This window comes from Syzygium oleosum, unplaced genomic scaffold, assembly GCF_021117445.2.
Source record: "Syzygium oleosum isolate NSW1041296 unplaced genomic scaffold, Sole_v2.1 Sole_v2.03, whole genome shotgun sequence".
Classification (NCBI taxonomy): domain Eukaryota; kingdom Viridiplantae; phylum Streptophyta; class Magnoliopsida; order Myrtales; family Myrtaceae; genus Syzygium; species Syzygium oleosum.
Window position 1 is genome coordinate 13,641,360 of NW_026607487.1, and position 54,992 is coordinate 13,696,351.

A 54,992-nucleotide genomic window follows, 5' to 3' on the forward strand; every position below is an offset into this window, starting at 1 on the left:
GAAAGAAAAAGATTGAACCGGTGGAGAAAGTTCTCCAAACGCAGTTGACCATACGAGATGAAAAGGAGCAAAGAAGAGATCCCGTACAAAATCGCGGGACAAATCAAGATCGTGATCGAGGTCGTGGCCGAGGTCACTTTCGAGGAAGAGGTCGCGGACGAAGCAGAGGAGATCCTGCTCGAAGTGATGGAGGATACCAGTACCAAAGAGGTGTTCGTGAAAGAGAAAAAAATTCGACAAGCCAATGGTATGATAAATCTAAAATCCGATGTTATCATTGCAATAAACTTGGCCATTATGCTTCTAACTGCTGGAATAAAGAAAGTAGCAGACCAGACGAAAAGGCGAACTTGGTAAATAATGATGATCAAGTTCTCTTATTGGCATTCAAAGAAGATGAAGAAGGTCAAAGCGATACGTGGTATTTGGATACCGGCGCAAGTAATCATATGTGTGGGAGAAAGGAGATGTTTGCCGAGTTAGATGAGACAATTAAAGGGAATGTCTCATTCGGTGATAACTCTAAAATTCTTGTTGAAGGGAAAGATACAATTTTGATTCGCTTAAAGAATGGTGCACGTCAGTTTATTACTAATGTTTATTATGTTCCAAAAATTTCAAGCAATATCTTGAGTTTGGGACAACTTCTGGAGAAAGGTTATATACTGTTCATATGAGAGATCTTAATCTTATGTTGAGAGATCGGAATAATAAATTGATTGTAAAGGTAAAGATATCGAAGAACAGGATGTTTATTCTTAATATAAAGAGTGAGATGTCTCGATGTCTAAAGACGTGCGTAGATGATCCTTCATGGTTGTGGCATTTGAGGTTTGGCCATCTCAATTTTGGCGGACTCAATTTGCTTTCTCGCAAGAAGATGGTTTATGGCTTACCACATATTGATCATCCCGATCAATTATGTGAAGGGTGTGTTATCGGCAAGCATTCCAGAACTAGCTTTCCGAAGGAGGCGACTTATCGAGCGAAGAAGCCGCTTGAGTTGATTCATTCTGATTTGTGTGGCCCGATCAATCCTCACTCATATGGTAATCATCGATATTTTGTTACTTTTATTGATGATTTTACTCGGAAAACTTGGGTGTATTTTTTGAAAGAAAAGACAGAAGTGTTTGATATTTTCAAACAATTCAAGAACCTGGCTAAAAAGGAAAGCGGCTATTTTATCAAGGCTTTGAGGACTGATCGTGGTGGAGAATTCACCTCAGCCATATTCAACAAATTCTGTGAAAATCATGGTATTCGGCGTTTCTTGATGGCCCCGTATTCTCCTCAACAAAACGGTGTGGCTGAACGGAAAAACAGAACCATTCTTGATATGGTTCGAAGCATGTTGAAGAGCAAAAATTTGTCCAAGGAACTTTGGGCAGAAGCTGTTTCGTGTGCCGTCTATCTTCAAAATAGATGTCCAACATATGGACTTGAAGGCGTAACTCCACAAGAGGCATGGACCGGGAGAACACCAAGTGTTTCGTACTTGAGAATTTTTGGGAGCATTGCATATGCTCATGTCCCGGATCAAAAAAGATCAAAACTTGAAGACAAGAGCAAAAAGCTCATCTTTATCGGGTATGACTCATCATCCAAAGCCTATCGATTATTTGACCCTAACACTTTGAAAGTGTATGTAAGTAGAGATGTCAAGTTCGATGAAGATGGAATGTGGGAAGAAAATCTAAAAGAAGAAGCGAATGTTCGTGATGATTCCGATCAAACAGAGTTGAAAGATCAACCTTCACCTTCTTCTCCAACATCTTATTCAAGTTCATCAACACCATCCTCTTCAAATAGTGTCGATGAACCGCTAGTGCCAAGATCAAGAAGATTGTCTGAAATTTACGAAGCTACCGAAGAGCTTCATCTTATATGTCTTCTTGCAGATTATGAACCACTTGCTTATGATGATGCGGCCAAAGAAGAAAAGTGGAGGAAAGCCATGAACGAAGAAATTGAAGCCATCGAGAAAAATCAAACATGGGAGCTTGCTAATCTTCCGAAGGACAAGAAATCAATTGGTGTTAAATGGGTGTACAAGGCCAAGAAGAATGAGAAAGGTGAAGTAACAAGGTACAAAGCTAGATTAGTAGCGAAATGGTACAAGCAAAAAGCCGGAATCGACTATGATGAAGTTTTTGCCCCTGTCATCCGCATGGAAACGATTAGATTGATTATTTCCATTGCTGCTCAAAATAATTGGCGGATTTATCAAATGGATGTCAAATCAGCATTTTTGAATGGCATCCTTGAAGAAGAAATTTATGTCGAACAACCCGAGGGGTTTGTTGTGAAAGGTTATGAAGACAGTGCTAAGATTGAAGAAAGCTCTATATGGGCTTAAACAAGCACCGAGAGCATGGAATTCCAGAATTGATGCATATTTCAAGGCGAATGGATTCTTTCAATGTCCATATGAGCATGCACTCTATTTGAAGCAAGAAAAAGGTGATATTCTACTCGCCTGTTTATATGTTGATGATCTTGTTTTTACAGGAAATAATTCGGCGATGATTGATGCTTTTAAGGCATCGATAGTGAAAGAATTTGAGATGACCGATAATGGTCTCATGAATTATTTCCTTGGTATCGAAGTGAAGCAAAGTGCCGATGGGATTTTTATTTCCCGAAAAGGATATGCAGAAAATATCCTTGAAAAATTCAACATGAAGAACTGTATGCCGGTCAATACACCAATGGAATGTGGAACCAAGCTTTCGAAGTTTGATGATGGTGCCGATGTTGATTCGACATATTATAGAAGCTTGATTGGAAGTTTGAGATACTTGACATGCACGAGACTGGATATTATGTATAGTGTTGGAATTGTTAGTCGATACATGGAGAAGCCGAAATCATCTCATCTTAAAGCTGCAAAGAGAATACTTTGGTACATCAAAGGTACTATTTCTCATGGTTTACACTATTATTGCTCTGAATCTTTCAAACTTAGAGCTTATTCGGATAGTGATTATGGTGGAGATATCGACGATCGAAAAAGCACCACGGGATTTGTATTTTTCTTGTGCAACTCTGCTTTCACGTGGTCATCAAAGAAGCAATCAAGTGTTACTCTGTCGACATGTGAAGCTGAATATGTAGCTGCATCTTCATGCGTTTGTCATGCAATATGGTTGAGAAAACTACTCAAAGATATTCTTATGGAGCATAAGAAAGCAACGGAGATTTTTGTTGATAATGTTTCTGCTATTGCTTTGACGAAAAATCCAGTTTTTCATGAACGAAGTAAACATATCGATGTTCGATATCACTTCATCCGAGAACAGGTTAAAGAGAATGAAGTTGAAGTATTGCATGTGAAGACCGGAGATCAAGTAGCAGATATTTTTACTAAACCTCTCAAGATCGATGCTTTTCGAAAGTTCAAGAGCCTGCTTGGAATGATCGATGGAAGAGAATTTGGTTTAGGGGGGAGTGTTAGAAATTAAACCAAATTTGTTAGTACCTGTTTCCTTTTTGAGTCTGTTCGTATTTCCATATTTTGTTAGATATTGTGAGATATTGTTTCTAGTTATATTTTAGGAAAGTTTCCTAAGTCAATTAGATTTCCTAATTAGAATAGATTTCCTAAAAAGAGGTTTCCTATTTCGAATCAAACTATGGTCTATATATAGTCTATTTCTCTTGTAATTGAGACATGCAATAGAAAGACGCGAATTGCGATTGTTTCACCTTAAAAAATTTCTTCCATCAAATCAATATTGTTGCCGCGCCTCTGACGCTCAACAGAAACTAGGACCATCAGTCACATTAACCACATAAGTAGTGCACTCCGTGTCCAGGAGAGGGATTGGGACCAAGTTGACAAAGTAAACCAGACGCGTGAGAAAAATCGCAAGCGCATAGAGCTACACAAGTCAAGATATCTGGTGGAAACTACTAGCAAAATGCATCGATGATGACAGAAAGTTTGGACAGAAGCGTTGATATGATCGCCAGGTGATTCTTTCTGATGGGTCATTGAAATGAAATCCGAATTGGAGACCTTGAGATGCTTTTTCACCCAAACCATTGGAGAAACCGGACATCTTACCTATAAAACCTCGGATAGGTCGATTCTTTTCATCACTACGTCAACTTCACAGCAAGAAAAAAACTGGGGTGAACTTGGGGGTTGATTCGCTAAAGATGATATTTCACAACACAAAATAGAAACTGGAATTGGTAATGGGAAATAGTTTTCCATTTTATACGTGCCCAACTACGTAACAATCCTTTGAGCTCGGAATAGAATGCAATGTTGTCGTCCATTTTTTGAGAAAAGTAAATAACGATGAAACGCCTTTTCATTGTTTAAAGTATACTTATTTAGCTTAGCAGTTGAGCTCAAGACGCATATGTTGAAATGTTAGGTTAGTTTTTTTGTTCTTTTTTTTTTTCAAAATCAGTATACAATCTTTTCCGTGTTCTTGGTGGAGCTGCAGTGATGGGCTCGTCAATCTTGGATTTTCAAAATGCAGATGATGCGGAGTAATTATGGATCAAATAGAACATTTCTAAATGGGTGTAAGAGTCTTATAATAACGTTGATGAGAGGTTCTTAAGGCTAATCGCCCCACTCCATCATTTTACTTGCAAAAAAAAATTGAGACAATGCAAATATTTAATGCACAAATACAACGCTCACATAAAAAGTCCGTTGGGCCCAAATCTCAAAGCAACAGAAGAAACTCAAGTCCCCAAGCGAGCGAAGCCCAAGAGGCAATACATGAACAGCACTCTCGGCCTGTCAAGTTGCTGTTTTTTTACTTTGCCTCTGATGATATCTTCTGTTTCTTTCCCGCTCCTCAGTAGTTAAAACATTTTTTTTTTGGGGTCTGAATTACTTAAAACGGTAAATCGCCTCATTTTGGATTAGAGGTGATCATTAGACGGGGTCGGATCGAAAGGGTCAAAGATGGACGTGCCGATCTTACTCATTTAAGAGTATTGCTCAAACTCGTCCATTTACCTCTTAGGCCTTGACGGGTCGTTCGTCGTTTGATCACCTCTATTTCAAACCTTTACTCCTCTTTCTCACTCTTGGAAAGAACATTGCCTTGGTAAGGACATCTGAGTAGGAGGTGTACTTCTTCCTTTCCTTCAAATGAAAAGCATTCATAGATGGAAATAGTTCAAACCAGCATATTCAATATCACCTAATTTGGGCTTCATAGATCTGGTGAATCACGTTCGTTTGATTTTGCGAGACTTACGTTAGACTCATGGGATCAATCTCTTTGATTGACTGCTCAATGTTCATCCAATTTCAGACTAGGTTTTCCCCAACAATAGAGACTCACATCTCTGCAATGTCCATGCGAAAATCGACTGCATGCAGTCCTTAGGTAGTCTACATATGGTGGGATGCCATAGAAAAACATGGAAAATATGGTGAGATCGGCTTCTCTCTTAGCAAGCAATAGCACAGGGCAATGTCGATTCTTGTTATGAAAGGTACGAACTAGTCATATCTCCTGCATTTGCTGAAGGTATTTCCCGGCTTGCACTCGATATTTAGAAGAAAGATGAATCTCCATGGTGAATGTTTAATTCGATTAATGACCACTTCAGCGTCTAATTCGATTTTGAAGAGTTTTATCATGAGTTCATCAAATCCCTGACTCGCTTAGGATCTCGTTCCTCGTCCCATCATGTTTCCAACCGTGTAGGTTTTTCGTAATTATATCTCAAGTGGAAGAACGATTTAGCCTGTGATGTTTTGGGTTCCATTCTGGATCCAAAACAGGCAATGTCGATGAAAGCGAGGATTAGGTTTTCTTAAACGATGTTAATAGAGCAATCATGCAAAATGATGTTTTTGGGGATCTGTATACAAATTCAGCTGAGTGTTTCACCATCTTGTCCTAATAAAGGAGTGAGAATTCATCTGTTGATGACTTTGGGACGCTTCAGATGGGACCACATTTGTCTTCCGATTGAAAGTTGCTTCTTTCTTCTCATTAACTTGATACGTTTTGGAAACTTATAATCTCGATCTATAATTAATGCTTAGGTATCATAATGGCACTCTACAACAAATTCTCCAAAATAAGATGCGTAGGTAATAGTCGAGATTTTTCTTGCTTTCTTTATAACGTCGGATGTTTGAGTCTCTTGTTGAGCCCGATTAGCTGCATCAGGGCTGCGGCCAATCCCATGCTCCGTCGCAACCAGCTAATTATCAATAGTCAATACCAAAGGGCATGTAGTCATATGCTTAAGTAACTCCCTTTCGGTGGGATTAGATGGAGCTTTTGAAAACGTGATCGCACTTCTTAAGTGGTAAAGTGATGTCAAGTCTTAACCTACTCGACGATTTCTACTGGTACGTAGCGTTGAAGATGGTTGGCACACTTTCTGCCTCTTGCAACCATGGCGAGCATAAATGTGGCCACAATCAATCGCCAATGAGCTAAAACAAGAGCGAGGACTTGCACGTATAAATCAGTCTGTCATGAACCAGGCCCAAGGTACTTCCAAATGGAGTAGCTGGTTGCCAAATTCCATCCACGCTGGCAACAATATTGAACATACATGTCATGTGAACCACAACTTTGCAAGACAAACTGTATTGAACTGTATTGTTAATGTGCGCGATTCACAATATTCTTTCTCATGTGACAAGAACTCCTCGCCGTGGAACTATAGGGTGCTGATATATCACCATCACATGATGGAACAGGCATTGGGGTTCTCGTCGCTGAAGAGCGTGACTAACCGCTCGTCGGTGGCGTTTGGGTTGGGTAGGGCTTGGGCCACGTTCTTGACGTAACCAGCGGGCGCCTTCTTGTCATAAGCCTGAGCCACGTATGGGTAGGCCACCAAGTTGTAAGGGATGTAGGGCCATAGCTCCGCCTTCTTTCCCGTGCTCTTCACCCTCTTCAAGACCTTGCTTGGCTCCACATGCCCCCGAACCGTCACCCGGCTTTGCTTCCTGGTCACCTCCACCGATTTCACTCCTGGAAAATGGACCGGGCCAAAACTCAAACTCAAGTCGTTAGGAGCTGATTTCACAATCTATATCTAACATCTACTAGATAGATCTAAAAGTATAAGGTCCGGGGATGTCTTGATTGATCTTATGACTGATAAAATGTAAATGAAAACTCATAATCATATACCAAAATGAGTGATGAACTAGATTATCATTGTGGCTGATTAGCAAATTTGTGAAAGAAGTGTACAAAATCAAGCCATCACAGTACGGTTCATACCTTTTTTCCGCTCTCTTCCGCATCATGTCACGTGCTATTTAGAAATGAAATTTCTAGATCTAATCATGGGGCCTGGCGGCCCACTGGCCCATCAGGGCCAAATGGGCTTGAAGGGTAATTTTTAGATGGGCTTGGGCAAGGCTGTTTAGTTATAAAACCCGGCCCATCCCAAAAATTCCATACATAAATTTTTGTTATGGACAAGGCTAAAGAACAAATTAGACCCGACCCAAGAACCCAGCTCGATGCACACCCTCCAATAATCACCGGTGCTACTAATTATGTGGTTTTTTCGTTAATTTGGTTTGGATGTCTGCGACAAGGTTATCATACTATCGTGGTTTTTATGATACCTACAAGTATACGGATACTCTGCTAGGGTTCACTTGTATGGCATTTCCAACTTCAAGAAGTGATGGGATCGAAGAAAGTGAAAAAAAAATATTCAAACAGCTAGGGAACGTAGCCGTGGCCCCATAGGATGGCCCCTACGTTTTAGTTCAAATTCACGATACAAAGAGACATGAAGGCATACCTATGTTGCCAGTTTGCCAGTAGCATTAGGATCCATAAGATCACATTTTGATGATTAAAGAAGGAGACTCATATATAAAGTCGTTGACCTACTTAAATGCTCAATCAACTCATTTAGTAAACAAAATTCCATAAAAATGTTTTGGCACATTGAGCACTACTTAAATGCTCATTCAACTCATTGGGACAAACAAAGGATTTCCAAACATCGAGGGACTCATCAGGACAAGAAACTATGGCTCTAGTTACTGCGCAGTATTTATGATGCTAGGGTTTCCAGGAGGAGGTGGATGAAGAGAGGAATTGGGTCAAAAGTGATATTAATGTCTTCTTCAGCTTTTTGCTTTACCTTGTGGACGCTCAGAGGTTCTCTTCTTCCATAACTACTGTGTCATGAATCTGTCATTACTCCTGTTTTTCATAACAAGAAAGTCTACCCAGCTCAACTTAAGTCAAATGAATTCTGGGTCAATAAAACACTTCATATATTTTCCATGATATCTCATCTTGCAGTAACAAGATTAAACTGCGCGAAATCGGTTGCCAAAAACCAGAATGTAAAGCATATAAATGATCACGCTGCCAATGATCAGCCCAACATGTGAGCTCTATAGTGCCAGTTGAGATACGTATTTGGTACCTTTCATGGACGAAACAGCGCTTTTCACTCTCCTCTCGCAGCCATCGCAGTCCATTTTCACCTTGATTTCAACCGTCTGAAGAGGGAAGAAAAAAATGAAAGAGAACTGTTGAAGCTAAAAACCCTCCTACTATGCACGAGAACTCCTACAACTACAAGCTGAAATCTCTCTGTGGTTTTCTTCTTTCGTTGTGTGGGTGGACAGAGAAAGAAAGTGAGTACCTGCATCGGCTTGCGCTTCTTTCTTGTGGTAGAAATGGTGCAAAAATCTGATAAAAAATCAAGAGCCCCCATCTTCTTCTCCCCTTCTAGTTTATGCAATCACACGGTGCAAACTCCGGGCACAAATAAACGCAGAGAGAGAGAGAGAGAGAGAGAGAGAGAGAGAGAGAGAGCGAAGTTAAGAAGTCCGCAAGGACACGAAAACCAAGTTATCTGTTCATATTAAACCACGGTCTTCTTCGTGTCTTTTTATAGGCATGTATATTTAATGTCTTCAAATCATGCTACGTAATCAATGAGATATAAATCACAAGTTCGATTACCGCATGTTGTAGTTGTTGACAATAAGTGTGTGTACTACCAATTAGGTCTCGTTAATGATAACCCTGACATATAATTCACTAGTCAATTATACTTAATTAGGGAAAGTTTTAATTTTCAAAACACTGATTACACGCATTTCAAAATAGTTAATGCATTGAAAACTGTAATATTTCCTCAATTACTTAACAAATGTCTCATAGGCATTCGTTGACCAATAGCTTTAAATATTAGGATTTGGTATTTGTTAAACACCCTTATAAAGAAAGTCCATCATTTCCAATGCACTGTCTTTCTCTTATTATGTGTTGTCGTTATATTGAAAATGAAAACATTCCCTTATTAAAGTATGGTTAACAAATATCTCGGGCCACTTATTAATAAGATCCTAAATAACATTATTGGGCACGTACGGACATCCGAAAATTTAGTGGAAATAGTTTCTTCCACTAGTTGTGGGCCAAAATTATGAGATGCCATGTTCTCGCAATCTTAATAGATGCCATGACACCTCGATTGGGGCATGTGATTTGGCTGGCATAAAGTAAGTTGGAGCAAAGTTAGGAGATCATGGTACTTCTCAAAGTTCCAAATTTCTGATATTGGGAGGAACAATACCGCCATTTTTGGACCAAAACATTGGGAATGCATGTTCGAGACGTAATTCACGAGGGCCACTCTAACCAAAGTCGATCATTAAACGTGAAAGATTATTACTAGCTGCGATCGCATCATCATCGGGGTCTATTCTTCCCCTTAAATACTCTTGGAATTTCCCTCATGTTGCTTTATGTACGCCCCAAATTTTTGTGGTGGCCGTTCTTTGAAGCGATGAAGATAGCGAGCCTTCGTGGACGAAGACTCGAAGAAAGAGTAGCATGTAATCAATGACATTGGCCCATATAAGACTTACCATTATTGTGCGATGCAATGAATATGCCCTAAAACGATGTTTAGCTTCCCATCTTACCACCAAACTCATTCCATTTGTATCAGAACAAGTAGAGCCAGCACAAAAGGGCAAAGTCGTCGGTCCACTCAATCTTGAGGACAGACCATATCGATCACGTATTTCGAGAAATAGGAAGGCGTAAATCAAATGTTATACGGAATAATGTCAACCTTGTATTTTCCCTATATGGGTTTTCTGTCTGCTGCATGAACGGTTGATGATTCAGGACAACCCTTTCCCCTAGGAATATTGGGTACATGTCGTCGTCGCGACAACATTTGAAGTGGCAAAAGTGGTAATGACCACGACAAAAAGTGTTGATTAATTTGTTTTGTGACGAGTAGTTAATAGTGCCATTCGAGAGACACGGATGGATTTAGTTAAGTATAGAGATCAATGGAAAAAAAAAATGAACCCAAAATAGAAATATAGAGTGATATAGGTTTGGGATGAACATGACCTTAGGTAGGAACCCGTCTAAGGAAACCTAATCCACCGTATCAAACACTTTGTAAGGTCTGCCCACCCATCAGTTCATCGTTAACGAGGATTCGAAGTTAGTCTGGGACATTTTAGTCCTTTTCCATGACTCGAGCATACATATAGTTACCCAACTTATATTTTTTGGACGACCCAACTGGATCATAATGCTTCGTCAAGCCTCTCGAACAATAAGGACCAAATACAAAATTTCCGACTAGATTGGAATAGAATAAGATATAATAAAGGTACTTATTTCTTATACTCAGTTTGTTGAATGATCGACTATAACACTAGATGGAGGCACATATTTTCTGTCTGGGTGTTACATGTTTATTTGATATGATTTAAAAATTAAAAAAAGTGAGAAACAGTAATAGCTCTGCAAGGCAAGGATTGCCGCTCCGTCAAACCGATGATGACATTATAAAACCCGGCCTGCTCAGTATCACGTGAGTCAAACTTCCAAAATGAGTACCCTAAATAATCACACAATGCAGTGACTCATGTAACTCAATAGAGTCACCGTCATTTAATATGAAACTTAATCGAGCACAAGTCACTCAATGGAGCCTTTACATGATCGAGCTATACAAAAAATATAGCCTAAGTAGCTTTTCTATCGAGGCACAAATCAAGTTTGACCTCGTCATAAGGCTTTATTAGGCTTTTAATATTGGGTTTGATTTGATGGTTTGAATATTTTGACCAGTTGAGATGACAAAACTCCAATATTGATGGTTTGAATATTTTGTCGTACTCTCTCAAGAGCTCCATTGTGTAAAGAAGCAGGCATTACAATCCCGAACCAGTTAGGGTTCGGCTAAAAAATTACTAAGTTTAAACTTAGAACTTAACTTGAGCTCTCTCAAGTCCATATCAATTCGCGATTTATGGTTCAAGTTCTTAACATGCAAATCATTTTCATCTAGAAGTCGCCACTAATTAATTTTTGGTGAGTCAATTAGATACCATAGTAAAACAACGGGAGAATTGCCTTACTCCTACAAACCAGAAATTCAATGAGCTCGGGGATTTGATTACATTAGTTTTCCAACTAATGCATTTTTGAAACCTAACCTTATTCAATACAGTCTTCTTATCAATTATGAATCCTAAAGTTCTAATCCTAACCAGGCTAAGTAAACAACAATCAATATATCGGAAGTGTGCAAACAACGGCCAAACATGCCTCTAAACGTCCACATACAAGATCAAATTAAACACGTAATTCAAAATGTACGAACCAAACAATATGCAATCAAATATGACACTAATCACATTGAAAGGCAAGAAAAGGCAATTCCCAAGCCCAATCCTATTTTCTAATTTTCGATATTTTTTAATATTTTTTAAATTTTAAAACATTTTTTAATATTAAAATTATTATATTATATTATATTATATAAAATAAATCAACCCTGGGCATACCCGCCTGAGTCCACCGCTGGACTGGGCTCCGAGCGATCTAAAAAAGGACTAAAAGAAACACCAGGCCGACCCAAACCAAAACCTAGACCTAGAAAAGACTAAGCCTAGGCCCAGCCCACAACCTATTTTCTATTTTCCTAGCCCAGCCCAAAGGAAAAAAAGGAAAAAGAGAGAATTGGGTCAGCCTCCTCACCCAACCTGGCTTGTCACCAGACCGACCCGACTCCTTCTCTGGCCAGCCTTGACCCCTGCTCTACTCGGTCGGGCAAACATGGCGACGCCGCTACCCATGCCAAGATCTTGGCCTCTGGCCAGTCAATTCTCTTGCCCCGGGCCAAGAGCGCGACCTCTACCTAACCAGCTCGACTTCCCCTCATGCCGGCCTACTCGTTCATGGCAATGATGGTGACGACCGAAACGAACGGCGCCGCTCGTGTTGGCCTGGCCGCATGACCACTCCGGTGCTGCCTTGGCCCACCTAGGCCGAGGGCATGGCCTCTGTCTAGGTAGCCACCGCCATTGGCCAAGGCTTGGCTCGGCCTCCTCAGGCCCAAAGCTCGGCCACGACTCGGCTCGACCACACTCAGCCACACTCAACTTCACGTCTGATTTCGACCCAGCCACCCATCGATACTCACCTCAAGGCTAGCACTACCGGGCCGACTTTTAAAACACAAAAAAAAAATGACAACAACAAATGACTAAATGGCCAGCGCCCGGGGCTGCCCACCACAAAAAAAAAAACGTTTAACCAGAACGAGACAATGCACGGACAACTTTGGCTTCAACCAAAAACGAGGATACGAAAATATGTCTCACTACGGCATTTTAACAAATATGTGGTATGAACTAATTGGGAAAGGGGAGGTGAAGAGTTAGATTTCCTACCTTTTCAATGAGACTAAGGGTGGGGACGTCCATTTTCGGATGTGGATTTTGACTCCCATGCTCTATAAAGAGGTATGGCAAAAGTTAGAGAGCGAGTTGAGAGTTAGAGTTGGACGGACCAAAATAAAAAAAATCTAAAAGGAAACTCCTTCGTAGAGTAACTCACTCCCCATAAGCCCATTAACAAACCTTGTTTGCAAGATGCCGATAAAGGAAAGAGAACTATATAAGAGTGCACACGAACGTTCTTATATGCCGCATTAAGATCAAATAAGACTAAATTATACATAATCACGGATACACAAGGCCAAAGAATCATAGCGTCGTCAAACCGAAATCACTAAAAGAACATCATTACAAAGATTTCAACAATTCCGCATTAGAAATTTCTTCCATAGAATTATACCATTCAGTCCAAAATCAAAACTTGCACAGAGCTTCGACTAAAGACAGGAAAAAGATAACAAGAAACTTATGTCCGACTTGCGAATCGCTATAAAAAGAGGTTCAAACAAACCAAATAAATAAATAAATAAATCAAGCAAAAGAAAATAGAGAACAAAGGGCCTTTTTCACCCGAGTGAAACAAGGCGATTTCTTTTGTTGGATCAAGAGAAGTCCCGAGGCACGCAAGAAGAATAGATGAACCCTAAGATTGTCCTAATTGGAATTACATGTTCTACAACGACCGACGAGGAGAAGGCGATTTAGCAAAGTGTACGGAGAAGAGAAAGGGGGAGAGAAAGAGAGAGAGAGAGAGAGAGAGAGTAGAAGAAGGAGAAAAGCAAAGGACGGCCAAAACGACCGCTTGTCTAGCGTTTCGGCATGTAATATTTTCTTCTTCTTTTTAGATCCAACCGGCATTCTACATTTGACATTAAAGCGAGAGAAGGCGAGCACCGAGCAAGACCCAAAAATCCGAGAGCAAAGAGGCCCGAGAAAGCGAGAGCTGGAGAAGCAACGAGCGCCGACCGAGGCCCAACATCTTTAGAACCAAAGGCCCCGAGAAGGCGAGCGCCGGAGCGGCAACGAGAGCCGAGCGAAACCCGAAATCGGAAGCCAGTCCAGTGCAACAAAACGTGTGCAGATTTGTTAAAGAAACGATTTTTTAGACAAGAAAAAACAAGGAGAATCGTATCTTTCGCGCGGAAAGGTCCAGCGGGGCGAGGCTCCACATGTCGCTTCCTGATTGGGCTGGGACCAAGCTGACGTGGAGGGGGCCCCGACCCGTCCAATATTTTCTCGTTTCTTATCCTCAAAAACCTCAAAAAGAGGACACGCGTCTGGCCATGGTGAACTCCAACCCCCCCCCAATTTCCTCTACTAGTCCAAAACGGCGGCGTACCGCAGGCATCTTCCGAAGTTCTTCGAGGGGTGGCCCAATTGAAACTTCCGCTTAACCGAAAGACAGAAAGAAAAAGCTCCGAAAAAAACAAGCAGGTGATATAGCCGAGCTCAGCTCAGTACCACCGGGAAGCGAGCGCGGTTGAAAACATGGCGGGGCTTGGCGCGAAGAAGGTCGGCCAGATTGCGAGCTTCGGCGGGAAGGGCGTCGGCCAGCTCCTGGCGGCCGCCGCGGTGGCGCTCCTCATCCGCCTCTTCTCCGGCCCCGGCCCCGCCCTCCAGCCGGAGGACGACGAGCCCGGGCGCCCCGCCGGCGGCGGCGGCGGCGGCCTCGACGGAGGCGAGCCGCCGGGCGGAGAGGCCCCGGCAGCCGGCGGAGTAGTCCGCCCGGTGACCATACGGTGGCGCAGCATCACGTGCTCCCTCTCCGACAAGTCCTCGGGATCGGTGAGTCGCATGTTCCGGCAGTTTTTAGAGCTCTCGCATGCGCTGAGTGAGTGTGAGAGTTGAGAAAACGACGAAAACAATCTAGGCAGCTGCAGATTTGAGTTGCGTCGCTGGTTCACTCGGCTCGGATTGAGGCGGTATAGTAATGTGTGCCGAATATGAATTGTGCTATCTGCGTTTAATTATATTGATAATCTGGTTTGAGCTTTGATTGTTGTCAGCTCTCTTCTTGAGTGACGATGGGAGTGTGATCGCATCTTCAATCTTTTCACATACGTTGCCGCATTTCATTCGAAACTCTTAGTTAGAATCCCCTTGATTCGTCGATATTAGTTGCTTGTCGGTGCAGTATCCGAGAACTGGAGGCCTTAGGAATTCCGCTGCGGTAGTAAAGGGTGATCCCTCCCTAGAATGGGCTCAAGAGCTTTTTACTTCTTGCTTTGTTGAAAGTGTTGTCTGCTGGAATGCACTTAGATGATTATGTTTTGGTAGATTGACTTAATACAGTGCATGGTGTCGCAGGTGAGATTTTTGCTCAACAATTTGAGTGGAGAGGCGAGACCTGGAAGGTTGCTTGCCATCATGGGACCATCGGGTTCTGGAAAGACCACCTTGCTGAATGTTCTAGCTGGTCAGTTAGTGGCGTCGCCCCGATTGCACTTGTCAGGTCTTTTGGAGTTCAATGGCCAGCCTAGAGCAAATAAACCTTACAAGTATGTAGTCAGTCTCGCGGACGTTTTCACAAGAACTTATAGCAGTTCTCATATTGAAAATCATCATAGTCTCCACTTGGCACAATTGTTGCAGGTTTGCTTATATACGCCAGGATGATCTTTTCTTCTCGCAATTGACTGTGAGGGAGACGCTGTCTCTTGCTGCTGAGCTTCAGCTTCCAGAAGTTTTTTCTGTGGAGGAGAGGGAAAAATATGTGAACAACCTCTTGTTTAAGCTAGGCTTGGTACGAACTACTATGAGATGTTTTCATTGTGCGTGAAACTTAAGCATTTGCGATTCAACGCGTTATCATAAGTGAAATATGAAATTCCAGTCTATCTAGTTCACTGGTGATGAATCTGTTTGCTTTAAATGTCTGAGAATGTATAACAGATAGTTGCTCTGTTTCTCCCTTCTCCTCTTCATGTAGGTCAGTTGTGCTGAAACCAGGGTTGGTGATGCAAAAGTTCGCGGGATAAGTGGCGGCGAAAAGAAACGATTATCCCTTGCATGTGAACTAATTGCAAGCCCATCCGTAATATTTGCGGATGAGCCCACTACAGGTATGAATGCATTCCATGAAATGTTGTTTGTGTTGTGTGAACATTACCTCTCTAACTCTGTGCATATGATGAGCCCGGTACCAAACTAGTGCCCACAAAGTTAAGACATGTGAATGAGTTGTAAGAGGTTGTTTTATTTATATTATCATTATCTTATGATCAGGCATTGTCCTTTTGCAAATAATGCATGCGTATCTCATCACACCGATTCAAATAGCAGCATTGTTTTAGACGTTGTAGCTTTTGCCTTAACATTTTTCAAAGTAAGAGAAATGGCTGAACATGCGTAGTCATATTTTTTTATGCCTTGAGCTTTTTCTACTTCAAGCATTGTCTGATTACGGCAAATATGCACTTGACATGCTATTTTTGTGCAATCTATCTGATTCTGACGTATAAACCATCCACGATTGTCAAACATTAATTAGTCTTTGACTTCTATTCTATTGGTTCCTTCATCTCCCTCGTGCTTCTTTCAGGACTTGATGCCTTTCAGGCAGAGAAGGTAATGGAGACCCTTCGACAGCTTGCGGAGGATGGGCACACCGTAATATGTTCGATACACCAACCCAGAGGTTCAGTCTATTATAAATTTGACGACATACTGCTGCTAGCAGAGGGTGTGCTTGTCTATTCGGGTCCTGCACGTGATGAACCTCTGGCATACTTTTCCAAATTTGGGTTTGATTCTAAACCTTGTCTTGCTTGAGTTCTGGTACATTTCTTTGGCTTACAGTTATGATCACTTATAGGACTTGACGAGCACCTGCTTTTATAGCATCATAAGCTGTAGAGTAAAAGATGCAAAGAATGTGTTTGATCTGCACAGCTGCAGCTGTACCAGAACTTAACTGAGAGTTTTAAGCCAAGGGTTCTGTGCTTGGTTGCTTTTTTATTCAGGTCCAAGTAACAAGCTTTGCATTTGACCGCTTAGTTTGCATCTCTTCAGCCTGCTACTTTCCTTTGGGCAGGCAGTAACTGATATCATTGTGGGATGTATGACTTTGCTTTCTTCATAATCTCGGGCCATTTAATAGAACAGTGCTTCCTTCACTAGCGGTCTTTGTATAGTGTGTAAATGGTATAAGTAAAGTCAAGGGCTTTTCTCTGCTCAGCAGAATAAAATTCTCATGTCCCCTTTTATGAACAAGTCAATCCGCTCATCAGCTCTTCTCTCATGCCGCATGATGGAACTTAAGATGTCTAAATTCCATATCTAAAGCCATTTTGTCATTCATTTTATTTTGATATCATATGGGTGTTGTCCCTTGAACCATTATACTCTTCTTCTATTTGCTTGGCAAGCTTTTATCAAGTGAGCTTCCGAGTGGCATTTGGTACTTCTAGAAGCATTGACTGATTGGTCGTTCTTTAAACAGGTATAGCTGCCCGGATCATGTGAATCCTGCTGAATTTTTGGCTGATCTCATATCCATTGACTACAGTTCTGCAGAAAGTGTCTACTCATCTCATAAAAGGATAGATGGTCTTGTTGAATCATTCTCTCAGCAATCATCAGAAATTCTATATGCAACTCCCCTGACCAGAAGGGAGATTTCTAGGAATGGGAAGACACTTGATAAGAGAGCTGCTGTTAGAAGTAAAGGGGGCTGGTGGAGACAATTCTGGTTGCTCCTTAAACGTGCTTGGTTGCAGGTCTTTAAGTCAATGATTAACCGTCCCTCGTTTCTTCTTTGTTTTTCTTTTTATGATTTTCTCCCCCCTGATTTTATTAAGATGAAAGGATTCAAATTGTGCCTGGCAAGCAAGATTATCAATAAAATACGAGCTTGTAGTTCGAATTTTAAGAGCTGCAAAGATAGTTTATTGGAAAGATAACCCAAATTTTGTATTTATCTTACTTCGGTTATCACTGTTCCCAAGCAAGGAAAGCTTTTATTCAACATGTCAGTTTCTTTCCCTCCTCTGTACATACAAATAACAATCTCATAATTTTGAATTCAGATCAACTCTTAACAAGGTACCTTAAGCTAGAGATTGTTAAATACATTAGAAGATTATGTTAGCATCTTAGATGCTAGAGCAAGTATGCTAAGTACTCGATTAATTTATGTTTTCTGCCTCATTATAGTTTGGCATTTTTGAAAATATGAAAAGTAACGATTTCTTGACCAGGCTTCCCGCGATGGACCAACAAATAAAGTTCGGGCAAATATGTCAGTTGCATCAGCCATAATATTTGGCTCAGTTTTTTGGAGAATGGGAAGATCCCAGACATCGATACAAGATAGAATGGGATTGCTTCAGGTAAAGCTGTTATTTTCAGAATGTTCTATCGTATTGGCTTCGAATGGGTTTTTTCCTAGTTAGGGTAAAGGACTCCAAATGATCTAAATTTGACCTTGACCGGTTGATGATTGATATCGAGAGGTGGGCAACTTATACTGGCTGCAATTGATTTAATCTACTTACAAACATATCTTGGTGCTAACTTTTAATTCCCACAGTTGAATTAGACTGCTTGTTGTCTTTCTAAATTTTATCAATTTCTCTCAACATTGTGGTGCATAGAATCATTTATAATCGTAGTTCCTTTTGTTTTACAGTTTACCTGCTGCATACAGCGTGGGACCATCATGTCCATTGCTGTATCAGTAATTGGAGTGCCTTGTGATACACGTTGATATAGGATGATTAGTGTGAACTTGATAAAGAAAGCCATTTCTTAGTCCCTTTTCTTGTAACCTAGATTTTGCCGCTGTAACTTAACAAATGTGAAATGTCAGGTGCCAGAAACTTCAACCAAACGGTTGACACTTCAACAAATCAACTCACTAATGTTATTACTTGATGGCTATTGGATAATCATTTTTTTAATCACTTCCGATTGAGGAGTAGAATGGGGAATGTGGTGTGTAGTCTTTGTCTCTAGGCAGTTGAATGACTGATGAAAGTTGTAAGGGGTGTACTGCCAAACTTATTATGATCAAATGTCCAGACATCGAACAACCTCCACAAATCATAACCTCCAAATATGTTAGCTAAATGGTTTTGTCATGACCATGGGAATTTTATTATTATTAATGGTAACGAGGCTATACCTGTGCGGCTTAGGGAGGACATTTGTGATGTCAAATTGATTGAAGGACTAACAGGGAAAATGCAGCTAAATGTTGCAAATTTAGCTCTGTAATCTCATTTTCCTGAAGTTGCTTAGCTAATAAACCTATAAAATTAACTCTTCAACGTCTGGAATATTTTAAGAGCCTTTAGATCTCAGTCTTCTTGTTCTGTGACAGGTTGCTGCAATTAATACTGCAATGGCTGCACTTACAAAGACTGTGGGGGTGTTTCCAAAGGAACGTGCCATTGTAGATAGAGAGCGGGCAAAGGGATCATATGCACTGGGACCCTATTTACTCTCCAAACTGTTAGCTGAAATTCCAATTGGAGCAGCATTTCCCCTTATGTTTGGTGCCCTTCTGTATCCCATGGCACGTCTTCATCCAAATTTGTGCAGGTATGTTCATCATCATCATCATCATCATCATCATCATAAATTTTCGTTTTTATTTGGGTGGAGTGTTAAGGATATTTCATTTCAATCCCTCCCCTCCTTTTTTCTCCCGTTTCTTCGTCTATCGTCTGGGGAAGGGGTGTAGCTTATCCTCTGTGGATGAACTTTTATTTGATTATCTGAACATGAACATTTGATTTGGGTCACCCACCCATCGGTGGCCGCGTTGGTTTGCGCTCAGTTCCTTTCACGAGAGGTCCTGGGTTCAAACTCGCCCATCGGTGATTTAAGTGGGGGGTCGTGGCGGTGGGATGCTGCGCTAGCCCCCCTCGAGGACTAGTCGGGCATCACCGCTGGTTTGAGCCCTAGCTCGCCGGCCGCGCGGACACCTCGATTATAAAAAAAAAAAACAGTTGATTTGGGTCACGAATTAAAAAACTCTCAACATACTTGACAGAGTGCCTTTTCCATTCATATGGGGGCTTTATGCGGATGTGTAAAGTCCACAGAAAAACTTATCAAACTAGGTTCCTCTAAGGCTTCTCTTTTCAACTGCAAACAAATCCCAGATGTAACTTTTCCGAAGTCATATAATTATCTCAAGTTTCCATCCTCCAACTGTGCTATTGAGGGGTCGGCACTGTAGTACTCTGATATGCTACAGATCGACTAACATCATTGACTCACCTCGCCACTTTATTGAAGAAACTATGTTTTAACGTCTTTTATGGACTTATATGGAGGGACAAGGTGCCCAGTTGGCATTTGAAAGAGGATACCGGTGAAAGGATAACACTTGCACTTCTTTGTCCAAAGTGGATAGGGCTAAGGTAGGTGTAGAATATTCTGAAAAAAAGAAGAAGGTAGGTATAGAATATGGTGAAGGAATTTCCTCAGAAACATTTGGGAGATGCAGCTTTGAACACAGGGTTGTTTTACCTTAAGAAAATTGCTCAAAACACCAAATGCTTTAGCAAGAAAACAAAATGGCACCTGGGTGAGGGGTTGTTGTGGCTCATAGCACTTGTTGCCTGGTTACGAAAAGGATACATTAACATTGACATGGAGACCTTCTTTTCTGGCTCTATTTGGTATTAGTCAAAGACATCTTATACTTTGATTTGTGATGCTTGAAAACCTCGTGCTAAGAAGTGTTACTGACAAGCTTAATTATTGACTCTGAATATGATAAATATGTAACTCTTCAACTTAATATACTAGACAATGTCTCTTTGTGTTTTCTCGATCATCTAAAACTTGAAACAGTATATCTAACTCTTCTAATTCTAACTGAAGCATAGGGAAGTTGAGTGTCAAAAACAAAAAAAAAAACAGAGAGCAGAAGGCTATTGTGTTTTCTTGTATGTCAAAGCACATGCTTGGTCATGTATTTTACCTTTCTTTATCAGTAAGCTTTTCTCTTTTCTTTTTATTTTTTTGGGGTTCTTTTCTGTTATCGGTGGGAGTCTCATCATTGATCGCCAACTATGGCCAAATTGTTTTCTGCTGGAATGTTACTTGCATTTAAAGATCTCTAAAAATCATACGCCTAGAAAACTGCGTACATTTTAAACCTTTTCGTTGCTTCACCTCTCATGTTGGAAGATTCTGACTTTTCAGATTTGGAAAGTTTTGTGGAGTTGTGACAGTGGAATCATTTGCTGCATCTGCAATGGGACTGACAGTTGGGGCAATGGTTCCAACCACTGAAGCAGCAATGGCACTGGGGCCATCCCTAATGACAGTATTCATTGTATTTGGTGGCTATTACGTAAATGCGGATAACACACCAATAATTTTCCGCTGGATTCCTCGTGTCTCTCTTATCAGATGGTAAACACATTATATTTTTCAACTTATGGTTCATTAACAAATGATCTCGATGCATTGATTCACAAATTTGGCTCTGTGCTTTCAGGGCATTTCAGGGGCTTTGCATCAATGAGTTTAGTGGCCTTAAGTTTGAGCATGAGCATTCCTTTGACATACAGACTGGAGAACAGGTAACAGAGCAGTTGAAGTTCTTTTAAAACATCTCATGACCTGTTGTATGTTACATACGGTCATTAAAATTATTTGTTGAGGCTTCGTCTATGATTCACGACATTTAGTCAAGAATGAGGTCATTTTTCAAAGTTTAATGTGTCATGAAAATCTGCATTCGTCTGAGGACCTTTGGCAAGGTACTTTATGTTGGATATTAAACTTGTCCAATCTTCTGATGCACTAGAAATTTGAAATTTTTTATGGGAATTGCTAGTTTGACCATGTATTGAATAGGCGTATGTTGAGCCAAGGGTAGACTTTAATATTTACTCTGCAATTATTTGTTAAGTGTATAAATAATAAATATGTCGAGGAGATGTGCAGATCCTAAGAGGCTAGAAAAAAATAAAATAAGTTCCTTTTTAGTATTCTCTCTGCTTCCTTTCTCACACACACAGCACACAGCCTTCACTTTATGCCGAGTAGAAGAGGGGTTTCACATCTTGAAGTTGCTGATAAATGCTTTGCTCACAACCTTAAATGTGTTATTACTTGGAGGATTTGGATAGCTGCCTTAAATAGCCAAGCTTTGAGGAGAGTACCTTATCCCGTTATGCTTCATTTGCGTGACCCAGTGTTTCTATATTTTGCAGGCACTTGAAAGGCTGTCATTCGGAGGGAGTCGCATTCGGGATACGGTCATAGCTCAAAGCAGAATACTGCTGTTTTGGTATTACACCACTTATGTACTCCTTAAGAAGAACAAACCCAAGTACCAGCAGCTCGAGTACCAACCTCTTCATCAATCTTCCCCACAGCCTGAAGTCTCCAGCCTCGAAAATACCAAGGAAAATCTGCAATTGGAGGCGCCTCCATCCAATGAAGTCGAACTGAATCAGCAGTTTGAATCACCGGCTCTTGACCAAATCCAACCCTTTATCCTAGAAGGTTTGTAGCTAATTGGGCGTTAATGATGTCTCATGCCACATCCAATAATTTATTAACTCATCTCGTACAGGTGCTAATTAGTGGAGATGAGATTGCAATATTGGAGGGCCTCATTCCTGTTCACTGATGTGTCTCTTTTCCGAGGGGGATGAATTTTGCAATCTCATGATAGCGTATCTTCATTTGTAATTATTGCCAAAGACACACTTGATGTTATGCAAGTGATGCAAATATACACATGTTTTGAACTTGGGGCATTTAGCTTAGACCCCGTGGCGCTTTACAGACAAAAGGCTCCTCACCTGAGCTGAGCTGAGACGTCGGAAGGATTGGATATATTTTCTTCTCACCTTCTCGACATTCCATGCGTGGAACGGTATATGTCACTTGTTGATGCTTATCACACCTTTAATGTGGAGATCTTTGGCTTATGTTGGATGGTGAAACTTTCAGACCGTCCGTCGAACTTTCTCTGTTCTATCTACACTCCCTCTCTGTCTCTCTCTCTTTCCCCCCTCATTACGCACGCGCGAGGAGACACATGGTCATTTTTCTGAGTGGGCTAACATTGTTTTCTGAAGCTGCATCTGGATCTCTTTTTCTCCAAGCTTGACGTGCATAGTTTTACTTATGTTCTTGTTGGTAGAGTCGATGCGGATGATTACTGTTCCACATCTCGAAAGAGTGGAGAGAGAGAGAGAGACAGAGACAGAGAGAAGCATCATCTTGGGATCGTTTCTTCTTTGTTTCGCCGTCGGCAAATACGAAATTGTACATGTAAACAGCCGATGTTTTGTGGCACCGTGGACGGCAGATGGATAAGAACGAAATTCTCGGGTCAGCATCTTGACAGTCGGGCCCATCGTTCCCCATTGCCGCATTCACAGTATGGTACAGTTGAGATTCATAGCACCTCTCATTAACCTTCATTAAGCGCTGTCCTTCAAATAGTCAACCCTCGGTTGGATATCTTGATGATGCTCTTTTGTTTTTGGTGTCTTGTTGAAAATGAGATGGGTTAATGATTCATTTCGTGAATCGATATAAAGTGTGCTTCTTATTCTTTACCATGTGAAATTTATGATTGGACATCAAAGTACTTCGTTCATACATGTGTCACGGGCCCGCAGTTTCTTAACTGCGAAATTGCCTGTGCGGAGCCTGGTGGATCGTTCACACCAGGTTGGCCATCGTTCTACAGTTGTTCCAAAGAACACCACCGTGAATAGCTTCCTAGTATCGGATCATATCACGCCCAGTTAAGCTCGGGCGTTTAGTCCATTGAGCGATACAAGCATAATACTTTAAGACACTACAACTGGTTTCGACCTACCATGGCCTCATCAGGATCCGCGACCCAATTGTATTCATCTCTTTTGCATCACTCACTTTTCACCCGATAACCTCAAGCTCCACTCACAAGGTTACGAGAGTACGAGAGAATCACGATTCGTGACACCTAGTTGCAATGTAACGGCGACACATGACATGATAAGCCGATTGAAAAATAGAGTTGTTCCAAAATTTAAGGGCCTAGGTAACGTAATTACTCGATTGCATTACATCAATCGTGTGAATCAAAAACAATTTGTTCATGGACTAGAACAGCCCGGAGATGGCCCTCCAATTACTCATCTACTTTATGCGGATGGCATTATTTTGTTCACCCGAGTTAGGGAAACGGATAGGAAGGCCATGAGAGCATGCATGCACGATTTCTGTAGACTCTGGGACCGACGCAGTCAACTTCCAGAAACCTGGACTTTTGCTTTTCGAAAAATTGTCGAGGAATTACTCACGGGGACGAATGTGTCTCGACTACTACTAGGTCTTAGCGAAATGGAAGGGAAGATCGTGTATCTAGGATTTCCGCGGCCATTGCTTCTCTCTTATCCCCGCCCCCACCATGCGCGACTTTGACTTTGGAACAGAGAGAGCGCGGTCGGCGGCGTCCGGTTGGGAAAGTGATCCGCATGAGGTGCTAAAAACAGAAATGCACTGCGCTCATTGCTCCGGCGAAGAAGGAATAGCCATCCCCTTCCTTGAAAACTCCCCGGCGACACGGATACCTTGGTTGGGGCTCAAATGGTCAAACGGTACGAGCGCAAAAGGTCAATGCAATCTATTGCTATATACGGAAAATCTTAAAAGGGACCAAAGAGGGTCGATCAGTTTTTCGGGTGCTCGAAGAAAATGCTCGAAATCATGAAAAAAATTTTGTATGCGTGAAGCATGTGAGCTTACTTCATTGTCATCAGACAATGTTACGAAACTCACGTGGGATTTACATGATCTAATGTCCGAGATGGAGCAGGCTCACATCCTCGTGTATTGGGCACTTGCAAGACTTGCTCTGAAGTGGAAGTAGATTGCGGCGCCGCGGCGGCAGTTAAAAGGGAAGGCGCGTGTCGCTTTCCCAGCCGTACAGCTGGGTCTTTCTCGAATGGTTTCAGATAAAGCCAAAGGAAAAGAAACACGCTTCAAAGACAATTTCTAATACACGTTTTTTGGCCAACCTTCGCCCCCACCCCCACTCATCGTTATATTCTTTCCCCTTTAGATTACACGTTAAGCTTCGGCTTGTCCAGAGTATATATAAACCCACTATCAACACTCCTGCATTTCATCCCCACATCTTCATAGAAACCATAACCCACCAAACCATCTTGCAATCTTGGCCTCTCCATTCTCCGTGAGCCCTAAGTAAGCCATGCAATCGACTCCCTTCTTGCCCTCAACGCTCCCTTGCAACCCCGCCTTCCCTCGTTCCGCAAATCGAACGAAGAAAGCGGCTACCAAGAGATCCGACGCAAGAGTTTTCGCGTCGAGGAGGGAAGAGTACGATGGTATGGACCAGTACTCCGGCGGCCACCACGTGGACCGAGACATGGTCGTGCTCCGGAAACGGATCCATGAGATGAGGATGGCGGAGCGGGGCCGCGAGCCGCCTCCCGAGTGGATGGACTGGGAGAAGCGTTGCTACACGAGCTATGACTCGATTATATGCAAGACCGTGGGGTTTCTGCAGTCTCAGATGATGAACGCTAGACCCAGCGTTGTTCTCGGAGTGGCGACTTTGGTGGTGTTCAGTGTACCTACATCTTCAGCATTGGCCTTGTTCCGCCTGGCCGAGGTGACCAGAGACATCTTGGCAACGGTTCATCTCTGAGCCTAGAAAACCTAGTCGGTACTTGCCTTTCTTTCTTTGTTCGTAAACATATTCGCCACGCATGACTAATAACTTATGTGCAACGTTCAGTTTAAGATGTTTCCGATAAATGTTACAGTTGTGCTTTTCAGGAAATCCTCATCTCCATGAAAATCCCTAAGTCAAAAGCCAGTAAATTGGTTAAGCACGACCATATGCAAGCGTTTACATCGTTAAGCATGCTTAAGATTCACAAAGCCACATGCTTAACGGTTCTAATCAATGTATTGTTAAGCCTTAAGGGGCATATGGTGCGGCAAATGATACGTGTCATAATTCCTTGATTTGTTCCAGAAGTACGGGTTTAACTCATAATTAGCGTTGCTTTGCTAAGACCACGCCAATCGAATTTAAACTCCGAATCTCGCGCCTCACCAGATGTGCAATCGAGCTTCCCCGGAATGATGAACTGAGAATAGAAGATCCTAGATAATGTAATTACTCGATCGCATTACATTGATCGTGTAAATCGAAAACAATTTCATCAACTAGAACCGTCCAGAGATGGCCCTCCAATTACTTGTCTACTCTATGCGGATGACATTATTATTTTCACCCGAGTTAAGGAAACGGATATGAAGGCCACCGAGAGAGTGCATGCACGATTTCTGTATACTCTGGGGCCGACGCATCAACTTCCAGAAACCTGGACTTTTGCTTTTCGAAAAATTGTCGAGGAACTCACGAGGACGAATGTGTCTCGACTGCTACTAGGTCTTAGCGAAATGGAAGGGGAAGATCGTGTGTCTAGGACAGCCGCAGACATTACTTTTCTCTTACCCCCGGAGTGCGCGACTTCGACTTTGAAACGGAAAGAGTGCGGTCGCCGCCGTCCGCTTGAAAAAGTGATCTGCATGAGGTGCTAAAAATAGAAATGTACTGTGCTCTTTGCCAAGGCGAAGAAGAAATAGCCATCCCTTTCCTTGAAAACTCCCCGCCAACACGGATACTGCGGAATCATCTTGGTTGGGGCTCAAATGGTCAATCGGTTGAAGCGCAAGAATCCCTTCAGCTTATACATGATCTTTTGCTAGGTTCTGGCTCGAGGCCACTTTCAATCTCAGCTGGTAGTCTGAGTGCATGAGGTGCAATCTTGTGCTGCAAACAAAGCGGATCGTAGAATAGCCCTATTGCTATCTAGAAAAATCCTAATAAGGGATCAAAGAGGTCGGATGAATTTTTCGAGTGCTCGAAGAAAATGCTATAAATCACAAAGGAATTCATGTATGCGTCCAAAGCATATGAACGAACTTCATTAGCATCGGTTAATATTATGAGACTCACGTAAAATTAACATAATTTATAGCCGAGATGGAGTGCGTTCACATCTACGTACATCGGGCACTTGCAAGACTTGCTCCAAAGTCGTAGTAGATCATGGCGCAGTGGCTCGTAAGAGGGAAGGCACGTGTCACTTTCCCGGCCCTACCACTGTGTCTTTCAGATAAAGCCAAAAGTAAAGAAACGCGCTTCAAAGACATTTCCTGCTACACATTTTTCGGCCACCCCCTCTTCGTTCCATTCTTTCTTTCTCCTTAGATTGCACGTCAAGTTTCTGCTTATCCAGAGTATATAAACACACCATCAACAATCCTGCATTTCATTCCCACATCTTCATAGAAACCATAACCCGCCAAACCATCTTGCAATCTTAGCCTCTCCATTCCCCGTAAACCCTAAGCCGTGCAATCGACTCCCTTCTCGTCCTCAACGCTCCCTGGCAACCCCACGTTCTCTCGTTCCGCAAATCAAGTGAAGAAAGCGACTCCCAAGAGATCCGACGCGAGAGTTTTCGCGTCGAGAAGAGAAGAGGACAATCATAAGGACCAGGGGAAAAGTGTCAGAAAAGTCTTAAACATTTTGCATTAGTGCCAATTGAGTTCTAAACTTTTTTTTGGTGTCAATTGAGTCGTAAACATTTTGATATAGTGCCAATTCAGTCCTTTCGGCTAATTTTGATCCGATTTTGCTGACGTGGATGCCGGCTGGTCTACGTGGCACGGTCGGCGCTGACGTGAATAATTTTTAATAATATTTTAATATTTTTTTTGAAATTTTTATTATTTTTCTGATTTTTTTTCTTTTTTCTTTATTTTTCTTTATTTTCTTTTTTTTTCCTCTTCTCCCTCCTTACTCCAGCCGGTCGCCGGTCCGGCGATTGGCCAGAGGCTAGAGACTAGAGGCCGGCCATCGGCTGGACCGGCGACCAACGAGGCTCGCCCTCACCGGACGGCCGCGAGGCTGGCCTCGCTGACCATGGGCGACGCTCGCCCTCACTAGCGGCTGGGTGAGGCCCGACATCGCTAGTGGCTAGGCGAGGCTCGCCTTCGCCGTCGCTGGCGAGGGCGAGCCTCGCCGGTGGCCTGCCTCCGGTCTCTAGCCTCTGGCCGGTTGCTGGTTCGGCGACCGGTTGGAGTAAGGAGGGAGAAGAGGAAAAAAAAGAAAAAGAAAGAAAAAAGAAAAATAATCAAAAAAATTCAAAAAATATTAAAAGATTAATAAAAATTGTCCACGTGGACGCCGGCCGGCGTCCACGTTAGTAAAATCCGGTCAAAATTAGTCGGAAGGACTGAATTAGCACAAAGATAAAAAGGTTGAGGACTCAATTGACACCCAAAAAAAGTTTAGGACTCAATTGGCACAAATATAAAAGGTCTAAAACTTTTCTGACACTTTTCCCTCGAGATCAATACTCCGGTGGCCATCTCGTGGACCGAGACATGTGTCTGATATTATGATCCATTTTCCACATTGTTGACACCTATTTTTAATTTGCCCAAAATTAATTGCACAAAATTTAGGAATTAATTTTCTTTAATTCCTAAAACAAAAAAATTTCTATTTAAATGCATTGCATATAGACATTAGGCATATTTGCATTAATAGGGTCTATTAGAGCATATTTTCTTAATTAATTTTCAAAAAATTTAAAAAAAATTATTTAAAAAAAAAAAATCGGATCGGGCCGGGCCAAGGCCAGCCCAGCCCTCTTTTTCTTTTTTCTCCTCCTCCCCATGCGGACTGGGCCTGGCCCGGCCCAGCCCCTTCCTTTCTTCTTCCCCCTCGCCAAGCGGTCGCTCTCCTTCCCCCTGTTTTCCTCTGCCGCTGACGCAGAGGCGACAAGCGGCTGAGCGCGGCCGCCCCGTCCCCATCCGGCCAGAGCAGGACCGGGGCAGCACGCCACAGGGACTGGCCATTAAGGCCAGTCCCTTCTCCCCCTGTTTCCTGGTCTCTCTTTTTCTCTCTCTCTCTCCTTCTCCTCTCCGTCTCGGCACATTGAGCAGCCCCCCTGCTCTGCACCGGCCTGCCATAGCCACGAAAGTCGTGGGGTGGCGTAGGCCGGTGCAGGCCATCGTCACGCCGACGCGACCGGGCCCAGACTCGTCGTCGTCGGCTATGAAAGACAGAAAGAGAGAGAGAGAGTCCCGGTCGGCCGTTTTGAGATATAGAGAGAAGCCGGGAGAGAAAGAGAGAGACGGAGCGAAACAGAAGAAACTGAGAGCTCTTCCGGCGGCCACCGCGCCTCAGCCATCCATCCCCGTCGCCGAGCCGACGGCGGCGACACAGAGAGAGAGAGAGAGTCCCGGTCGGCCATTTTCATTGAGAAACAGAGGAGAGAGAGACTGAGAGAGACGAGAGAGAGAATCGAGAGAGAGAGGGAGCAAACCGAGGCCACGCCGGAGCAGGAAGGACAACCAGCAGCATCGTCGTCGCCCACGGAATAGCCAGAAAGCCGCCCCGACGAGCCGTCACCGGTGAGCTTTCCCCCGGCCGAGACTCCCTGTCCTGCTCTGTTTTTTGATACAATCGGGCTGGGATTCACGCCGGCCGTGTCGTGTGATTCCCGGTCCATGCCGTCGCCGGTCCCAATCCCTAGTTTCAGTTGAGAACCAGCCGTAGCCGCCGGAGCCGACCGGTTCGTCGGAGGAGGGCAAAACACCTCAGTTTTTTGGCACACGCGTCAACTGTTTGACGAAATACCTCAGTGAGGCTGGTTTCGTTTTGGTCGCCGGCCGGCGAACAGGTGGCCGGACGGTGAGTCTAGGTAAGTGGTGAAGCTCGGCGTTCAACCAGGAAGCAGGTTTGGGGGCGTTACCGGTCTGGGTCGGCCGGCGGACGGCCATTTTTGGCTCCACCGGCGCCTCCCCGCGGGTCTGTATGTTCGGGTCGGATTCGACCCGAATCAACAGATCCGACCCGGGTCAACGCTCGGGTCGGATCCGTTGACCCGGGTCGGTTTCGACCCGGTTCGGATCCGACCCGACCCGGTTTTATATTATATTATTATTTTATTTTATTTAAAAAAATAATTTTTTTAAAAAAAATTAAAATTTTTTTTTCTGTATTTATTTTATTTTATTTTTTTTTTTTTTCGAAAATTTTTTTTTAAAAAAAAATCTTTTTTTAAAATTATATTATATCTAAGTGTTTAATTTATCGTAGTATTATTATGCATATTTTTGTCTTGTTTAAATTAGACAAGCCTGAGAATTGCGCGGTAATATTTTGCATGTTAGTTTTTATTATCGCTGTATTATTATGCATGTTTTTAATACAATCGCATGAGTTGTTGTGTTTTGAATGTCATCTGACTTAGTTAAGGTTAGAACCTTAGGCTGCATGAATTGTTGTGTTCCTGACTGCTAATCGTTTCTGATTATGCACTCGCTTGATCACCTCACATGTTAGGAGAAAGGTCCTAAAATCAATCCAAATTGCCTGACAAATGTTTTCAAAAATGAACAGGGTAGAAAGGTACCGAAAGGGCATTAGTTATCTAACTAGTGTAACCAAGTCCCCGAACTCGGTTAATCTCTGGTTCGCAGGAATAGGGTGATTCTCCCATCACCCTATTTGGGTTTCTAATCGGCCCACTCCAAATCGATTAGTGGCGACTCCTTGATATAAATCACATGCATGTTAAGAAACTTAAACCCTAAGTCGCGATATGGTATGGGCTTGGGAGAGCCCGAGTTAAGTCCCAAACCTAGACTTAGCACGTACCAGGCGAGCCCCCCTTTTTTGCATGTTGTTTAAAAAGGGCTCGGGAGTTCGGTCGCGACACACATTCTCTAGAATTCTGGGATAAGTGCACTAGAAGTCCTAAAACTTTTCATGAAAGTACAATTGAGTCCTAAAATTTTCAAAAAATGCGATCAAGTCCTAAAACTTGTCACGAAAGTGCAATCAAGTACTAATACTTTCAAAAAGTGCAATCAAGTTCTAAAACTTATCACGAAAGTGCAATCAAGTTTTAAAACTTTCAAAAAGTGCAATCAATGGAATGACTTGATTGAAAAAATTTGACAAGTTTTAGGACTTGTTTGCATTTTTTGAAAGTTTTAGGACTTAATTTAACTTTCGTAACAAGTTTTAAGACTTAATTGCACATTATGAAAGTTTTAGAACTCAATTACATTTTTGCGACAAGTTTTAGGACTTTCAACGCACTTATCCCCTGGAATTCTCAAGAAGTGGTCAACTAACATAATCATGAATAAAGTCTTAGGCGGTGGACAGCTTGAACAAGTTGTCTGGAATTGTCGAGAATGGCGGTGGCAGAAGAAGAACAAGAGCGTGGACAAGAAGAAGCCATGTTGAAGAAGCAAGCACAAGTTGGAAGTAATAAAATAATAAATTAAAGATGTATTTGTTTTGCAAAAAATATGTCAAAAATACTTTCTAGAAAGTCATTTTTCAAAAAAAAAAAAGACTCTCTACCTTACCCGCTGCTCCTTCCTCCTCTCCACCACCACCACCACCGCAGCAATCTCCGACGACCTCGCTCCCTCTACGCCAACTTTGTCCACCTCGACCGCCTCGTCCTCGTCCTCGAGCTCGCCGGGATCTGGCGAGGCCTCGGGGGAGCTCGCCTCGCCAGATCTACCTCAAGCTCGAGCCGAGACCGGCGAGCTCGGGCTCGCTTGGATCTAGCAAAGCTGCGAGCTTGCCGGCCTCAGCGAAGCTCGGGCTCGCCTTTATCGGCCAAGCCTCGAGCTCGTCGAGCTGCGTCTTGGCCAGTTGCCGGGCTGCCGGCCATCGCCGAAGCGCACGGCCAACGGAGGAAGAAGGAGGAATGAAAAGAAAGCAAAGAGAAAAGAAAAAAAGAAAAAGAAAGAAGAAAAAGAAAAGAAAAGAAAAGAAAAAGAAAAGAGAAGAAAAGATTAAAAATAACAAAAAATTCGATTTTTTTATAAATATTTTATAAGAATAATTTCATCAATCAAGGACCCGCGCATGGTCTTTGTGAACCCGGCTAGAGCTCGAGTGTTAGGTACCAGCACTGCTTTTGTGGACTCAAGTTCGGGTTCTGGAGCATCAGGTACGGACATAAGAGGTTCGGACCCGACCTTGACGGTCCTAGGCATAGGCTAGTGAGCTTGGCTTTGCTGGCCCGTGCTTGTGGCCAATAGCTGGCCTCAGCAGCCGGTGATCGGCGAAGAAAGGAAGAAAACAGCCGGTGATCGGCGAAGAAAGGAAGAAAAAAAAAAAAATTAATAAATTTAATATGAGTAATATCGAAAAGTGTTTTTCCACCTTAATGATACGCACCCCAAGCTGCATAATCATGAGGAAAGAATATCCAAGGAAGGGGACAAGAAATGTACACGCAAGCCTACAGCCTGCATACTAGAAGAATCCTATCGCTGTTGATGATGGCTATAAATAGGCTTGTAATTCATCGTTTGAGCGTGCGAGGTTTAAGCCCTCCACCTATGGTGTGGGGAGTAGAGCTCATATAGCTTACGTCACTTGTACTCCTCCACCATTACTCCTCCAAATACAATTGTAATGCCAAACTCCATAGACTAATGAAACTCTCTCCCATTGCCTACATCCCTTTGTCCCCTTGTCCATTCTTTACCAACTAGATCCTACACACTTGCACATCACTAATCAAATTCCACGCAATCTCTAAATTTCCAACATGGTATTAGTGTTCCAAATTTTACAACATGATTGTGCTCCAGTAACGGATCCACGAGATGAGGATGGCGGAGCAGAGCTACGAGCTGCCCCCGAGTGGATGGATTGGGAGAAGCATTGCTACACGAGCTATGACTCGATCATATGCGAAACCGTGGGGTTTCTGCAGTCTCAGATGATGAACACTAGACCCAGCGTTGTTCTCGGAGTGGTGACTTTGGTGGTGTTCAGTGTACCTACGTCTTCGGCATTAGCTTTGTTCCGCCTGGCCGAGGTGACCAAAGAAATCTTGGCAAGGTTCCATCTCTGCGCCTAGTAAACCTAGTCTGTATTTTTCGACCAAAAAAACAAAAAACCTGTCTTTCTTTCTCTGTTCAGTTGAAGATGTTTCCAATCAATGTTACAGTTGTGTTTTTCAGGAAATCCTCATCTCCATGAAAATCTCTAAGTCAAAAGCCAGGAAATTGGTTAAGCACGACCATATGCAAGCGTTGACATCATCAAGCGTGCTTAAGATTCACAAAGCCACATGCTTAACAGTTTTAATCAATTAATAGTTCAGCCTTAAGGGGCATATGGTGCAGCAAATGACTCGTGTTGAAGCTCCTTGATTTGTTGCGGAAGTATGGGTTTAACTCATAATTAGCGTTGCTTTGCTAAGATCATGCCAAACGAATTTAAACTTTGAATCTCGTGCCTCATCGGATGTGCAATCGAGCTTCCCCGGAATGATGAACTGAGAATAGAATGACATAGAATTTTATATGATTCGGCTTGGTCATAGACGCATGTACATCAACAACAAAGGAAGAAGAGATCAGAAATTGATTATACAAAATTCCTAACAGAAGCATTGAAAGAAGACTCTCAAACCCCGATCATCAAACACGCTTTGATAAACTCCTAATCTCAATTTTGACTACATAATGGAAAAGAATTCAGAATTAAAATTCTCATGAGGAGTTTATCATAATAGTAACAATGATGATAATGATAATAGCTGTTCGTACCTAGCAGAGGGTACGAACTCTTCACTTACCAAAACAATATTTGCTAGACCACCTCAAATTCCAGCTGAAAAATTCCCAATTTTGATTAATAGAAAATAGCAATGGGATCAGCCATGACTCCTTTACATTTCGATCAACATAAATTTAAATGATTGGATATGACTCAGTCAGCGAAGTAAACATGACATCCAATAACAAAAGTAAACTGGACATATGTAACATGAAATGAAAAATAACTCGAATATGACATTGTCCAATATGCTAAAGTACTATTCAGTAAGATTTGGCACATTTTCATAACCATTCATTTAAGATGTTCAACGAAAATTTAACGTCTTACTGTTAATATAAGTAGCACTAGCCACTTCAGATTTCTTATCTTTCTTCCCCTTCCCTTCCATGTAGTGTAGCGCATGTAATGCAACATTATAATGTCATTTTCATGAACAAGTGTGACTTTTAAACTCATTATACTAGACCAAACCAATCACATATCAAGAATCAATCGGATCTATATTGAGTTCCATTAAAAGGCACAAGTTCCAATATAATTATTATGATTGATTCTATCCATCACATTACCTAATGATTCCGTATGAAATATTTTACCATTTTAGCATTGTAAATTGAAATGGGGTCTCATAAACCAACATATAATTAAGTGGAAGCTTATTTGGCCATTCCTATGCAGCGTGGACAAGGGACTTCGACTATCTTGCCAAACCAAACGAGAAGACAGACAAACAGTCCTTAAGCATCTCATTCATTCACAACGAACAAATCATCAAATCGATCTTCTCATAATGATGTAAACTGCGCCCAAAGGGGGAAAAACTAGCAGACAACAACTTCATGGAGTTCGTTTACAACAATAGACTTGTTAACAGGTTGTAATAACTGAAGCAAAGACGGCGAACGTTTCCCAACCGTATGCTGGGCTATGCATTCGAAACCCCCGCCCTCCGATGTGCCTCCCGCAAAATGCTGAATTAGGATATAGCTGAATCTCCACATACATCATGTTTGTAAACATTTCTTTTGCATATAAACTGCAAGATACTCAACGACGATGAAATTGAAATATGTGCACGTACAAAATAAAACGCAGTGTCCTCCACTCAGGCTCTCTCTTGACAAGCATTCATGCTCTTAATCTTGAGCGTGAAGTTCTCTCGCCCATCTCATGGTTCAAAATAGGGATAAGACGAACATGCTTGCAGTTGCATTCATGTTAAATATGGAATTACCTAACTTTATTAGAAGAGACCGTTTAAGAACTTGACAATTTGTAAAAACCCATGTTATTTGAAAGTTCCATGTGTCTTAAAAGAGTAGATAGGCAGAGAAAATGATATTAAAGTTAGTGTTGAAGCAAACGCGGAAAAGCAAACACAGAACACGAGGATTTACGTGGTTCGATCACAACGTGATCTACGTCCACGGGCGAGGCAAGACAAAATTCCACTATAATCAAAGAGAGTACAGTTTTCAGAAGTCGAAACAACGACAAAAGCTCACGGCTTACAAAACTCTCTGAAAATAAAATTCTCTCTCTACCTCAATGAGAAAACCTAGCCGCAGTATAAATAGTGCTCCCGAAATTTTTCCTCGGGGGCTACGCCCCCGAACCCCCCGAAACATTGGTTCGTTGCTCCAGCTCGGGCGGACCGCCATAGAGATTTGTTCACTTGCTACGAGTTGGGCCTATCGGCCCAACTCTCCGCGTCGCGAACTAAATCTCAATTTTCGGGTCGCACAAAAATATGTCGGGTCGGGTGTTGAACCGGACCGAGAACATAAAATTCAAGACATATTTAACAGTTAGGGGGAGCTCCCTTCAGTCCAATACACGACAGCAACGACCGAACTCAGCTCCTGCTCCGTTGGATCAGGAACACATCGGATGCTCCCGCAAGTTCGGATAAGCTCTTGAACCAACGATTCAGCAGCTGGGTATTTCAGTTCGTAAACTGCCCTGGAATGGACTGGAGAGAGCTCCTTCTAATTCTTCCGCCATCTTCCTATTGCATATTATGAACTGTCACAGACTCTCAAAAGTACAGACTTCACTCTTCTTGATCCCTCTTCTTTCTGTCAACCTGTAAAAAAGATATAGAGAGAGAACACGAGTCAAGAAAACAGTCAAAACAACCAAACCCTACTTTGTTACTCTGCAAATCTTCATGGTAGAACATCATGCGTAGGGTTTTAACACTGTCCCACAGAGAGTTGAAGAAAGAACAGAAAACAGACGTGTGTAGCAACATTATCTACGAAAGCACATGTAGGAATGAAAGAACAAATCAACTGATAAGCTTGTAAAAGGGTAGGTCCGAGGAAGAAGGTGAATGGGCGAGGCTTTAAATAATAATAATAATAAAAGTAGAAGAGGGAAAGACGAAAGGGGCACCTGCAAATGCAAATGCAAATCTATGATTCTAATCGTATGTTGTTTGAATGTTACCGACACACAAGAGTACGTGCACGTTGGTCCAGTCTCTTCTACATCCAATCATACAGCTGGATGCCTCAGTTTTTCCCTAATTTCAATCATGCAGCAATGCTCTCTACTCTCTACCGATCCCATCTTTATTTCCATACGAACGAAACTGCCATGTGTCCCCACGCGTGACTGCTTCTTCTACTTGGTGCAATCCATTTCAATCTTAAGAGGCTAAGCAGGATGATCTTTTACTCAATCACTCAGACCATTTTATGATCCTAGTCGCATTGATGGCGAACATGTATTTTATTGGGTTTCAAGGCATTAACTCTCTATTTATTAGGATAAAAGTATTCTATATATTGCTAATAATATTGATATGGTGTAGCTGAACAATCATATTATCCGCGTGATATGCATCCCAATCAACTTTTACATTTGAATGTAAAATTTTTTTCTTTTTGTTTGTATGTATCTCTACGTGTCATTGTGCAGTGTTGTAACAATCACATGGTATACTTCTCCCGTGTCAAATGAAAGCTCACGCATGATATTTAATTATATGGTAACAATGTATTTGCATATAATAAAATGAATCATGATTTAAGATTTTCATGAAAATTTTCATACTATTTCATGAATCTCTCACGTATCAAATTTAGACGTGAGTGTCTTTTTTTTTTTGCCTACAATCATTTAAATCAATTTCCAAAATAATTGAATCTTCCTACAAGTCTTTCCAACTTTTAATTTTTCATGAACTTTCAAAATGTTTATTTTGACTTTAATGATTATTACAGCAGTGGATGGTGTCGCCAGCCTTGGGCAACGCCGGAACATGAAAAAGAACAGAAAGATGGAGAATTGATTGGAGCCATTGCATGAATCCAATAGTGAGCTCAAGAAGGTGACTTTTAAAATGTAAAATTACCACTTAAATCTAGAGGATTCCAATTGGTCTGCGTATGCACGCGGTCAGTAACAAAGGAGTTGATTGACAAGTCAAATGGACAACCGATTTCGAACCCTCGTTGCTTCCATGTTTACTAGTTCTTCTCCAAAAATTTTCGTTCGTTTTCATCTCCTTCCTGGTCCGAATCCGAAGATTGATCAAAGCCAAGTGATACGATGATGCACGCTTGAGGAAGAAGCTATGGTCCTATGGACATGGAACTGGAGGAATATATTTTTTAACTTTTGCAGAGATTTTTGATCAGCAAGAAGCCTGCTGCGAACATTTCATGTTTTGGGGGATGATGAGTTGGAGCGCTAGCGATCACCACATTTTATTGTACTGGGAATCTTTCGAATCATCGTCTCTACCGCGACTATGCCTAGTCATTTCAGTTCCCAACCAGCGCAAGAATCAAGCTCTGCAACCTCTTGATTTTCATCCATGTTTTAGGAGGAGCGTCATGATTGTACGACTTGTCTTGTGGCTGATCATGAGTCCAATATATGGTTCCATTTCCTTAAAAAGCGGACAATCCTCAGCCGCCGTGTGCACTAACCAATGATTCCAAGGGATCAAAGCATAAGATAACGATTAGGGTTGTACAACTAAACCGGTTCTACCCGAGAATTGGATTGAACATTCCGAAAACTGAAAACCGGTTATAATAGGGCAGGTCTCAAGTTGAAGTTTGGAATCTATCCATCCTGAAACCGATCATTCCTAATATCAATAACTAATGTCCGCCAATAATGATGTTGTGAATGAATCAAGGATGGATGGTTCGAACAAAAATGACTTAGCGTAAGTAGAGTGCCTATACTTTTCTTGTGACCATCAAATCCGCTGATATAAAAGCTGCGCTCAAACATAAATCATAAAGGTTGGTCGAGTTGAGCAAGCTGACTCAATTTTGACACTCGAACCATCGACATATATTCATATTCGCTAATTTTGTGCCGTGAACAGATCGTATCCTTAAGGTGTGCATAATTACAATTCGCATTCCTAAATCGGACATTCCGACGACATTTAGCTATCCGATTTCATCGTCGCTAGAGGCACCTTACCTTTCTCGAGTGCAGTCCGTACGCTAGTAACGAGCTTACAATGCAAAATTCAACTTACATTTGCAGCCGCCTTATTTTCTTTGACATTGCACCTTTCATATCGGCAGAAAAAAAATAGAGCAACGACTAATTTAAATAGATCCGCTGGCTACAAATTCCAACCAAGCACGCTAAGTAGCATAATAGCATCTACTGGATCGAATATTTACTTACACGGCCCTCTCTCTTTGCCTTGAATATCTCTATGAATCCGACTAGAATTATTTGCTTTTTTTTGGGCCAATTGCAAATCGGACTCGATCTCGAAAGGCAAGAACGAGTAAATCCGTAGAAGCGAAACTTGGACAAATCAGAGAGCTTTGAGCTTTCACGGGGCCATATGGCCCAGATCAGATCCGAGCCTTGGAGATAATAAGGAGAAAATTGTCCAAAAAGTCATAAATTTATTACACTTTGGCTAATTCCGTCTTAAACCTTTCAAGTTTGCTAATTAAGTCCTAAACCTTTTAATTTTTTGCCGATTGAGTTCATCCGGTCAATTTTCTCCCCTTTCTTCGTCTATCGTCTGGGGAAGGGGTGTAGCTTATCCTCTCTGGATGAACTTTTATTGGATTACCTGAACATGAACATTTTTTTTTTGTCGGTCCTACTCTATCTCTCACTCACAATAGACACTCAGACTTGCGCCCCACCTCTTGCAGGGCGTGGGCGTCGAAACCCACATTTTAAACCCACATTTGATTTGGGTTTACTTACCAAAAAAAAAAAACATTTGATTTGGGTCACGGATTAAAAAACTATCAACATACTTGACAGAGTGCCTTTTCCATTCTTATGGGGCCTTTATGCGGATTTGTAAAGTCCACAGAAAAACTTATCAAACTAGGTTCCTCTAAGGCTTCTCTTTTCAACTGCAAACAAATCCTAGATGTAACTTCGGAAGTCATATAATTATCTCAAGTTTCCATCCTCCAACTGTGCTATTGACGGGTCGGTACTGTAGTTCTCTGATATGCTACAGATCGACTAACATCATTGACTCACCTCGCCACTTTATTGAAGAAACCATGTTTTAACGTCTTTTATGGACTTATATGGAGGGACAAGGTGCCCAGTTGGCATTTGAAAGAGGATACCGGTGAAAGGATAACACTTGCACTTCTTTGTCCAAAATGGATAGGGGAAAGGTAGGTGTAAAATATTCTGAAAAAAAGAAGAAGGTAGGTATAGAATATGGTGAAGGAATTTCCTCAGAAACATTTGGGAGATGCAGCTTTGAACACAGGGTTGTTTTACCTTAAGAAAATTGCTCAAAACACCAAATGCTTTAGCAAGAAAACGAAATGGCACCTGGGTGAGGGGTTGTTGTGGCTCATAGCACTTGTTGCCTGGTCACGAAAAGGATACATTAACATTGACATGGAGACCTTTTCTGGCTCTATTTGGTATTAGTCAAAGACATCTTATACTTTGATTTGTGATGCTTGAAAACCTCGTGCCAAGAAGTGTTACTGACAAGCTTAATTATTGACTCTGAATATGATAAATATGTAACTCTTCAACTTAATATACTAGACAATGTCTCTTTGTGTTTTCTCGATCATCTAAAACTTGAAACAGTATATCTAACTCTTCTAATTCTAACTGAAGCATAGGGAAGTTGAGTGTCAAAAAAAAAAAAAAAACTCAGAGCAGAAGGCTATTGTGTTTTCTTGTATGTCAAAGCACATGCTTGGTCATGTATTTTACCTTTCTTTATCAGTAAGCTTTTCTCTTTTCTTTTTATTTTTTTGGGGTTCTTTTCTGTTATCGGTGGGAGTCTCATCATTGATCGCCAACTATGGCCAAATTGTTTTCTGCTGGAATGTTACTTGCATTTAAAGATCTCTAAAAATCATACGCCTAGAAAACTGCGTACATTTTAAACCTTTTCGTTGCTTCACCTCTCATGTTGGAAGATTCTGACTTTTCAGATTTGGAAAGTTTTGTGGAGTTGTGACAGTGGAATCATTTGCTGCATCTGCAATGGGACTGACAGTTGGGGCAATGGTTCCAACCACTGAAGCAGCAATGGCACTGGGGCCATCCCTAATGACAGTAGTCATTGTATTTGGTGGCTATTACGTAAATGCGGATAACACACCAATAATTTTGCGCTGGATTCCTCGTGTCTCGCTTATCAGATGGTAAACACATTATATTTTTCAACTTATGGTTCATTAACAAATGATCTCGTGGCATTGATTCACAAATTTGGCTCTGTGCTTTCAGGGCATTTCAGGGGCTTGGCATCAATGAGTTTAGTGGCCTTAAGTTTGAGCATGAGCATTCCTTTGACATACGGACTGGAGAACAGGTAACAGAGCAGTTGAAGTTCTTTTAAAACATCTCGTGACCTGTTGTATGTTACATACGGTCATTAAAATCATTTGTTGAGGCTTCGTCTATGATTCACGACATTGAGTCAAGAATGTGGTCATTTTTCGAAGTTTAATGTGTCATGAAAATCTGCATTCGTCTGAGGACCTTTGGCAAGGTACTTTATGTTGGATATTAAACTTGTCCAATCTTCTGATGCACTAGAAATTTGAAATTTTTTATGGGAATTGCTAGTTTGACTATGTATTGAATAGGCGTATGTTGAGCCAAGGGTAGATTTTAATATTTTCTCTGCAATTATTTGTTAAGTGTATAAATAATAAATATGTCGAGGAGATGTGCAGAACCTAAGAGGCTAGAAAAAAATAAAATAAGTTCCTTTTTGAGTATTCTCTCTGCTTCCTTTCTCACACACACAGCACACAGCCTTCACTTTATGCCGAGTAGAAGAGGGGTTTCACATCTTGAAGTTGCTGATAAATGCTTTGCTCACAACCTTAACCATCTGTTTAATGTGTTATTACTTGGAGGATTTGGATAGCTGCCTTAAATAGCCAAGCGTTGAGGAGAGTACCTTATCCCGTTATGCTTCATTTGCGTGACCCAGTGTTTCTATATTTTGCAGGCACTTGAAAGGCTGTCATTCGGAGGGAGTCGCATTCGGGATACGGTCATAGCTCAAAGCAGAATACTGCTGTTTAGGTATTACACCACTTATGTACTCCTTAAGAAGAACAAACCCAAGTACCAGCAGCTCGAGTACCAACCTCTTCATCAATCTTCCCCACAGCCTGAAGTCTCCGGCCTCGAAAATACCAAGGAAAATCTGCAATTGGAGGCGCCTGATGGCCACGAAAATGGCACGCCCAGGATCACCATAATAAAAAACCGAAACACGTTAATGGAGAAATTATCGATTCGCGTACCTGGTTTAGAATCCATCGAACTTGATGCGGAATTTGCGACGGTTTCCGAACACGAACTCAAGTGCTTCTCCCCTATACCCTTCGTTAGAATACTGGCCTAATGAGATTGCCACTCATGAGAAGAAAGTTCTCTCTAGATCCGTAGGTGAGTCAGATTGTGCATCATCAGGTTAGGGGAGGGACTTGAGCACTATTTATAGAGTCTTCGACCACGGGCCCTCTCATTACGGGCCGGGCCGTACTCGGCCCACACCAGCCAGCCCTATATTAGATTTATTAAGAACCCATATATCTTACCTTTATTAGACCAAACTAATTCAGTTAATTTCAATTAATGAAGCCCGCATTAGGAAATTCTTACATTCTCCCACTTGGGTGATATTAATTGAAACAGAACTGTGTGCGCACCCTTATATTGGTCTAGAGATTATTCTTAATAGTCAATCCGATCCCATAAAGTCTAGAACACCGAATCATGGCGGTAACTGCATGTACTCACACAGAGCCTTCCATGGTCACAAATGCTTTCAACTTTACTGATATAGATTCAATATGGTAGTGTGTCAAATGGGCAATACCTCATAATGAGTAATACTTCATGTGTTGTCCATTTTGTTAGTCCAAATTCTCTCTCCTTAAGTGTCATAAAACCTAGTGTGTCACCAGAGAATATCCTTCATGGTTCCAACGAACCTGCATATGTCTTACCTTTATAGTTAACTATTCCTTATGTGTAATAAGACATATCGATAAGGCTAATATCAAGAATGCCCCTAGCCTGTACTCAAGGTTTACACAATGCCTCGAGATTTTCATCAAATATATATATGTACTCAACATGATAAAATTACATCCACAAAAACCTCATTGAATGCAAAAAGTTGATACATATCCAAATGCTACAAAATGTAACAAAAATCATATACAAATTTCATAAGAGCAACACAAGACTAAACAGCTCCCACTAATTAACAATATCCCATGATACTCCTAAGCCCATGTTAATGACATATCATCAAATACACAAGGGCGAAGGCCTTTAGTTAGTGGATCTGCGATCATATCATCTGTCGAAATGTGCTCTACTGCAATATCACCATTCTGAACTTTTTCCTTTATAGTCAAATACTTGACCTCCATATACTTAGACCCCTTAAGACCTCTGTTGTTGTTAACAAACAACACTGCAGAGTTATTGTCACAATACAACTATATGGGCATATCCACAAAATCAAATACGGTCAACTCCTTAATGAGGTTCCGAAGTCAAATTGCCTGAGTAGCGGCCGAAAAGCATGCTACAAACTCCGCTTGCATGGTAGAGGATGTCATTGATTTCTGTTTCTCACTTTTCCATGATACTGCACCTCCTGCTAACTTAAAGATGTAACCCGTTATCGACTTCTTTTCATCTTGACAGCCAGTAAAGTCTGAATCCGAATACCCGACTAGCTGTAGGTCCTGAATATGTTTGTAAATCAGCATATAGTCTTTTGTCCTCTTTAAGTACCTCAAAACCTTCTTGGTAGCAATCCAATGATCGTGTCCTGGATTTGACTGATATCTGCCTAGAAGTCCTGTTGCAAAAGTAATATCTGGTCTAGTATATACTTGAGCATACATAATACTCCCAAGTGCACTAGCATAAGGTACATTCTTCATTTGGGCTTTCTTAAAATCTGAATGAGGATATTGTGACAGACTCAACTTATCACCCTTAGTGGCAGGAGCAATTCCTGGCTTGCATTGCTGCATGTTGAATCTTTCTAAGATACAATCAACATATGCCCTCTGAGATAAACCCAATAGTCGGCGAGAACGATTCCTATGAATCTCAATGCTAAGGACAAAAGACGCCTCACCAAGGTCCTTCATATCAAAGTTCTTTGATAACATCCGCTTTGTCTCATGCAGTAAACCAAGGTCACTGCTCGCAAGCAGAATATCATCCACATATAGTATAAGGAAAATGAATTTCCTCCCACTGACCTTGCAGTATATACACTGATATACTTTGTTCTCAACAAAATCAAATGAAGTGACAACACTATGAAACTTCAAGTACTATTGTCTAGAAGCTTGCTTGAGACCATAAATAGACTTTTTCAGTCTACATACAAGCGTACCTGAATCATTTGCCGCAAAGCCTTCGGGTTGCATCATATAGACTTCTTCATTAAAGTCTCCATTGAGAAAGGCAGTTTTAACATCCATCTAGTGTAACTCCATATCGAAATGAGCTACCAATGCCATAATCACTCTGAAAGAATCTTTAGAAGAGACTGGAGAAAAAGTTGCTTCATAGTCTACTCCTTCTCTCTGAGTGAAACCCTTGGCTACCAGTCTGGCTTTAAACTTTTCAATCTTTCCTTTGGAGTCCCTTTTAGTCTTATACACCCATTTGCAGCCAATGGGTCTATGACCTTCAGGTAATTCAACAAGTTCCCAAACTCCATTATGCTTCATAGATTGCATTTCATCTCTCATTGCATCCAACCACAGTTCCGACTGAGGATAAGAAACAGCTTCCGCATAAGTCGCTGGATCAGCCACAGAACCGATATCGTAGTCTTGCTCTCCTAAATAGACTAAATAATCCGGTGGTATAGCTGATCGTCTCTCCCTAATGGATCTCCTTACTGGAGTAGCAACAGCCTCATCCTGCACCTGAGAGCCTTGAGGAACTTCATTAGGAGCTGTCTCGACAACAGGATCCTGAGCCTCAACAGGTTTAGTCTGTGGTATGGGAGTTTCCATAATTATCTGTATGGGAGGAGATAAAGATACAACATTACCCACCGTACTATTATCCTTAATAGTCTGTGAGCAGCTACTTTCTTCGGCCATATCAAACTCCAGAAACTTGGCTGTCTGTGATTCCACAATTCTTGTGCCTCCATTGGGATTATAGAACCGATATCCCTTCGAATGATCCGGGTAAGATACAAAGTAACACCGAGTGGTTCTGGAGTCCAACTTAATGTTGGATTATATAACTTCACTTATGCAGGACATCCCCAAACCTTAAGATGGTTTAAGCTAGGCTTACGTCCAGTCCATAACTCAAAAGGAGTAAATGGAACGGCTTTAGTAGGTACACGATTCAGAATGTACAAAGGTGTTTTCAAAGCTTCACCCCACAGAAAACCAGGTAAATTTGTCCTACTAATCATACTCCTCACCATTTCCATAAGGGTGCGATTGCGCCTTTCGGCTACACCATTTTGCTCGGGACTCCGGCATAGTAAACCGAGCCACTATCCCGAGGAATCCTCTAAGTATTTGGCAAATGGCCCCTTAAGCTGTCCAGGCATCGCCATGCTTGCCATAATACTCTCCACCTCGGTCAGATCTAACAACCTTTATGACCTTTCCCAACTGTTTCTCGACTTCAGTCCGAAAAATCTTGAACTTGTCAAGAGACTCAGACTTTTCTTTAATAAAGTACAGATAACCATATCGAGAAAAGTCATCAATAAATGCGATGAAATAAAAATTTCTACACAATGTTGCCGTATAGGATCCACTTATATCAGTGTGAATGACCTCCAACATGTTAGAACTTCGGACTGCAGTTTTCTTCCTTATCTTGATCATTTTACCTCTACAACAGTCTACGCATGTCTCTAGGTCATTTTTAAGAGTAGGTAGAATGTTAGTCTTTATCAGCCTTTCTACTTTATCCTTAGAGATATGACCAAGCCGTTTATGCCACAATGCATAAGACCGTTCCTTAAGTAGTGGTCTCTTGGAAATAACCTTTTCAGCTGTATAAGCGACGTATATGTCATTGGGAGACAAACACAATCTGTACAATCCATTGGACATATTACATCACCCAACCTTATTTGAATTAAGAAACAAAGAAATAACATTGTTCTTGATTTCAAAAGAGTAGCCATACATGTCCAAACACGATACGGAAACTAAGTTCCGTCTAAAAGAAGGTACATAAAAAGTGTCTTTCAACATTAATCTAAAACCAAAGTCTAGAATCAATATAACATCTCCCATAAACACAACATCGGCTTTCTCATTGTTTCCTACAGTGAGTCTTAACTCATCCTGATTTGGCTTCCTCCGGTTTATGAATCCATGTATGGTAAACGCAAGATGATTAGTTGCACCGCTATCGAGCCACCAAGAACTGGATGGTGCTTCTGATTGGTTGGATTCACAAACAAGTGTCAAAGAATCATTACCTGTAGGCTCACGTTTGGACAACTAAGCTTTAAACTTTCCACAGTCCTTCTTTATGTGACCTTTCTTCTTACAAAAGAAGCAGCGGTCACCATCCCTTTTGAAGGATATTTTCTTTGGACCCATATTGTCAGATTGACCGGTAGTGTCATGAGTACCTTTATGAGTACGATTTCTGGACTTCTTATCCTTCCTTTTGTGGGAACCAGAAACATATAAGGCTAGATGCCATTTTTCCTTCTTAAGTTTCTCTTCCTCTGCCACCACCCTTGCTATCAAGTCATTAATTGACCAAGTCTCATCTTGGGAATTGTAATTTGTCTTTATAATCCCAAAATCAGGTGGAAGGGTGTTCATGGCTTGATGCACAATACAAGCATCAGGAATGGAAACATTAAGATCTTGAAACTTTGTCTTTAGGTCTACTATCCTAAGGACATAATCTCTAACCCCAGCAATACCATCATACTTTATATTGAAGAGCTTTTGAAGAAGTGTACCAACCTCAGCATTAGATGAAATGCGGTTTCTAGCCTCTAAGGCTGCCATCATTTTCTTAGCAGTACAGTCAGCTGGCAAACCACTTTTCAAGTGTTCTTGAATGGATTTCTTGATTGTCAATAAGCAAATCCAATTGCTCTTTTCCCAGGCAGCATAGTCCGTTTTCTCAGCTTCAGTACTGGTGGCCGTGATATCTGCCGGCTTATCCTTTGTAAGAGCAATGTGAACATCCGCCAGCTCTATTCCAAATAGAAAATCCTCTTTCCATTTCTTAAAGTTCAACCCAGTAAGGACCTCAATGGAAATGGAATTGTCGCTTACAGAAAAGGTGACTGGAAAACAAACAAATAATACAGTCAACATCATGTGAGCACTTATCTAGAGAGTTACATACATCATCACATAATCACCTTTGGGAAGAAAATATGACATGCAGTTGTGTACTCTCCACATGACAGCGGCTATGAGAACATATTCTAATCTTTCGTGAAATCACCACCTTTGAGTGTATGAACCACTAAGATCAGTCATTTCTCAAGCACATGCTATACATGTACCCCTCCATGAACCAATACAAGATCACTTCCTTTGGAAATATGATCACGCAATAGAATAGGAGACATCCCACCACAATATGAGACCGATATTTCTCAAACCCAGTCAAGTGTGCTGCTTTGGCGGTCACTACCCAACTGAATCTTTGAAAATCTCTCATACTAGGGATATGAGCTTTATGTATCACATTCACTATATACATGTAATGTTAGACGTAAAGACAGGGGCGTTTGTCTCTGAAATTACATGTCATGCTAATTATATTGTTCCATTGATTGATAGACAATGGATTACACTCTACACAATCCTTATGTGGTGATATACATGTGAGCTACCATATGCATTTCCGAAACCATAGAGAAATACAAGAAAATACGCAAAAATACCCTAAAAATACGCGTATATAAGGTTCTATATGTATTTTCACATCTGTAAAAGCTTCAAACATGTAAAATAAATACACCACAATGTAAAGAATCTCGATACGAGCGCGTCGGTACCAAGAACGTCCCAAACGGACACCGGACGCGCCCTCACGCGTCGCCGGAAGGCTCAGCGCGTGCGCGCGTGTTCAGCCGGTCAAACCGGTCTGAACAACCGATCCGACCGGTTGACCGGTCCAACCGGTCAATGGTCAACGGACTGGTCCGACCGATTAATCAGTTGGGTCAACAATCAGGTCGGGTCTGGTCGAAACTCGGGTCGGGTCAACGATCGGGTAGGGTCAACGACCGGTTCGGGTCAGGATCTGAGTCAACTTGGATTCGCGCCCTCACTGACGTCATGATGACGTCAGCCTGCGGTTACAGGAGGAAAAACGCGCCGGTTCGGCATGGCCGCGCGTGGCCGTCACGCGCCGCCGCGCCCACGGCGTGTGAGGGCGCGTACGGCCTCGTCCGGTGACGTGCCGCCCGTCAATCTTCTCGTCTCGATGAGTAAATTCCGAATATGTAAAAAAAATTTACATTCATCCGACAAAAAATTTCGAAAATGGGTAAAAACCTCTCGGACATAACGAAAACGGTCCTAATCCGCATGTTTCAGTTCTAATCTATGGCAGGCTCTGATACCACATAATGGCCACGAAAATGGTACACCCAGGATCACCATAATCAGAAACCGAAACACGTTAATGGAGAAATTATCAATTCCCGTACCTGGTTTGGAATCCATCGAACTTGACGCGAAATTTGCGACGGTTTCCGAACACGAACTCAAGTACTTCTGCCCTATACCCTTCGTTAGAACACTGGCCTAATGAGATTGCCACTCACGAGAAGAAAGTTCTCTCTAGATCCGTATGTAAGTCAGATTGTGCATCATCAGGTTAGGGAAGGGACTTGAGCGCTATTTATAGAGTCTTCGACCACGGGCCCTCTCATTACGGGCCGGGCCGTACTCGGCCCACACCAACCAGCCCCATATTAGACTTATTAAGAACCCATATATCTTACCTTTATTAGACCAAACTAATTCAGTTAATTTCAATTAATAAAGCCCACATTAGGAAATTCTTACAGCGCCTCCATCCAATGAAGTCGAACTGAATCAGCAATTTGAATCACCGGCTCTTGACCAAATCCAACCCTTTATCCTAGAAGGTTTGTAGCTAATTGGGCGTTAATGATGTCTCATGCCACATCCAATAATTTATTAACTCATCTCGTACGAGTGCTAATTAGGGGAGATGAGATTGCAATATTGGAGGGCCTCATTCCTGTTCACTGATATGTCTCTTTTCCGAGGGGGATGAATTTTGCAATCTCATGATAGCGTATCTTCATTTGTAATTATTGCCAAAGACACACTTGATGTTCTGCAAGTGATGCAAATATACACATGTTTTGAACTTGGGGCATTTAGCTTAGACCTTGTGGCGCTTTACAGACAAAAGGTATTGAGCATCAGAGGCGCGGCAACAATATTGATTTGATGAAATGAGTTTTTGAAGGTGAAATAATCGCAATTCGCGTCTTTCTATTGCATGTCTCAATTACAAGAGAAATAGACTATATATAGACCATAGTTTGATTCGAAATAGGAAACCTCTTTCTAGGAAACCTATTCTAATTAGGAAATCTAATTGACTTAGGAAACTTTCCTAAAATATAACTAGAAACAATATCTCACAATATCTATCAAAATATGGAAATACGAACAGACTCAAAAAGGAAACAAGTACTGACAAATTTGGTTTAATTTCTAACACTCCCCCCTAAACCAAATTCTCTTCCATCGATCATTCCAAGCAAGCTCTTGAACTTTCGAAAAGCATCGATCTTGAGAGGTTTAGTAAAAATACCTGCTACTTGATCTCCGGTCTTCACATGCAATACTTCAACTTCATTCTCTTTAACCTGTTCTCGGATGAAGTGATATCGAACATCGATATGTTTACTTCGTTCATGAAAAACTGGATTTTTCGCCAAAGCAATAGCAGAAACATTATCAACAAAAATCTCCGTTGCTTTCTTCTGCTTCATAAGAATATCTTTGAGTAGTCTTCTCAACCATATGGCATGACAAACGCATGAAGATGCAGCTACATATTCAGCTTCACATGTCGATAGAGTAACACTTGATTGCTTCTTTGATGACCACGTGAAAGCAGTGTCGCACAAGAAAAATACAAATCCCGTGGTGCTTTTTCGATCGTCGATATCTCCACCATAATCACTATCCGAATAAGCTCTAAGTTTGAAAGATTCAGAGCAATAATAGTGTAAACCATGAGAAATAGTACCTTTGATGTACCGAAGTATTCTCTTTGCAGCTTTTAAGATGAGATGATTTCGGCTTCTCCATGTATCGACTAACAATTCCAACACTATACATAATATCTGGTCTCGTGCATGTCAAGTATCTCAAACTTCCAATCAAGCTTCTATAATATGTCGAATCAACATCGGCACCATCATCAAACTTCGAAAGCTTGGTTCCACATTCCATTGGTGTATTGACCGGCATACAGTTCTTCATGTTGAATTTTTCAAGGATATTTTCTACATATCCTTTTTGGGAAATAAAAATCCCATCGGCACTTTGCTTCACTTCGATACCAAGGAAATAATTCATGAGACCATTATCGGTCATCTCAAATTCTTTCACCATCGATGCCTTAAAAGCATCAATCATCGCCGAATTATTTCCTGTAAAAACAAGATCATCAACATATAAACAGGCGAGTAGAATATCACCTTTTTCTTGCGTCAAATAGAGTGCATGCTCGTATGGACATTAAGAGAATCCATTCGCCTTGAAATATGCATCAATTCTGGAATTCCATGCTCTCGGTGCTTGTTTAAGCCCATATAGAGCTTTCTTCAACCTTAGCACTTTGCCTTCATAACCTTTCACAACAAACCCCTCGGGTTGTTCGACATAAATTTCTTCTTCAAGGATGCCATTCAAGAATGCTGATTTGACATCCATTTGATAAATCCGCCAATTATTTTGAGCAGCAATGGAAATAATCAATCTAATCGTTTCCACGCGGATGACAGGGGCAAAAACTTCATCATAGTCGATTCCGGTTTTTTACTTGTACCCCTTCGCTACTAATCTAGCTTTGTACCTTGTTACTTCACCTTTCTCATTCTTCTTGGCCTTGTACACCCATTTAACACCAATTGATTTCTTGTCCTTCGGAAGATTAGCAAGCTCCCATGTTTGATTTTTCTCGATGGCTTCAATTTCTTCGTTCATGGGTTTCCTCCACTTTTCTTCTTTGGCCGCATTATCATAAGCAAGTGGTTCATAATCTGCAAGAAGACATATAAGATGAAGCTCTTCGGTAGCTTCGTAAATTTTAGACAATCTTCTTGATCTTGGCACTAGCGATTCATCGACACTATTTGAAGAGGATGGTGTTGATGAACTTGAATAAGATGTTGGAGAAGAAAGTGAAGGTTGATCTTTCAACTCCGTTTGATCGGAATCATCACGAACATTCGTTTCTTCTTTTAGATTTTCTTCCCACATTCCATCTTCATCGAACTTGACATCTCTACTTACATATACTTTCAAAGTGTTAGGGTCAAATAATCGATAGGCTTTGGATGATGAGTCATACCCGATAAAGATGAGCTTTTTGCTCTTGTCTTCAAGTTTCGATCTTTTTTGATCCGGGACATGAGCATATGCAATGCTCCCAAAAATTCTCAAGTGCGAAACACTTGGTGTTCTCCCGGTCAATGCCTCTTGTGGAGTTACGCCTTCAAGTCCATATGTTGGACATCTATTTTGAAGATAGACGGCACATGAAACAGCTTCTGCCCAAAGTTCCTTGGACAAATTTTTGCTCTTCAACATGCTTTGAACCATATCAAGAATGGTTCTATTTTTCCGTTCAGCCACACCGTTTTGTTGAGAAGAATACGGGGCCGTCAAGAAACGCCGAATACCATGATTTTCACAGAATTTGTTGAATATGGCTGAGGTGAATTCTCCACCACGATCAGTCCTCAAAGCCTTGATAAAATAGCCGCTTTCCTTTTCAGCCAGGTTCTTGATTTGTTTGAAAATATCAAACACTTCTGTCTTTTCTTTCAAAAAATATACCCAAGTTTTCCTAGTAAAATCATCAATAAAAGTAACAAAATATCGATGATTACCATATGAGTGAGGATTGATTGGGCCACACAAATCAGAATGAATCAACTCAAGCGGCTTCTTCGCTCGATAAGTCACCTCCTTCGGAAAGCTTGTTCTGGAATGCTTGTCGATAACACATCCTTCACATAATTGATCGGGATGATCAATATGTGGTAAGCCATAAACCATCTTCTTGCGAGAAAGCAAATTGAGTCCGCCAAAATTGAGATGGCCAAACCTCAAATGCCACAACCATGAAGGATCATCTACGCACGTCTTTAGACATCGAGACATCTCACTCTTTATATTAAGAATAAACATCCTGTTCTTCGACATCTTCACCTTTGCAATTAATTTATTATTCCGATCTCTCAACATAAGATTAAGATCTCTCATATGAACAGTATAACCGTTCTCCAGAAGTTGTCCCAAACTCAAGATATTGCTTGACATTTTTGGAACATAATAAACATTAATAATAAACTGACGTGCACCATTCTTTAAGCGAATCAAAATTGTACCTTTCCCTTCAACAAGAATTTTAGAGTTATCACCGAATGAGACATTCCCTTTAATTGTCTCATCTAACTCGGCAAACATCTCCTTTCTCCCACACATGTGATTACTTGCGCCGGTATCCAAATACCACGTATCGCTTTGACTTTCTTCATCTTCTTTGAATGCCAATAAGAGAACTTGATCATCATTATTTACCAAGTTCGCCTTTTCGTCTGGTCTGCTGCTTTCTTTATTCCAGCAGTTAAAAGCATAATGGCCAAGTTTATTGCAATGATAACATCGGTTTTAGATTTATCATACCATTGGCTTGTCGAGTTCTTTCCTCTTCCACGAACACCTCTTTGGTACTGGTATCCTCCATCACTTCGAGCAGGATCTCCTCTGCTTCGTCCGCGACCTCTTCCTCGAAAGTGACCTCGGCCACGACCTCGATCACGATCTTGATTTATCCCGCGATTTTGTATGAGATCTCTTCTTTGCTCCTTTTCATCTCGTATGGTCAACTGCGTTTGGAGAACTTCCTCCACCGGTTCAATCTTTTTCTTTCTAAACCTTTCTTCATGGGTTTGTAATGAACCCATAAGTTCATCGACCGTCATGGCATCCAAGTCTTTGGATTCTTCGATTGCAATCGCAATATAATCATACTTCTTGTCTAAGGACCAAAGTATTTTCTCAACAACACGAACATCGGAAACTTCTTCTCCGTTTCTTTTCATCTGATTAACAATTGCCAAAATTCTCATGAAATAATCAGCAATCGATTCAGATTCTTTCATACGAATTACCTCGAATTCGCCTCTCAAGGTTTGAAGGCGAATCTTCTGAACTTTCTGAACTCCTTGGTGTGTGTTTTGAAGAATCTCCCATGCCTCTTTAGCGGTAGTGGCGTTCGAAACTTTTTCGAACATGGAATCATCTAACGCTTGATAGATGATCGACAGGGCATATTGATCTTTCGTTCGAGCCTTCTCCAAGGCATTCCTCTGATTCCTGGTTCAACGTGGCTTCATCCTCTGGCTCATCATAGCCAGTGTTAACAAATTCCCACACACCGTAGGCGCCGAGTAGAGCTTTCATTCTAACAGCCCAGTTACCATAATTTTCTTTGGTAAGACGAGGGTATTGAAGAGGAAGCTGATTGTTCGTTGAGGCCATGATCACGAACCATAAGCTTTGATACCAATTTGTTGAGCGTCAGAGGCGCGGCAACAATATTGATTTGATGAAAGGAATTTTTGAAGGTGAAACAATCGCAATTCGCGTCTTTCTATTGCATGTCTCAATTACAAGAGAAATAGACTATATATAGACCATAGTTTGATTCGAAATATGAAACCTCTTTCTAGGAAACCTATTCTAATTAGGAAATCTAATTGACTTAGGAAACTTTCCTAAAATATAACTAGAAACAATATCTCACAATATCTATCAAAATATGGAAATACGAACAGACTCAAAAAGGAAACAAGTACTGACAAATTTGATTTAATTTCTAACAAAAGGCTCCTCACCTGAGCTGAGCTGAGACATCGGAAGGATTGGATATATTTTCTTCTCACCTTCTCGACATTCCATGCGTGGAACGGTATATGTCACTTGTTGATGCTTATCACACCTTTAATGTGGAGATCTTTGGCTTATGTTGGATGGTGACACTTTCAGACCGTCCGTCGAACTTTCTCTGTTCTATCCACTCTCCCTCTCTCTCTCTCTCTCTTCCCCCCTCTCATTACGCACGCGCGAGGAGACACATGGTCATTTTTCTGAGTGGGCTAACATTGTTTTCTGAAACTGCATCTGGATCTCTTTTTCTCCAAGCTTGACGTGCATAGTTTTACTTATGTTCTTGTTGGTAGAGTCGATGCGGATGATTACTGTTCCACATCTCGAAAGCGCGGAGAGAGAGAGAGAGAGAGACAGAGAGAAGCATCATCTTGGGTTCGTTTCTTCTTTGTTTCGCCGTCGGCAAATACGAAATTGTACATGTAAACAGCCGATATTTTCTGGCACCGTGGACGGCAGGTGGATAAGAATGAAATACTCGGGTGAGCATCTTTACAGTCGGGCCCATCCTTCCCCTTTGCCGCATTCACAATATGGTACAGTTGAGATTCATAGCACCTCTCGTTAACCTTCATTAAGCGCTGTCGTTCAAATAGTCAACCCTCGGTTGGATATCTTGATGATAATCTTTTGTTTTTGGCATCTTGTTGAAAATGAGATGGGCTAATGATTCTTTTCATGAATCAATATAAAGTGTACTTCTTATTCTTTACCATGTGAAATTTATGATTGGACATCAAAGTACTCCGTTCATACATGTGTCATGGGCCCGCAGTTCTTTAAACGCGAAATTGCCCGTGTGGAGCCTGGTGGATCGTTCACACCAGGTCGGCCATCATTCTACAGTTGTTCCAAAGAACACTACCACGAATAGCTTCCTCGTATTAGATTGTATCACGCCCAGCTAAGCTCGGGCATTTAGTCCATTGAGCGATACAAGCAGAATACTTTAGGCACCACAACTCGTTTTGACCTACCATGGCCTCATCAGGATCCGCGACCTAATTGTATTCATCTTTTTTGCATCACTCACTTTTCACCCGATAATCCCAAGCTCCACTCACAAGAATACGAGAGTACGAGAGAATCACCGCTCGTGACACCTGGTTACAATGTAACGGCAACACATGGCGTGATAAGCCGATTGAAAAACAAATTGTTCCAAAATTTAAGGGCCTAGGTAATTACTCGATTGCATTACATCAATCGTGTGAATCAAAAACAATTTGTTCATGGACTAGAACAGCCCCGAGATGGCCCTCCAATTACTCATCTACTTTATGCGGATGGCATTATTTTGTTCACCCGAGTTAGGGAAACGGATAGGAAGGCCACGAGAGAATGCATGCACGATTTCTGTAGACTCTGGGACCGACGCAGTCAACTTCCAGAAACCTGGACTTTTGCTTTTCGAAAAATTGTTGAGGAACTCACGGGGACGAATGTGTCTCGACTACTACTAGGTCTTAGCGAAATGGAAGGGAAGATCATGTATCTAGGACAGCCGCGGCCATTGCTTCTCTCTTATCCCCGCCCCCACCATGCGCGACTTCGACTTTGGAACGGAGAGAGCGCGGTCGGCGGTGCGCGGTTGGGAAAGTGATCCGCATGAGGTGCTAAAAACAGAAATGCACTGCGGTCATTGCTCCGGCGAAGAAGAAATAGCCATCCCTTTCCTTGAAAACTGCCCGGCGGCACGGATACCTTGGTTGGGGCTCAAATGGTCAAACGGTTAGCGCGCAAGAGTCTATGCAATCTATTGCTATCTAGGGAAAATCTTAAAAGGGACCAAAGAGGGTCGATCAGTTTTCTGGGTGCTCAAAGAAAATGCTCGAAATCATGAAGAAATTCTTGTATACATGAAGTATGTGAGCTTACTTCATTGTCATCAGACAATGTTACGAGACTCACGTAGGATTTACATGATTTAATGACTGAGATGGAGTGGCCTCACGTCTGCATA

General features: G+C 41.6%; 3 protein-coding genes across 4 annotated transcripts; 2 read left to right on the top strand and 1 right to left on the bottom strand.

Annotated features, from left to right (window-relative positions):
* Positions 1 to 6,571: 6,571 nt before the first annotated feature.
* LOC115670828 (heavy metal-associated isoprenylated plant protein 21-like) lies at positions 6,572 to 8,840 on the bottom strand. The gene is made up of 3 exons (XM_030592185.2): positions 8,629 to 8,840; positions 8,407 to 8,482; positions 6,572 to 6,977 (listed from the first exon to the last, which is right to left on the bottom strand). The coding sequence occupies exons 1-3, from the start codon at positions 8,698 to 8,700 to the stop codon at positions 6,685 to 6,687; spliced, it is 441 nt and encodes a 146-aa protein (XP_030448045.1). The 5' UTR covers positions 8,701 to 8,840; the 3' UTR covers positions 6,572 to 6,684.
* Positions 8,841 to 14,094: 5,254 nt separating this feature from the next.
* Positions 14,095 to 53,131, top strand: LOC115664663 (ABC transporter G family member 7). 2 transcript variants are annotated; one of them, XR_008816014.1, is made up of 13 exons: positions 14,095 to 14,491; positions 15,014 to 15,204; positions 15,299 to 15,449; positions 15,636 to 15,768; positions 16,248 to 16,449; positions 17,148 to 17,424; positions 17,905 to 18,036; positions 19,029 to 19,249; positions 20,867 to 21,079; positions 21,165 to 21,249; positions 21,886 to 22,180; positions 48,023 to 48,245; positions 52,969 to 53,131. XR_008816014.1 is itself a non-coding variant. In XM_030586563.2 (12 exons), the coding sequence occupies exons 1-12, from the start codon at positions 14,195 to 14,197 to the stop codon at positions 22,259 to 22,261; spliced, it is 2,208 nt and encodes a 735-aa protein (XP_030442423.2). In that variant the 5' UTR covers positions 14,095 to 14,194; the 3' UTR covers positions 22,262 to 22,646. The 2 variants fall into 2 exon arrangements, 1 of the variants encoding a protein (XP_030442423.2); XM_030586563.2 differs by lacking the exons at positions 48,023 to 48,245; positions 52,969 to 53,131 and adding an exon at positions 22,251 to 22,646.
* Positions 24,790 to 25,484, top strand: LOC115664664 (uncharacterized). The gene has a single exon (XM_030586564.2). The coding sequence runs from the start codon at positions 24,891 to 24,893 to the stop codon at positions 25,347 to 25,349; it is 459 nt and encodes a 152-aa protein (XP_030442424.1). The 5' UTR covers positions 24,790 to 24,890; the 3' UTR covers positions 25,350 to 25,484.
* Positions 53,132 to 54,992: the final 1,861 nt, after the last annotated feature.

Excerpts from the sequence above, each read along its gene's own strand:
- LOC115670828 (XM_030592185.2), bottom strand. The coding sequence starts at position 8,700 with ATGGGGGCTCTTGATTTTTTATCAGATTTTTGCACCATTTCTACCACA. Across the intron at positions 8,483-8,628 it reads AGAAGCGCAAGCCGATGCAG|ACGGTTGAAATCAAGGTGAA; the intron begins GTACTCACTTTC and ends TTCCCTCTTCAG. Across the intron at positions 6,978-8,406 it reads CGCTGTTTCGTCCATGAAAG|GAGTGAAATCGGTGGAGGTG; the intron begins GTACCAAATACG and ends TCCATTTTCCAG.
- LOC115664663 (XM_030586563.2), top strand. The coding sequence starts at position 14,195 with ATGGCGGGGCTTGGCGCGAAGAAGGTCGGCCAGATTGCGAGCTTCGGC. Across the intron at positions 17,425-17,904 it reads TTAAACGTGCTTGGTTGCAG|GCTTCCCGCGATGGACCAAC; the intron begins GTCTTTAAGTCA and ends TTTCTTGACCAG. Across the intron at positions 21,250-21,885 it reads ACATACAGACTGGAGAACAG|GCACTTGAAAGGCTGTCATT; the intron begins GTAACAGAGCAG and ends TATATTTTGCAG.
- LOC115664664 (XM_030586564.2), top strand. The coding sequence starts at position 24,891 with ATGCAATCGACTCCCTTCTTGCCCTCAACGCTCCCTTGCAACCCCGCC.